Consider the following 72,089-nt stretch of genomic DNA (forward strand, 5'->3'; position numbering starts at 1 on the left):
ATGTCTGTTTAATAGAATTAAAGAGAAAATATTATCACATGAAATGAAGCAAAACTTAAACAACTTACATTGAAAGAAATGTTTAATAAAGTAAACAAATAAACATTAAGCTTTTTCTTTTTGCAAATTTTGATACCCTTTAGATCATAATTGTTCTTTATTTCATAAATTACAGTTTCATATTTTTAATTTTAGAATTTCTGCATGCCATCTTACGAGATTTAAACTGATGATCTATAATCCGGAACTGCCGAAGTCCCGACGAGTCCGGATTAACGACTTTTGACTGTATTAGCATTATTGAAATTATGGTTTTCACTTTTATTATTACATTTTACAATTTTCTTATTTTACACAAACTGGAAAACCCCACAGCTTTCTCCTAGTACATGCATATCCAGCTATATGAGCATAACCATTTTATCGAACTTCATGTATTAAATTATTATAAGTGGTTAAGAGTTGCTTTGGCAGTTACTTATAAAGGCCTCCATTCCTTGTTTAAAGGTAACTATTCCTTGTTTAAAGGTAACTGGCCTTTTGAACAGCACTATACATTACATTAAAAAAAAAAAAAAAAAAAATTATGCCATTTTGTAAAAAAATTTAAATTTAATATACCAAATTGGCTTTAGTGTAGAATTGGGTGCCCCTTCGATTGTGTAGAATTGGTTTCCCCTTCGACAATTTAAAAAAAATTTTGCCGATGAAACCTCACTTCTGGTTACCACAATAGTTTTAAATTTGTTTTAACTTCCCGATTTTATTTAAATGAAAATAGATTGATGTGTACATGGACATATTTAAGGCAGTGCGCAATTCTAGGATGTTTTTTTTAAGTAAAAACGGATCGATGTGTACATGGACACAGATCTTATGCATCTCTTCGACTTCTTATTTTGGTTTTGTGTAGCGGCCATCTCGAAATTGTGACTTCCTGGCGCCGATCTTAGCGTCAAGAAAGAATCGCCAATAATATCGCACCCTATTGTAAGCTTTTACCAAAAAATTAAATACAGGAGTCTTCAAAGTTTATATAATATGAAGAGAGGAAAGGAACAATTAGTTATACAGAAGTAAAAGAGGCCTCTGTTTCTGAACCAGTACTCCCTCAACATACTTTACATTTAACATACAATTATTGATAATTATAACATTCATTTACCATAATTCCAAACAGATTTTAATACTTATTTTAAGTTTAAACACATAAATGCAATTCATTCAGAACATTCAAGGCCCCCTAAACAATGGCATTCCTTGCATATCATTATTTACACCACTGGGTATGATTGCCATTGGCACATTCAGAAAGTTTCAACTCTTAAGGTTGGCTAGTGGTCTATTTCATAATGGCAAAGCATGCAAAAGCTATCTGTCTAAGGGAGAACTTTTTAAGGGAAACTGACTAATATCTACATTACATATAGGGAAAATCATGAAAATGCCCATACAGCCCACCTGGATTTGAACTGAGTCAAATTATCAGCATTCAGCTACTTTACCCCTCAGCCACTAATGAGCACTTCTGGTAAGATCATCTCAGCTCTCGTGTAGCACTCCTTCAATTAATGACAAATTTTGGTGATGAAACCCCATTTCTGGTTACCATGATAGTTTTAGCCCCCTGATTTTTTTTTAAGTGAAAACAGATCGATGTATACATGAGCACCCAATTGTAAGCTTTTATCATTTCTTAGCACTTATTGAAACAGAGGTGCGTTATTGATGAAATGCTACCACCATAAATTTGAAGAGAAAATGTCATTTATGCAGATTTGATAGGCTTTTAAAGTGTGATACGTAAACAAAAAACATAAAATAATGTAAGAATAAATGCACTTACTGTTCAAAATAAAGAAAACAACAAAAAAGTTAGTAAAAATGCAAAAAATTAATTTTCAACTAAAAGCATACCAGAAATAAGAAAAATAACCTAACAACATTACACAAAAAATGATTGAACTGGTTAAATGGATTGTTTTATGAAGCAAAATCTTACCAAATCACATGGTTACTATGCTACACAAATAAATGCCAAATTTGGCAGGGTGGTGCATCTAGCACATCTGTACTCATTGTTCGCTACTACTGGTGAACAACTCGTACTGCAGATGCAGCCGTCTTCTATTAACTGAATTCAATTAATTGCTGTCTTTTTTAATACGGAGATTTTTCATCATAATGCTAAAACTTCAGAAGGTTTGTTTTTAAAGATATTGTACTCTAGCTTTGAAGTTCATCAATGCTTCTATTACCACATTTTTTTCATCACCATCTAAACAGTAATAACAGTATTTTCTTTCAAAGAAATTTATTTATAATTTATATATGCATACAGCATGTATATATACAGAGAGAGAACAAATTTTTTCATCACAATATTGATTTAAATTCAAATTTTTCAAAGTGTATGTATATATATATCATTTATACATACAGTTATGTCTCAATACAGTGACTCATAAGGCACAGTTTACTCATATAAAATACCATAATGTTGCACTGCATGTTTTAGTACTACTTTGCTTTGGAAATTCTAGCTTTCTTTTCTAGTTCAAACTCTCGCATATTTACCCTCTGCAAAAAGGCTTGTTTTTCTAAATAGCCTCCTTTTCCTTTATTATAAGTCTTTAAATCATCTTCGAGATTTTCACTTTTTTTGAATAAGTCCCAGTCATGTGATGATTTCTGAAGTGTTGTCATTTTCCTTTTCTTAGAAATATTTTCTATTACAGAATGTACATCTTTACATAGCTTCAAATGTGAGCCCACATTAATGCTATCACATTTATTCATTTTGATAGTTGGTACTTTAAGAACTCGATTCCGCGATTGAGCAGAATTCCGGTTTACAGATTTAAGCTTAGTAACTGCTTCTTCTGTGATGCTACATACTTCATTTGAAACATTTTGTAAATTATTTGATTTTAAATTTACCTCTTCTTTTGCAGTATTGGAATTAATATCTTTTTTTGTTGTTGACGAAGATTTAATATCACTTCTAAAATTCTTCCAAATATCTTCAGCTCGTTGTTTCTCTTTCATTAGTGATACTTCAGATGATTCGATAGATATACATTCTTTATCTGTTTTACTTTTTGTACTTTCCTTCAAAATTAATTCTTTATCACAAACCATTTCTGGAAAATTAGGTATTGCGCATTTTGTATTCTTTAAGTCATCATCAGAGGGTACATAATCACTATCGTTATCATCGCTTCCCGACATCATCATTTAAAAATACCACAGAAATAATCACAGTTATAATTTTAGACGACAGCTTATGTCCCAGGTATTCAACTCGAAGCTCATCAAATGCAATTTAGCATTTTAAATAATTTTTAAATCAATGGAAAAGTTTGATTCTTTTTAACATTAAACATAAATATTAAGAACTGTCTTCATATTCCACTTACTATTCTCAAAGGAAAATAGAACTTAATAATGCTGCCAAATTCGCCTACAAAACTTTCACCAAAATGATAACGTGTAAGCATGAGTAAGTAGTGTGTAATGTGTAAGTAGAAAACATACGAGTGAAAAAAAGCGAAGTTACTTTACATCATTACAAATTCTTAAAAATTAATTTAGTATTCAAAAATTAAGAATAAAAGTATTCGTTACGTCTTGAATTGCTTCTCTTCTCCCCTAATTCTGAAACATCTTACTGTTTTTTTTTTTTTTTAATGAAGCATTAAAATATATTTTATTTCGGAGTATATAGTAAAGGAGAAATTTAATAAATTATTTTTAAAATAAGCCTATTGTTAATAAATTTAAAACATGATGCAACTTCAAAGCATCCCAACAAGCTGATTAACTAACTGCTAACTTCACTGCGTTGAGGGTCAAGAAGAAAAAGTTTATAGTTTGTCGGCAATTTAATTAAATTAAAAAAAAAATCAGCATGGATTCTTTAGGCGGAGGAAAATTATCTGGGGCGCAAAAAGAAGAACTGATGGACCAAGTGAAACAGCAAGTTGCTGTTTTATTAGCTCAAGAACTTTTACAAGTTAGTTCTCATTAGAGCTCTTAATTTGCATGCCTGTTTAGCACTGTTCAAATGTGTATGTTTGTGATTGCATGTACATTCAGAATTTGCGTTTACGTTATTTATCGAAGTTTTATTATTGTTTCTGTTTTAAATATTCAATGAAGGTTTATTTAGTTTCATTTACATAAGGTGAGAGTAGATTTGCCGGCTCTCAGCGCATTTCCATTGGCATAACATATTTGCATTTCTTTATATCCTACTCAAAAAGTGTATAGGCTGTAAGAATAATGTGTATAAAATATTGTGTAATTTTATTGGAATTTTATTAAGTATGTATTTCAAATTAATATGAAAGAAAATTTGCCTGATCTTTAGAATATGGTAACTGGTAGTTTGGCGACATTTTGGAGGCGATAAAGGTTACTACCTGGGACTTTGGTAATAATGTGAGCAGTACTCAGTTCCGATTACGCATTATTTTGTGTGAGGGAAATGAGAGATCATGGGATATGTCATGTGATATTAATGGACGAATTACGGTTCTTTAATCAGAAAAGGGGGGAATTTGGAAAAATATCTGTGGCTGTATATTATTTTGTATTAAGCTTCATTGTGTGTTGTGTGAAGTAGGGTTGAATAATTTTGGGATTGTATGACGCTGTCTAAAGTGAATTCTAGATTTTTAATGCGTTTGTGTGATAATTCAAAAGAATTGGTTGAATGGTGCATGAGTGTAGGTTTAATTGCGGACAAGTATGAATGTCCAAAATGTGGGAATGAAATGAGATTGTGTGAAAGGAAGGATATTACTGGCACGTGGAGTGCTATAAAAAGCGCCATTCTGAGGCATTGTGAAAAAGAGAATTTTGCTTTTTATTTAGCAGAGGAAGTGTGGAGGAAAAATTCGCAGAAAAAATCGTTCAATAATTTTATTGAATAAATAATAAAAGTGTATCCACCATGTAAGCAAGATTCTGAAGAAGATTAGGAAAGTTAGTATTTTTAATTATTTGAGAATATTATTTTTATGCATGGTTCTAAATGTAAGGTGGAAGTAAAGTAATTTGGTATTATTGGGAAAATTGTTATTAGCAATGATTTAGTTTAAAGTAATTAGGATTGTAAGCTAATTTTTATTAATTTAATGTATGTGCTTATTTATATTTTAAGTAGTGTTTTTGAATTTAATTATATTTTAATTAAATGATAGTTATTTTGTGAATTTTATGTTTGTAGGAATTTGGTATACGTTTTAGTTGAAGTAAACGTGCATGGAAATAATTTAAATATTTGACACTACGTATTTGTAATGTTTGCAGTATGAATACGTTGGTGACGTTTATAATATAATACATAATTTAGAGGTAAAAGTTTTTGGATGTTTTATTTATTTTATACGTGGAAATGTTCATATTTGGAAAGGGTATATACTTTTTCGTTATTAGGTAATTTCATATATGTTCTTTTTAACGGGTTTAAAGATTCAGAAAATTGTCATGCATTTTCGTGAAATTTTTCTAATTTATGAGAAAAAAGCAGTGTACATGGATATGGTGAAGAGTGTGCGCAATGCGATTTTTGTGCAATTCTGGGATTTTTTTTTAAAGTAAAAATAAGTCGACGTGTACATGGTTTAGTGATATTTTAATTAAATGATAGTTTATTTTGTGAATTTTATGTTTGTAGGAATTTGGTATACGTTTTAGTTGAAGTAAACGTGCATGGAAATAATTTAAATATTTGACACTAAGTATTTGTAATGCTTGCAGTATGAATTCGTTGGTGACGTTTATAATATAATAGATAATTTAGAGGTAAAAGTTTTTGGATATTTTATTTATTTTATATGTGGAAATGTTCATATTTGGAAAGGGTATATACTTTTTCGCGATCAGGTAATTTCATATATGTTCTTTTTACCGGGTTTAAAGATTCAGAAAATTGTCATGTATTTTCGTGAAATTTTTCTAATTTATGAGAAAAAAGCAGTGTACATGGATATAGTGAATAGGGTCCGCAAAGCCATTTTTGTGTAATTCTGGGATGTTTTTTTAAGTAAAAATAAGTCGACGTGTACATGGTTTATGTGTATGTGTTATTTTGAAAAATGCGTAAGGAGTATGGTACGGTCAAAAGTCGTTAATCCAGACTCGTCGGGACTTCGGCGATTCCGGATTATCGATTTTTCCGGATTATAGATCATCAGTTTAAATCTCGTAAGATGGCATGCAGAAATTCTAAAATTAAAAATATGAAACGTAATTTATGAAATAAAGAACAGTTATGATCTAAAGGGTATCAAAATTTGCAAAAAAAAAAGCTTAATGTTTATTTGTTTACTTCATTAAACATTTCTTTCAATGTAAGTTGTTTAAGTTTTGCTTCGTTTCATGTGATAATACTTTCTCTTTAATTCTATTAAACAGACATAATTTCTTGTTCAGTTACAAAGTTCCGCTGTTCAAGTCCTCTAATTGCTGTGTCAAGAACACCGACTATTTTGTCAATCGAAATTTTTTCGTTTTCAATAACCTCTGTCACTTTTCTTTGCTATCGGAAGCGAATTATAATGACGAGGAACTTGTTTTAAATTGTATCAAAGACGGAGCATATCGAGATGAAATACTACATTTGTAAAGGAATTATAAGCCAAATAAAATAAAAACATCTGATCTTCAATTATAAGCCAAATAAAATAAAAACATCTGCGCTGAAGATAAGGATAGTGCTGATAGAGATCAACTTCCAATTCATTACACGCCTGCCGCGACGTTCCCTCCGCCGAGCAGCGTGAAATTGATAAACAGATTTCGGATTTCAAAACATACTTTCGCTTTAGATCCTTTACATATTAACAAATATATATCGGAAATTCTATTTGATATAATCAAAAGTTTAAGCTTACTTTTATAAAATTGCTCTTACAATCTGCAAAAAATAATAAGCCAGATCCAAGTCGAAAATTAAGGAACAATGCAATCATCAACATTAACTGAAATAGATAATTAGATAATTTTAGCTTATACGTCCATTGTACATAAAATGCGCACGCGAAAACATATTCTGCACCTGCGCACACTCATATGTGCAGTCGTAAAAGGTCTTATGCGCACGCGTAAACGCCTATGCGCATGTGTCAATGCGGCGCATGCGCAGAAAGTTTTTAGTTTTGAGGTCCGGATTATAGATCATTCCGAATTATGGGTGTCCGAATTAATGACTTTTGACTGTATTGTGAACTTTTTCCCAATTTTGCAGTGAATATTTGTCATGATTAAGCAGTTTTGTTAGATAAAATTTCTAGCATAAGTGTAATTCGGCTAGTAGATTGTTGGAAGAAGTGTTCAGTAGATAAAAAGAAAAGAAACATGTCTTTACTTCGTGAAGACAAAATGGCGGCGGGGAAAAAAAATAGAGGGTTGCTGTAGGAGAGTTGGTCGCCAAAATGTTCACCAAAAAATCGCCAAGTTACCATTATCTAAAGATTAACCGAAAATTTATTTCGTATTATTTCAAGAAATTTGTATCGTGTACAAAATAAAGATTTACACGAATAATGGTAATGATTCGAGTGGTGTATGTCGACAGAGGGGAAGAAGGGTTAAAAGCTTACTATTGGGTGCCCCTTGTTTATTGCCGATTCGTTTTTGATGCCAAGATCGGCGCCAGGAAGTCACAATTTCAAGATGGCCACTACACAAAACCAAAATAAGAAGTCGAAGAATTGCATAAGATCTGTGTCCATGTACACATCGATGTGTTTTTACTTAGAAAAACATCCTAGAATTGCACAAACTAGGCATTGCGCACTGCCTTAAATATGTCCATGTACACATCAATCTATTTTCATTTAAATAAAATCGGGAAGCTAAAACAAAGTTAAAACTATTGCGGTAACCAGAAGTGCGGTTTCATCGGCAAAATTTTTAAAAAAATGTCGCCAATCGAAGGGGCACCCAATTCTAAGAAGAAGAAGGAATGTTTTTTGTACTAAACAAATAAATGTTGTTTTGCTTCTTAAATAATAACTTAACAAATACAAAGAAAGTTTCAAGATACATTTTTATGTTGCTTTCCAGTGTAAAGATGCTTTACAAAAGCTTGCCATGTGTGATATCTAACCTTTAAATTTGTAAAGACTTAAGAATTCCTTATTATAATCTTAGCCAGCTTAGAAAAAAAAAAAAAAAAAAAAAATATTTAGTTCAATTGCAGTGAAAAATATTGTAGATATTATTCAGTACTTGCAAAGATCGATTTGTAGTATCTGCATATCTAGAAAATGTCACAGTTTAATGAATTAAATATTTTTGCATTTCTTGGAAACCATTCCTTTACTCAAGAATTTTATTTGGTGTAAGAGTATTTCTGCCTCTTTGGGATAGTTAGTTTCACGATTTTGAAAATTGTCCTCAGATCCCATGTGTACTGTATACTAGGATTAAACAGTTAGTTCAACAATATCTCACCAACAAAGCACTAGTCTAAATCCAAGAAAACATTGGATGTCATAAAATTTCCAATTGCCAAAAGAATATTTACAAAAAAAAAAAAAAAAAATTCCCCTTGTGTTGATTTTCTGTACATAAAGATATTTTGGATTTTGATAATTTTATTGGGTGTTTTAATTTGGCTGTCAGCATGTGTGATCAGATGTTGTAAGGAAACTTTTAATGTAAAGTTATTCCACTTGCAATATACAGTGCTCGACATTGAAAATGCAACATCAAGAAGGAGTGGTCAGAAAGTGCGGAAATTTGGGAAAAAAGACAGAGACAGCAAGAGTCTTCTTAAAGGACACCGTGAGTGAAGGTCATGTTCAACCAATCGACGGGAAATGGTTCTGGTCGACACAGGAACATCCAGGGTATCTTGCACATGCTGCAGAATTGCTGCGGGACCGTCACAGCTTGTGCTGACGTCACTCTGGCTGCTCCTGCACCCCTCCTTCTTTCCCACATTTCCTTGTTCCAACCTTGTTCGTCATAGCCGATGCACCGTGCTTGCATCCATGTGGGTATCAGCTGCGATTTGATGTAAGGACCAACCCGCCCTTCTCAGTCCGATCACCATACCCCTCATAAAATCGTCTATCTGCTGGAAGTGATGGCGGCCTGGCATTCTCTCCTGTTACATGTATCCTCCAGGACAAAAACCAACTTTCTTCGAGAAATTGTCTGGCAGAAATAACGACACAAATATTGCCCATTCTGCACGCTCCTTCTCTTATATCTTAATTCACGTGCGTCGAAGAGCTGCACATTTCACATCATTTCCATAACTCAGTGACACGCGTCTACTCTTAAAATTTGCATAAATTTCTGACCTCTCCTTCTTGGTGTTGCATTTTCAATGTTGAGCAGCGTATTTTCTCCCTCATAAATGCAAGCCTTCCTGGTCCTAGTTGCCTTTAAGTGGGAGAGAATGTAAGCAGGGCCGGCGCTAGCAATTTTGCTGCCCCGGGCAAAGAGGTAAAATGCCGCCTGTTTATAACAAAAATTAAAAGAGATAACCTAAGCCTTACCCATGCTTAATGGTAAAATAAAACGTGAGGAAAAAAAATTGCTATCAATAATGTTGAAGTTTTGATTAGCAAAAAATACTAATTTATTAACTTATGTTTTTGGCACTAAATTAAAATTACGGTTGCACAGAAAAAAAGAAGAGTCATTTCTAGTGTATAATTATAAAATACAGATATTAAAAATATACTAAAACAAATTATAGCACCACTAAGTATTAAAACTTAATTAAATATTAAAAATACTTTAAACCGAGAGTTAAACTTAAAAGTGTTTTTTTTTTCACTTTTAATTGAGAATTTTTTTTTTTGTAATTTCTTTAGCATTAATTTTTCCAGCCAGTTCATGTTCAATGGCTATTGTTGTCAAGCCGTTTAGCCGATCCTCGGTAGTCGTGGAGCATAAAATTTTTTAATTAATTTTAATTTGGAGAAACTCCTTTCTTCACTTACCACACTTATTGGGGGAGTAAGCAATATTTTTAAAACTATACCGAGATTTGGAGCAAAATCCAGATTCAAAATGAATTTTAAAATTTTGATTGGACTTTCATTTTTATTTAGCAAAGCCGAAACCACTACTATCTCGTCTGCTAGGTCCAGTGCGTTTATATCTGATGAATTCCCATTAGGTAACACTATTTCTAGATCTTTACGATACTTTAGTATGTCGTTTTGAGGAGCATCTTTTAAATCACAAATATTGTATAAAAATTGGAAATAGTTGCTGTGGGTACTGATAAAATCAAATCTGGATTCAAGTGCATTGATAGCTTTATCTAATGTGAAAAAATAAAACACTGCCTTATATTTCAAGGTAGGATCTTCTATCGGATCATCTCGTGCCTCATAGTCGAAATTAACATTTCTTCTTTGAACTCTATGACGTGGCTGGGTGAGCTCAAAATTAGCCGGTATGTCAATTTCATTGGCAAGTTCTCGAGCATCGCAAAGCATTTCATTAAAGGCTGTGTCTGATCTAAAATCCTTGAAAAAATCTTTACAATTTTTCAAGAGCTCCATAGCAGATGGTAAATCATAGTCTTTTGTCTGCAAGAGCTTACTTATAGGATTGATACAATTTAAGATTTTGTACCAAATTACAGTGCAGTATAAGAACTTAAATTATTTTAACACTACTTAATGGTCCAGAAGCCTCAACTCTTATAGAGTTGTCAATCAAAGCATTTTATATCCCTCATTGATGCCTTAGTGGTTTTAATGCAACTATTCGGCTTTCCCAACAAATATCACTTCGAGGTTTCAAAGCAAAATCCGTGAACGTATTTTATTAATATGGTCCATCGAAAAGTTGATGAGGGAAAAATAGATATATTTTTTAGACTATATTAAAAAAATTGGCAGCTTTGAAGCATGCTTTTGCCGTGTCATTAATACCAAGTTTAATGAGTGGCTATTACATGGGAGGTAAAATGCTCTTGGATTTAACACATTTATTCTAGATTCTATTTGCGATTTATTTCCTCTCATGCTGGCCCCATTATCAAAAGCCTGTCCTCTCATATCCTGCAAATTCAATCCTAATGTTTCAAGCCTTTTAAGTATTAGAGTTGAAAGTTCATAGACAGTCGATCTTTCAACCAAAAAAAAGCCTAAAAAGTTTTCATTAATTTTAATGGGAACATCCTTGGTATTGGATTTAATGGAAACCTTACTAAGACTGTCATTTGCTCGATCTTGCTGATATCAGGAGTACAATCTAGAATTATTGAATAATATTTAGCTTTTTTAATCTCACTAATAATATGAGATGTATTTTCATCTAAAATAATAATTCATTTTGAATTTCTTCTCCAAGATAGTGCACTTCCTCTTTTTTAAGCACTCTGTGGAGATGCTCTTCCATTACTGGCTCAAACTGAGCAAGTAATTGAATAATTTAGAAAAAGTTACCATTACCGAAATCATAAAGTATGTCACTTGTACCTCAGAGGGCTAAACAATTTTGAGCAAGCATTTTTATTGTTGCAACAATTCGTAAAAGCACGTTTTAAAGTACTGCATTCTGTAACCTAATTTAATCCAAGATTTTGGATATGTTTTTTAGAGGTTTCATGTTGATTTAAAGTCTCAGCGTGGTGCTTCCAATCTTTAAAACCTCCACTGGAAAGGGAACTTAAAATAGAACCAAAAGGTTTGCAGCAAAAGCAATAAACACAGTTAATTTAGAAGTCAAACAACAAAAATCAGCGTTATATTTTCAAATTTGCACAGGACTAGTTTCGATGGTTTTACTGAACCTTCATACTCAGCTGCAAAAGTGCAAATGAGCAAGGTAAGATATAATGATAAGATAAAAAAAGCCTAGACAGGAGATAAGCTATTGGCACCATCTGTTGATGAAACTGGAACTAAAACATAATTTCTTTAAAGGCTGAAGGCAGAGATGGATTGGAATTAGGGTCGTTAACTAGAACAGAAAGAATTTTTTGAATGTGAAATGCCTCTAGAAAATCCACTTCATCAATGGAAGATGTTTTTTGAATAATTTTGGCAGTAGAAAAATTTAAAGTGTGAATTTTGGACCAATAATGTTGGGCAATAGTAGACTTCTGTGTTTCCTTTTTTCTAACATATGCCTCGTGTTCCTTAAAGCGAAATTTTAAGACTCTGTTAGTTTGGCCAATGTAAATTAAACCATACTGGCAAGGAATCCTGTAAATACCCCAGGAATTCATATCAGGAATGGGGTCTTTGAATATGGAACTCGGAATTTTATTGATGGGAGAATAAACGACCCGAAAGTTAAACTTCTGCAAAATATGTGCAACTTTATAGCTAATTGATGGAAAGAAGGGAATGACAACAGAATTTTTATAATCTCCTAAAACAAGAGTGTGCCTTTTGGTGTGTTGAGATGAGAATTTTTTAACTGTTTGATTAATAATGTTGGGTGAAAAGCCCCTGTCAATAGCTATTGCTTTTAAATAATTTAGTTCTTCATCAAGGAATAGTTTGGAGGAGCAAACTTGAAGAGCACGGAAAACATAGGAATAAAATGAAGCTAACTTTTGTTTAGTCGGATGACATGATTTAAAGTGTGGTAGAAGGCAAATCGATGAAGGTTTACAGTAAACCGTAGTACTGAAATTGGATGTGTTACGTGTGACCAGAATGTCGAGAAACGGAAGAGAATTGCAAGTCTCAAGTTCAAAAGTGAACTGAATAGCAGGATCAATGAAATTCATTGTTGAAAGAACTTTATTTAAATCATCTTTATTACCTTCAACGTCTACGTCGCGGAACCATACCAGGAAGTTTAACGTTTCAAGCAATTTTGATTCATAATAATGCATGTAGAGATCAGCCAGGATGGGACTTGGGAAGGGGGGCTTCCCATAGCTAATTCCTCAGTTTGCTTGTAATATTTATTTTGGAAAACAAAATATGTTTGTTTCAAACAGAGGAATCACAGGAATTCATCCCCATCCCAAATATGAATTCCTGGGATATTTACAGGATTCCTTGCCAGTGTTGTTTCATTTATATTGGCCAAACTAAGAGAACCTTAAAATTTCACGTTAAGGAACATGAGGCATATGTTAAAAAAAACATAGAATTCTGCTGTTGCCCAATATTGTTGGTCCGAATATCACACTTTCAATTTTTCTGCTGTCAAAATTATTTAAAAAATATCTTCCATTGGTGAAATGGATTTTCTGGAAACAAATTTTTATATTTTGGGAAACAAAATATGTTTGTTTCAAACAGAGGAATCCCAGGAATTCATCCCCATCCCAAATATGAATTCCTGGGATATTTACAGGATTCCTTGCCAGTGTTGTTTCATTTATATTGGCCAAACTAAGAGAACCTTAAAATTTCACGTTAAGGAACATGAGGCATATGTTAAAAAAAACATAGAATTCTGCTGTTGCCCAATATTGTTGGTCCGAATATCACACTTTCAATTTTTCTGCTGTCAAAATTATTTAAAAAATATCTTCCATTGGTGAAATGGATTTTCTACGGGCATTTAATATTTAAAAAAATCTTTCTGTTCTAGTTAACGATTCTAATTCCAATCCAATTTTGCCTTCAGCCTTTAAAGAAATTATGTTTTAGTTCTGGTTTCATCAACAGATGGCACCAGTATCTTATCTCCTGTCCAGGCTTTCTTACCTTATCTTACTTTGTTCATTTGCTCTTTTGCAGCTGAGAATGATATTTTGGCAAAACCATCAAAACTAGTCCTGTGAAAATTTTAAAATATGACGCTGATTTTTGTTGTTTGACTTCTAAATTGATATTTGTTCGGCGTGTTATTGTATCTTAATTAATAAACACAGCCTTTACTAGTTGAATAAACTAACCATTTATGCATGGCTTTTTTCACCATTTTTCATATTTCTCAAATAATAAACAGCGCTAAATCTTCGACCATTATCATTATACGGAAAACTGTATTCCTTTAACCCTTTGATGCGCGCAATATTATTTTTACAATTTTTTTAACTAAAAACTCTAGAAATTGAATATTATGATCCTAGAGACAAATAATATATGAATTAAAAAAAATCTACTCTTGCCCATTGTTTTGTGGGTGGTGGTTGCACTGTGAAACCACCGCACGTCTAGAACTTTGAAACTTACCTAGGTAGTAGGGGAAAAACTTACCTTTCTCCGTGCGCGTTTCCAATAAATGACGAAATTTACGAATTAAAAAAAAATCATATAGAAAGTGCATAATATATATTTTTTACAATATTTTACAAAGTAAATCATCAGAAAAAATTAAATGAACATTTATGTAATTTTTCTATAGCAGTGAAAGTGTAAGTACCTACGTAATAAGGACGTTTGGCTACATATATTAAAAAACTCGGTAAAATAAGGATAAAAAAAAAAGACCTTTTTTTTTTTTTTTTTTTTTTTTTTTTAAATTTCAAAGAACGAATATTTTATGTGACACTGGTCAAAGCATGTTTTGTCTTTTTGGTACATGCATGTCCACATTGCATGTTTCGCACATGTATCTTCTTCTGTGAGGTTTTTTCTTTGTGCTACAAAATGTACACTGATTGGATCTAAATTTCACTGGTATATGTCCAGCGTTATTTAGTTTCTTTTCATCTGGCACATGGAATTTGTGGTTTTTTTTATGGTTAATGGGGGAGGACGCTTGGTACTTTTTAGCTTTGATACGGATCATTCGTTTCCCATTCATGCTTATTTTATTCGTATTTCGTCCCAAAATACTCAGAAAATATTTTTAATTTAAAAAAAACTTTACGCGATTTCAATTTTAAATTACAGCAAAGTATATTTACATTAAATTTAAACCACAGGAAATAATTTATAAAATCACTATACTGGCTTGGGGAGCAAGTGTGTTGAGGTCAGAGAAAAATCTCTGGAAAGACCTTTTAACTGGGCAGGTGCATGTATTGTTTAGTAATAAAATAACTCTGTTGTTTCAAAACCCTTTATCTAAATTCAGGTAAAAATAAATATTCCTATTTGAGAAGTAAGCAAACGCCATTGTGAAGAGCCGTGGATTCAAGGCGCGGCCACCAAGCCTCTAGAGCATTGTGACACAATGAACCACTATTGAGCATTGTGACCACAGCACCACTAGAGCAGTGTGTCACAATGCTCTAGTGGTGACTTTATAATCCATGACTTTTTTTTTAAACTTTATAATCCATGACTGGCGTTTCGGATTTAATCAAATCTTCATAAGAGCATTGTGTCACAATGCTCTAGTGGTGCTGTGGTCGTGCCCTGAAACCACAAAGCGAATGCCATACATATAGAGGTTTTTTTTTATATATGCAGTTTAGTTATTGCTATTTTTTATTGTTTATGTTAGAACTCATGATGTGCGATGAATAACTTTTGAAATTTAAAGTTGTTTATATTAATAAAAGGAAGTTATTTTGTCTTATTGAAAACAAATTTTAAAGGACATCCAATTTGAAGTACTAAGACCTAAAACATGTATGATTCTGCAGTCATTTTGTGTTATTTAGAGGTAAAAGATCAGTAATCAATTGATTTTCACTCAAAAATTTCGGAAGGAAGAGGAGAAAAAAATTCGAAAATTGGTGCTTTCAGGGCGTGACGACCGCGCGTCAAAGAGTTAATGGTTGAGGTAGTCCTTCTTTTACCAAAAAATATATTTCTGCTTCTAATAAGATAGTTGGCCAGGAACCCGGATCTGAATTTATTATTGTACCAACTGTCTCTTCTTTAGGTATCCCTGGAGTAGGTTTAGTAGACGTCCTTAGAGTTGGTTCAGTGGACGTCCCTGGAGCAGATTCTTTGTATGTTCCTGGGGTAAGCTTCACTTGAGCAATATCGGTATCTTGATTGATAATGGCTTCATAATTAAGATTGAAATAGCTTCTAATATTCCTGTGTCGTCATTGTTCCTTTTCTTGCCTTGTAGATAACTTAACAGACTTCCAGCCTGTTTTTGAATTTGAACTTGCTTTTCGACTCTTTTTCTTTTATATTGAGCATCCAATAATCTTTGATGTCCATCAGACATTCTAAAAGCAAAAACAATTAAAATTAAGAAAAAGTTTCAATAAAAAAATCATTGTGTTTTATTTAAATGAAAGAGGCGTTTTCGAGTATTTTTTTAATGTTATAAGGCGATATTTTGTTGTGTAAGGTAAAATGTAAAAAAAAAAAAAAAAAAAAACTTTATATTCCATGACTGGCGTTTCGGATTTAATCAAATCTTCATAAGAGCTTCAAGGTTTCATTGAAACCTAAGTGTTAGTCATAGACTAGAAACTATTTTTTTAACACCCTACCCTAAAGCCAACAAATTTATCAAACTTATCCAAATTTAAATTTAAAAAGCAAATTATATTCTACTTTTTAACCAGTAAAAATGTTTTGCAAACAATTTTAGAAAGACCGTGGTTTATACCAATAGGTAATGTATTCTTTATTGGGCATTTTTCAAAATCTATTTTAATAAAAATTTTTAAAAAATAGAACCAACTTAAAAAAAGGCACTAAAAAGTATAAAATTATTTTTAACCGACTTCACTGAAGTAATGCAAAGTGAATCCATATATTTTAAAAATCGGGTGCCTTATGTTTTTTGGGGTGGGGGGAAGTAAACCTTATTTAATCGGAAAACTAATTTTTTTTCTTCTCTTTAATATTAACCCCAAAGGCGAAAGGGGTAGTTTTTTAAAAGTTTTAATTTTGCACTTTATTTGGATTCCCAGTGGCTTTATTCACATCAAATTTTAATTATTTTTGGAAACTTGTATTTTTTTCATCCCCTAAATGTCATCCTCAAAATTAGGACTTGGTATTTTAAACTACCTTTTTAACAATGTGGTAACATACCCTATCACTCGTACAAAAAAAGATCATTAAAATCGAAAAACTTTAATTTTTTCCCCACCCCTTAATTATTTTTGGAAATTTTTATTTTTTATTAACGCTTAAATGTTATTAGCAGATGGCATTTTAAACCACCTTTTTAACAATGGCACCAATCCGGTAACATACCCTATCAAACAAAAAAAATCATCCAAATCCGTTGAGATATGCCGAAGTAATCAGCGGACAAGCATAAAAAAAATAATGATCGAATTGATAACCTCTTTTTGAAGTCAATTAAAAGTACATGAAAAAGCCTTGTTTAGAAAGAAACATCATGTAGAAGCTATTTAAATACTTCTTGAGAAAAACTGAGTAATTTTAATTATTCTACTCACCTTACTTTTATAACACAAGTTTAAAAAAGGCCAGGTAAATAGTAAGTGTATTATAACGCACTCTACTTCACTAGCAACCAATCTGCAAGGCAATTATTCCATAAATAAAATGATAGAACTGCCTTTTTTCCTTTTATAGTCACAGTTAAGCGTGCGAAAGCTTGTCAGGAATGATTTTTCGTGCCCGCCCGCATTTTCATACATGTTTCGACAAATTAAGACACACAGTAAAAAATTCTGTTACAGCTTTGTGTCGATTAATGATCGTTAATAAAAATATTAAAAAAATATTTCATAGATGCTGGTCCATGTGACAATATTTTTTAACATTGTTACAAGGGTTTCAAAGAGTAAAACAGCAAACCCTGATTTAACTCTTTCGCATCGAGAGAGGGCAAAATCTCAATTCCTCAACATCGAAAACGCCCGTATCTAAGAATTTCTCCTGGAATGCTTTTCCTTTCCCCCTGACAAGTTGAATACTACAGCGCTAACAATAGCCTTACTTAAGTAAAGCGAGAACTTCTTTCTTCAACGCTTTAACACTGTGTGGAGTTCCCCCTTGGGACGGGATTGCAACTTCGGGCATCAAAAGCTAACACACTGACAGTAAACAAAGGAAAGGAAGGAACAAAGGAAACAAGGAAGCTACTTTTAGTAGCTTCAAAAGAATGATTGACATGTGATTTAACAACACCTGAAAGCAATGAGTAATGCAGTAACGTAATGGGGGAAAGCACTGGGTAGGGAATTATTCAAGCGTTTTGGGCGTCCAGCCGATATCTGAATGTTTGGGGCGACTTCGATGCGAAAGAGTTAAACCATGAAAACAATCATAGAGGAATGTAGTAATTCTTTATATTCATCCCCACTTAGAAAAAAACTCAGTTAATAAAATACAGGCAGTAGTGAATTACTGTCTTCTATATTATAGTTTAATGACTATTGTAGAGATTATTAGGTATTTTTGAAGCCAGGAAATGTGATAAGTTGATTGTAACTTCACCAAGGTTTGGACAATGCCAGAAATGTTCGTGATGTTCTCTGTAAATTTATTTTTATTAACTTTGATGAAATTTTCTGAAGGTGTAATTATTAAATAGTAATTAACTGTTTAAGTAAACTACTGAATACTGAACTTAATCAAGAAACAAAAGAGTTTAGAATACAGCATTTTAAAATTTATTTAATTTTGATGAATATACCAGTAATTACGTATACTGATTACTAATGATAAAACATAGTTATTAACAGGTCTATCGTGAAAAAGTAAACTTACTTTTTTTTCTCAAGTAACTAGTTTTAGTACATAGTTTTTTTGCAAAAGTAAACTTACCTTCAATAAAATTCACAACAAATTAAAATTCTGTTGAAGGTTATCATTTATCTGTTTTGCATGAAATTTATGCTTTTAAGAATTTGTTTATAATCACAAATTTTATTTATTTGCCAGTATTTAATCTTGTAATGTAGGGAAATCTTCCTAGCACTTTTTAAATATATGTTAATGTTAAAATGTAGTTTAAATAGTTATACCATTAGTTAATGAATATACTTTTCATCTGCCAAGAACATTGGTTTTTACCAAATATCATTAAAAGCAAAGAATTTTCTAACTTTTAGCAGTTTCCCTCTGATAGAACTAACTGGCCAAAGCCTATAATAGAAATTTATATGTGTTAGGTTTTTGTTATGTTAGCTGGTCAGTATTAGTAGTAAACATATAAAACTTCACTTTTTCTTCTGAATACAATATTATATATACTGTGTGAGAAGCAATTCTCCAAGTTCAAAATGCATGTTACATTTTTTTTTGGATGTTTTATAACAAAATTTTTACTTTATTTAGAAAATCACCGACAAATGCTTTCGAAAATGCATTACTAAACCTGGGACTAGTTTGGATAATTCAGAACAAGTAAGACAGTTCTGTGTATTAACATTTATATTCCAAGTTTTATTACAATTTTGATAAAGGTTTTTTGTTAATTTAATGTTGTATTTTTCTGTGTCATAATGAGATTGCTATACGCCGCAAAAATGACATCTGTCTTAGTTCATGCCGTACAAAATTATGTGATGCTGTAGTAATAAGTCTCATGCAATGAACTCTCATTAATTCAGATAGATAAAATAGGTAATTTTAGGAAAAGCTGAAAACATAAGTATCTTAACCTTTTGACCATAAGCATCATGCCCACCAAGATGCTCTTTCTTAAATGCTCTGCAAAATGTATATACGTTGTTCAATTGTCAGCAATCTATCGTAGTGCTAATTTATTGTTACTCAAGCTGTTTCGATGATGTTTCTTGAAATGAAAAGAAGAAATTATTAATAATTTCTTAACTGTTTTTCAAAGCAGGAATATATGCTTGGTACAACATCGCACTATAATGGTATTGCTATCATTTTATACATTTACCAAGCATTTTCTAGATGAATGTTTTAACTTCATCATTTGTATAAACCGAAGGCCTTTAGTAAGATCAGTATGACGAGATTTGTTTGTGATTTTTGGTTGTTGATAAGGATTTTTAATTTATAAATTGCAGCTGAAATTCTGCCATACCTTTGTTTATTATAGCAGTTACTCCTTTAGTGGTAAAACATAAAGAAATTGATTAACCTTCTGAGCAGCATGGGTTTTTGGATTTGTCATGAAGATCTGTATTTATGCAGCATTTATTAGCTAAGTTTATATAATTATTTATTTTAGCCTTTTATTTTCATAAACTTATATTCATTAAGATTATATTATTAAAGAAAGCAAATATTAAGTGGCAAAAAACCTCATGACCGGATAAAGCCAGTCATGCCACTCAGCCTGTTAATATGCAAACATCTGTAGAGACTCTTAAGGATGAGTATCAATTAAGTGTTTGGACACAAAACAGTTATTAATTTTCTTTTGACGTATATACAAAAGCAATTATCAATTTTCTTTCAGTTATCAACATTTTAACCAGTGACTAAAGCTCCTACCATATACATCAGTTGATCACATAAAGGTTTCCCTGGAAATTTTGAAAAATTATGATTAATATATTGATTGTAGTAATTCTCACTGTGTTAAAAAAATCATTTGAATTACAGTTATGTTGCTTATGGTTTCACTTGTTCAGCAGAAAAAGATGGTATGCAACAAACACAATGAATCTTATGTGCCAAAATATTTTCCACCTCCAATCTTGAAACATCAGAGATGTTTGAGCATGTCAATCTGCAGGATATATTCTCAACATTTTTAAGTACACTCACTTCCAAAAGTTAAGCACGAAGAGGAAAATGCTAATTTGCGGAAGCCAATCAGAATTGAAGAGGATGCAATTCGCTGCAGAGATAGATGGAAGTATGCAAATATGTTAGGTAACAGCCAATCGTGCTTTCATGTCAAGAAATATGCATAAAAGGCAGTCGTATAAGAAGCCAGCTTTATAAAGAGTTATAGAAGTTGATTGTTAGTGCTGATAGAAGGTGTTTAAAACTTTCGTACAAATTGGTTTCAAGACACATAGACTCCAACCTTCAGCAATCCTTGTCAGTAGTCAACGCGCGAACGACATTTTTACAACTTTGAAAATGTGCGCGTAGCGTATGTTGTAATTAACCATTCATTAATTTTAAATTAATAATTAATTGTAATCAATTTTATTACATTTAAAATCCATATACATATAAAACTGAATAATTAAAAATATACCTTGTAAATTATATGCACATTTAATTAGAAATTTTCTTTTAACTCCTCAAGCATTCACTAATAAAAAGTACTTCAAATCACTACTAATCATAGAAAAAATCAGAAGCTATAAATCATATCTTTATTCTGGATATGATTTCTACAGGGAAATAAAATTTAAATAACCAAGAATGATACATATAAGTATTAAACAAAATACGCATAATTTATGAATGCAAAGATTTATATGTAGCATGCTTAGCAAGCTTAAGTTCTGATTTTGAGAATGTTTTTTTATAACACAGTTCTTCGTTTGCCTGCATATTTATTTTTTCAATCAAAACTGCTTCAAGAGTTTTAAGACCTAAATTTGGTCGAAATTCCGTCTGATTTTTTTTAACAATAGAAAAAATTCTTTCGCAAGCTGCATTTGAATGAGGTATTAAGACAGCAAGCATTACAGAAGGCAATACTTTGTATTTAATACACCCATTCATATTTTTTAATTTGGCAATTTCTCCCCATGCTATATCAATACGCAAATCTACAATTTCTTTCAAATCATCTACTTGATACATGGAAAATTCAATTTCTACTTGATTAAGACATTTTTCATCAATAATGGATGGAAAAGTATTCATCAAGTAAAGAACAGATGAAAATGAGACTTCAGTTCTCAAGTTGATGTCAGCAACTTCAGCATGTTTTAGAAATGGATCACTCAGTGGAAATTTATCAATTATATATGAACATGCAGTTACAAAAAAAGCTCGCACAGAATTGAAAAATGATTTCACTTCACTTTCATTCAACTTGGCATTTTTTAAATATAGTCTTGTTTCCGCACCAATCACTAAATTTTCATTTTCTTTTTGTTTACTATACTTCTGAAATGGAATAGACGTTAGAGTAACATCTTCATTTTCTTTAGAAATTACTGATGGTTTTACGAATCTAACAAATAAATTCATTAAAAGTTCAAAAAGTTCTCTTCTATGTATATAAGGAGCTTGTTGTTGCAAATTAATATTTACTGTTATAAACAAAGGCAAAGTATTTTTCAAAAATAACAAGTACAATTTGGTGGTCGGTGACTGTAAAATTTTTTTAATGTTTTGCAATCTCTTTCCTTCATTCTCACTGTTATCTGGTTTATCTCCAAAAAAAATTATCACAGCATCCCACTGTTCCAAAATCCTTGTTATAGATTCTAAAAGAGACAACCATCTCGTACTGCAATATTTCAAAATTTTATGAGATTTTGCATTCTGTCCCAAACTTTGTTGAGCAACTTTGAAGCTATGCTTCCGTTTCGAACTTTTCTCCAAGTAAAAATATATATCTATTATCAACATTTCAATTTCTGAGCCAATTAATTTTTCAGTAGCATTTTTTGCAGCTATATGCAAGAGGTGGCACGGACAACCTCGGGTGATTATACTTGGTTGATGCATTTTGATAAATGATGCTACACCTTTAAACTTTCCAATCATATTACTAGCATTATCTGAAGAAAATGATAAGCAATTTTTCCATTCTAAACCTTTGTTTTTAAAGTTTTCATTTATACAATTAAAAATACCTTCTCCTGTATTATTCGTGCATTCTAAAATAGAAATCAATGAAGTAATTATCACTCCCTTTTCTTTACTGTAGTATGTTATAACCAATGGGTACAGTTTGTTATCATTGTTATTATTACTTCCATCAGTACTTAGAGAAAATGATGTACTGCACACTGATTTTATAATATCAGCAACAGTATTTTCTGCAAGCGTTTTCACAATAGCAGCAGTTTTGGTATGACCGCAGCTAAATTTTTTTGCTATGGCAGAATCCGGAAACATTGCTTTGAAAAGCTCTTTGGAATGATCCGAAACAGAAAGCGGTAGATTATGTTCAATTAAAAAACGAACAAAATAGCATTCGGCTTTTATAGGATCTGTTTCATCATCTTTTATTAAGAAATTTGTTATTTCTTTAGATTTTACGGTGCCAAGTTCTATATGCTTTTGAGAAAACACATGCCGTTTACAGTCATCTTTTCCGCCATGAGCAACTGAGAAGTCTTTGTTGCATACACTGCAGTGTGCGTGATTCACAGAAATTTCGGACGCTTTAATGCATGGAAATTCTGAAGAATATGAATCTTTAAACTTCTGCTTTGATAATTTTGGCTTCTTCGTTCGAGGCAGCATTATGATTAAAAATCTTTCACCTGATTCACAGTTCACAAGACACACGCTAAGCTCTCGCTGTAAACTACACAATGCAGCCGAATGCAGCCTAAACACGCATCAGCGAGGAACCTGGGAGACAGACAATTGGGTGGAACTATTGATAAGTCGTTAACGGTTGGAGTTACTGATCTACGATTGGCTAATTCTTCAAAACTAGGAACGCACTCAACACGTGATATATGATAACACGAGTATTCAGCCAATCGTCGGATGAATTAGTTGGTTCCGTTTTGCGTACTGGTTCTCCTGCTCTTGTTTCTGTAAAATCCGTAGTTTTTTCCATACTTTTCGTAGCTCGTAGTTTTTCATGAATTTCCGTAGAAACTACGGAGAATCCGTAGTAGTTGGAGTCTATGAAGACATAAGTTTTTCTATGACTTCCAGAAGACAAATGGAAGATTCTGAGCACTGGCGTGCTGGGGGGCGCATTGAAGCAGGACAGTCGATCACAGATGTTGCTCTTTTCTTCGGCATTCATCATTCTGTAATTTCACGTTTATGGAAACAACTCCAAACCACACAGACAGTTGTTCGAAGGCCCGTTGTTCAACGCCCGTGGAAGATCGATATATTTCTATTGTAGCCAAGCGGAATCGCAGAGCGACCTCCACACGTGTGACATCTATGGTAACAGCGTCCATTGGTAAGGTGATATCTGCAGCTACTGTACGCCGAAGATTACATATGAGTGGACTGTATGCCTGGGTACCTTGAGTTTGTGTTCCTCTATTCATTCAATCAAGAGGGGCACGATTATAGTGGTGCCGGGAACATGTCAGTTGGAATGTGTCTGACTGGGGCAATGTCATGTTTACTGATGAGTCAAGATTTGCTCTGGAGCCAGATGACAGCGTATAAGGATATGGTGTGAACAACAAACACACAATCAGTCCCAAAACATCACCATTCTGAGGCGGAAGCATTATGGTGTGGACAGGGATTTCATTAGGATACCACGCCAACCTGCACATCTTTAAATGGGGTTCTTTAACGGCTGTCCGGTATCAAGATGAAGCCCTAGAACCCATTGTGAGATTGTATGCTGCAGCAGTTGGCCCTACTTTTGTTTTAATGGACAAAAACGCATGTCCCCATAGAGCTGACATCGTCGATAACTACCCTTGCCCGACCTTAATCTCATTGAAAATCTTTGGGATGCTCTCGGCTGTGCTGTATCTTCATGTTTCCCACCTCCAGCCACTATTATTGAGCTGGAAACTGCTCTACAAGAAGAATGGCAATTGCTTAATTCTGCGGTGGTTAACCACCTAATTGAAATACTAATTCAAAAGTCAAACAACAAAAATCAGTGTTATATTTTCAAATTTCCATATTGTGAAAAATTGAAAATATAACGCTGATTTTTGTTGTTTGACTTTTGAATTAGTATTTGTTGGCATGTTGTTGTGTCTTAATCACCTAATTGAAAGCATGGTCACAAGGTGTAAACTTTGTATACAGATGAGGGGGGGGATCAGATAACCTATTAATGTCCTTTTTTTCATTTTATGCTGTTTATTTTCACTTTATACATAATTCTGTTTAAGTCTCCAGTATGTCATTATCTGATAACTTACAAAAATTTAATATTGTTTTCATTTATGTATATAATTATTTATTTTGTTTTATGTATAAATATATATGATACTTTCCTGCCGAATTTTGTGTCAATCAAAGCAGTATTTGTTGATTTTTTTGCATTTTGCATCTTTGTGCTTAACTTTTGGAAGTGAGTGTATAAGGAGATATAATTTGATATCAGCAGTATTATCCCAAAATTTCATGTTAAGCAGTCCAGAAGTCCCTTGTTAGAAGCTTCTTATCAAGCGGTATATTGGAGTGCTGTGAAAAGATTATATAGTAGCTGAAGAATTGGTGAAATTGTATGCCCTGTAAACTACAAAAACTGTATGGGCATTGAAGTATAAAGGATTCAGTCAACAGCAGGATTCGTTATCGAATTATATTATCTTGCATTCAAGTTCTATTGTATGCAATAGAAGATATCAAAGCCAGGCCTCCAAAAGTGAGTATTCTAGTAGATAAGTCAACTGATGTTGGTAATTGTAATCAGCTTTTAGTATCTATGTGATACATTAAGAAAAAGAAAATTTGAAGAATTTTTATTTTGTGAGCTGCTGAGGTTTACAATAAAAGGAAATCTTGCACATGCATAACCATGAAAGCTTTTCCAGAGATTTTAAAATAACTTTTCATTTGTGTTGTAAATTTTGTGAAGTGTATTGGAGGATGAAGGCTTAATTGGTATATCTTTCATGCTTTGTGTGAAGAAATCAGTGTTATTCATACTTTGTTTCTGTAACACAGTGAGGTAAGGTAGCTCTCCCTGGCCTGCATACTAAAGTAACATTTTTAATTGTGCAAGAAAGTTTTACAGTTTTTCCTTATCCAAAATGATGATTTTGTTAAAGCTCTAGAAAAAGAACAGAAATACTTTGAGTAGCCTGCTTAGCAGATACTTTTAGCCACCAAAATGAATTAAACATATCAATGTTAGGATATGACAATGACATAATAAGAACTAGTAAAAAATTATCATTTATTAAGAAACTAGAAAGTTGGAGATCCTGAGTTGAAAAATGGAAATTCTGCAAGCTTTACTTTACTTGGTTCAATCATTCTGGAATATGCAAATATAATACTTGAAATTGCAATACATATCTAACAACTGGGTGAATCATTTCCTGGGTATTTTACTATGAGAAATGTTAGCAAAATAGAAATGGATACCAGATCCATTTCTATTTTACCTAAGTTCAATGGATGGCAGTACTTTAGTGAAAAAACTGTCTTCCTGAAATATGAACTGATGCATGTATTGAAATGAAATTTAAAAAACAGGACTTAGAACAGTACTAATGTATAATTAAAAACCTCATCTGTAGCAGGCAAAAACAGCACTGCAGATACATTTACTATTACCTATCTCTGTGAAATGAAATTTTCATCGCTTTTGCACATAAAAACAAAGCCAGAAATCAGTGAAATGCAAGTGACAGCTTATGTGAGGCTTTTAAAAAAATATGTCTTTAACTATGCAGAATATGGAGGTAAAATTCAGCATAGAAAGATGGCTTTCCAATTAACTACACATAAAAATTTCCTCCAAGTTCTGATCTATCTAATTTCGGATTGGTGGTATATTGGAAGAAATGCAGTCAAAGTATAAAGCGAGAGGGTCATTTTGCAATTATATTCAAGAAAAACCACTTAGTCTTGACATTTTGGGGAACTTTACTAATTTCAGGGCCAAATTTGTAATGCTTGGAGGGTTAAAAGTTGTAATATGAATAAAAACAACAATCTAGGCATAAAAAACTAATAAAGTTTTGTGTGTAACTATAAGTGTACTCATGTTTGGAAAAAATGCAACATCATGAAGGAATTGTCGGATATGAATGAAATTTATTCCACTTGTCACTGATAGTGGTACAAATAAGTGCTCAAATTTACAAGAGGGGGGGGGAATGAACATTGGAAATCCAGTGCTTTGTTTGTACTCTACAGATTGTGGTATTGAATTTCACAGGTTGGGGAATGGCACTCCATATGGCTTCAGCTTGATGCCAAAGTTCCATATGGCTTCGACTTCATGCTAAGTTTAGTGTGTGCTCAACCAGCTGTACGAGCAAGTACAGCTCTCAAAAGCTAAGCTCCTCAGTGTTAATTTTAAGTGAATTTGGTATATAGTTATTAATATCTTTATTATTATTATTATTATTATTATTATTATTATTATTATTATTATTATTATTAAACTTAACTTGATTCCTTCTTTCACAGTTAGAAATTTAGGTTCAATCCAAATAAAATTCGCAGATAATTTCTGATTTATTTTATTAATTTTTATAAAAAAATTTAAACAACTTTTTAATTATAAAGCAGAATATTTTTACCATCATCTTAAAGTAGATGTATTTCTAGGCATACCTGCAAAAAATTAGTTTTTTGTCCAGAATTTCCAAAGATATAAATGGGAATTTATATATTGGCACGTTTTGAAATTTGGCATATTTTAATGCCAAATATGGTTTTACACACTTTCTTAAAATTATTTGAACTGAACGATGCACTTTTTTTTTCCCGCTCGTGCACAGTGAAAAAGAGGAAGCATAAATCTAATATATATCCTAAGTCGCACTTTTGACACATGAAAAGTGTAAGTTAAATTTCGTGAATTGGCCCAATAGGATGAGAAATGTAGAACTGTCCCTTTTTGTGTGTGTGCAAGGTGTACATGGAATCTCATGTTTCAGGATCAAGAAAGTTTTATTTGTACTTATAACTGTCATATCGAGCAGATTTCATTCATCCAACTGAAAATGTAGGAGAGGAAATTGTTAGACTTACATTACTTCTTTCCACTTATTGCAATGGCCTCATCACAGTTATTCATAAATCTATGTAAAGATTTATGAATAATGTGTGCCAAAGTCCACCATTAAAAAAAAAGGCTGGTATATTTTTTGTTAATTAATATGTAAAAATAATTTCACATTTATAGGATTTGAATTGTTTCTAAGGTATGATTTCTCAAAATTATAATACTGTGCTTACACACGTGACTTCTCTGAAACTGTTAGACAGATTTTCAAGAAATTTTGACTAGTTGAACAATTTGACCTGTATGGGTGTAAAGTGACTAACTGTTATCTTAACTTTAAAACTTTAGAAATCAACTTTAATTTATCTTTAGACACTAACTATAATATCTTTAAATTGTGCTTTCGAGACATGAAAAATGCAAGTTGAATTTCGTCAGTTGGCCGAGTAAAATGAGATACAGAACTGTCTTCCCCCTTTTTTTTAAATTCACTGTATAGAAAGCTTCGTTTTCCTTTCAGTAGAAATTTAAATACATTTTTTAATGATTTAGATTTAATTTTATTTATTTCAAATTTAATCAAAAATTTTTTTGGGGGATTTGAAATGCAGCAAAAATTACTCTTAAAAATGTGTATGTTTGTTTCTAAAATTATTTTCGTTTGAAGTTGCTGTTAACTAAAAGTTAAAATGTTTACATTTGTAAGATTTTTTTATTTGGATCCATCTTATACATCATGTATTGAAAGTCTGGAACTCTCTTTTGATATTTCTGCTGAGTACAGTACAAAGTCTGAAATCCGGACATCTGATATCCAGAATGATCTAAAATCCGGACCTCAAAACCACCAACATTTTTCTCGTAGGCTTTACACATGCACATTTGATTCCCCCCTCCGTGCATAATAAAACATCTGAATAGTCCCAGTTCTTAATTTCGCTTTGACACTAAATAAAGTACCTTGTTATTGAAGAAACAATCATTTTAGCATAAATTTGTATGATCAGTAATTTGGCTTCCTTGCTGCACATCTGCTTGGCACACATCTCAAACCGAAACATTCCACATAGATACATCTTTGATCTGACGCCAACCTGGCGAATCATTATTTATTATACTTTCATCATCGCGTGTTTATCAACACGTCACAACTTGAGTAATGATTCATGTAGCAATGCATAAACAATTTTTTTTGTTAGTAATTAAATAATAATGGAGTATGGTAACCTTTTATGTTAACATTACGCTTGGCGATGATTACAGATTTAAGTTAAATGTGTTAAAAAATGTTGACGAGGAAACATTTCTTTCCATATGCTAAAAATAGATTTTGTTGTTGATACTCATAAACCCAAAGATTACATTACTGTAATTTTTAAGGCTATTTGAATTAAGAATAACTGATTTGTTATTCACATAAACCCAGACCCAGTGCCAGGGCTCATATGGCCACACTGGGCCGAGAATTTAGGACCCACAGAGACTGCATCAGGCGGTAAGATATGTAGTGCCAGCCTTCAATAAGGCTTCAGTATATGGTGGAAATTTATTCAGAACACTGATAAGCCTTTAACATGTGCAAGAAACAGACCATAAATATAATAAATAACTATCAGGCTTAATTGTCTCAGTGCATGATAGAAGCAAGATAAAGTCAATGGAACAACCTTTCATTAGTCGCCAAGCTCATGCATAGCCAAATATGTATAATGAACGATAGCTAAATTTGATGATGATAGCCACAAATTTTAAAGGTTTTCGGATATCGCAAAACAAAGGTGAAATTTTCCAATTAACGGATTTTGTAAAGAAATGTGGAGAAGCGGTAATAAATGAAGATAGTATAAAAGAAGTTTTTCATTGTGATGACAGTGCTTCTCAATCATCAATCAATTAGTGAATGGAAAAATCTGTAGTATGGTTCTAGATACAGAAAATACTGCTACCGATAGTGAAGAAAGTGACAGAGAAGTTACTGAAAACGAGAAAGTTCGCTTGACAAGTTAGTCGGAATTCTCGAAACAGCAGTTACAGTACTTCAACAATGTAACTGAACAAAAGATTATGTCTCTCTACGGAATTAATGCGAAAGTATTAGCATAAAAAATTAAGCAACCTAAACAACTTACATTGAAAGAAATGTTTAACAAGGTAAACAAATAAATATTAAGTTTTTTTTTGTAAATTTTGATACCCTTTAAGATCATAAATGCTTCATTATTTCATTAATCATGATTTCATATTTTTAATTTTATAATTTCTACATGCCATCTTACTAGATTTAAACTGATGATCTAATATCTGGAAAAATCCAAAGCCCGACAAGTCCGGATTTTAGACTTTGTACTGTATTAGCTATTCTTCATATATGTAATCATGCAGAATGTTTTGCATATGCATATTACTAAGCATTAATTTCTCAATAAGGATTTCTACTATACTGTAAGTATTCCTTTTCTTTCAAGAATGTGTTTTATTTTATTTAGTTTTAATGCATAGTAGATTATTAATTGCAGATGAAACATTTTATATATAATATGCAAAATCTTGTATATCATGCATTGCCTTGTTTATAACTGTAAATCAAATGTAAATAATAAGTATTCTCTCTTTTTTTGGGGGGTTGTACAAAATTATTGTAATTAGCCATAATAAAATGAATTAATTTTTCGCAGTCAATGAGGAAATGAATAAGACTTTTTTTATGTTCTTTTTTTTGTTTGTTTGTTTTTCAGAAATGTCTTTCTATGTGTATGGATAGATACATGGATTCATTCAGTCTTGTTTCTAGGACTTATGCTGGTAGACTTCAAAGAGAAAAAGGCCAGTTATAGCGAAAATAAATTTTCATTAGTGTATAAAACTTCATTAATTTAGAAAATGAACTGTAATTAGTTCTGTATAAATCAGTTTTTTTTAATTATGTGCGTATTTTCTAAATCATTTTTTTGACATGATGCTTTTTACAATTATGTTTTGATACATAATAAAAGTGTTTAAAGTTATTTAGTGAAATATTACACTAATACAATTGTAACAAAATTTTGCAAGAAATTTTAAGAAGTTTTTAAATATAGGTTACTAAATAATGAAAAAATGTAATAAAAAATTGGACTTTAATTCAATTTCAGTTCAGTTATTAAATAAATATAAATCATAAGTTTGCAGTTTATTGAAACTTCCCTTAGAAATATGTTTTTCAGACTGTCAAAACATATCCTTCAACTGCTTCTTTCTAATACATTAGAATTCCAATAACCCACACGCCTTAGGACCAATGGTTGTGCTGAGTAATCATGTCTTTCTGAGTTTTGTGTATACTTTTTCTAATTTTTGCATTAAATCTGGATTGTTCGCATATAAACTAGCTAAAACACATTGTTAACTTAAGAATTATTTAATGAAAATATAAATCTAATTTATTTGTAAATGTGATTAAAATACTAAGAAAGTAAGTTTAATGCAAGGCGAAATTATGGAAAAGTTTTAAGAAAGTAAAGAACGCTTTGCAAAATCACAATGAAGACTTTTATGTAAAATAGTAATAATAACAATGTATATCCACTAATAAAATTATTTTCAAAGTAATTTCTATGCTGTTAAATGAGAGAAAAATAAATACATTGTTTATAAAAAATCCCAATGTTAATAGTTTTTTTAATTAAATTCTTGTGGGATGTCTACCGTACACATTCTGTGTATGTACAGTTGGATTATTAATACTGCAAAATATATTAGAATTGAGATTTTGGATGTTTATGAAAAAAAAATTTCTTTATTTTTAGGCTTTTTCTTCACATATTTTATATTTTTACCCCTAGAAAAATTAGTACTTCTCTGTTATAGCAGTCTCCAAACATATTTTATGATTTTAGATTTGCGTCAAGACCTCAGCTATAATTTTCCCAGGCTTGTGAAGCACAAATATAAAAATAAACGCAATATAAGAAAACAATATTCACATGCTGTTTTCTAAGAATATTTTTAAGAATCCTTATCTTTATCATTATTATTTTATTGCATGTAATTATTCCAGTCAACTGCAGCACTTTAACACATATTAAGTTGTTTGTTACACCATTTCATGGACATAACTTGTCTGGCCAAGAATACATAAATCAGTAATGAAAGATATTCTGGAACTCCTGAACCAATCTCCAACATGGAAGCCCTTTTTCTTTTTGCAATATTCAACAATTGCACCTCCAAATGGGTTTCATCATTAACAGAAAGTTTCATGTTGTGGCCATTTTTGCATTCTCGTTTGTCAGGTAAAAGACCTCTTTTAAAAAAAAAAAGATATGGCACTGACATCATTACTTGGTAAATTAAAGATTGTTCATGTCATAATAATAATAAAATTAAAAAAAACAATTAAATTAAATAAACAGTGCAAATTCAAAACCTGATAAAAATAAATATTATAAGAACATGCAATGAGAGGGAAAATGCAATATGATGCTAATATATGAATTCATGGTGAGGTATAGGAGAATGCAGCTAGACTAATATATAATCATGTGATGAGGTATAAGAACACACAGACAGATTTTGGCAAGATATCATGGTTGATTGGCGATTAAGTCTCGGGAAGCGCTATAACAAAGTACCACTGAAAAAGCTTTACAAGTGCTATTTTCAAGAATCTATCATCATTCAATTGCCAGTGAAATTTGAAGAAAGTTTTTACTGCAAACAACCTGCTACATAGGTATTTTTAATTTAAACAAGCGATTTATAAACTTTTCCACTTATTTTACCCACCTCATTTACATGGCTTAGTGTTTACTGGTATAGCAGTCTATATTTTTATATGTATTTGATGCAGAAGAGTTATACTGTTATTTACTTGCATGTTTCCGCCCCTTTTTTTACTTATTTTAACATGTGAAAATTGAGAGAGGAAATTATGTAAATTTTATTTCCAAAGGATGTGTTACAGTAAGAACATAACAAATGTAAAGCATTCATAGTTAAACTATTGGTAACTATCACAATATTATTTAAAAGAAACCTACATTCCAATAAGAATACATAGTAATGTTATAGTATCGAACAAGGTATCTTTATTTCTACTTCCATGTAGCCTGAATCTTTCCTGACTTACTCTTATTGTTGTCCATAGTTGCTTTGTAGACATTAGGTTAATTGGGAAAACCCGAGAGATGAACAATTAGCAACCGCCTTCGCCGGGAATCGAACCAACCAAGGTTGTTTGCAGTAAAAACTTTCTTCAAATTTCATTTTGCAACTTAGTGACTTAAATACTGATACCATTCACATAATCATCGACAGTCAGTCTTCCATACATGCCATCAAACAACAGCACACAAATTCTCCTATAGCCTGGAAAATTCAAGACATAAGCACAAGTAAAAAGAAATTTGTCACGGACCAGAGGGCACAATGCCTGTGAAGGCAATGAAAGGGCCAATTTTCTAGCAAAACAGGCAGCTCTAAGAACAAACAGGATCTCAAATTCATATCCCATAGCCTAAATCAGCATTAAAGTACAAACTAAAAAAAAATGGCGAATGAAAAGTGGCAATGTCAGTGGGAACAAGGATAACGTACATTTGAACTACTACCCAAGGCTTATGAAAATACCACAATTTCAACCTACTTCCTCACCCAGTACATCTTGGTCCCTTCCCCAAGTATTTTTATGATCGCAATATGGCTACGTTGTATAGACGCATATGCAGGGAAAGCGAAGACCCTGAACATTACATGTTTCAGTGTCCACTAACATCAGCCCATCACATTCACCATCCCACCGATACTGGAATAGAATTTAGAAGATTCATTATTAAGCACCGTAAAGTTTTCCAAAACATCAAAAATATTATTGATTTCCTACACTGCCAAGGACTGGATCTGTGTCATCCATAGCTTACAACCGAAAATAATCCTCTAAGTTCATAAAACGCAACAATAAGAATATTCACTCTCATATTATACAAGAGTGCCTTTAGAAAACACACTTAAATATCTCCATTTATTGAGACAACTGTGACTTTTCTCATACTACTCAAACTACGAACTACTTCATACTGTGCAATGTGTGACAGATACACCAGAACTACGTACTCAACACTATGTATCATGAAATGAATTCATAACTGTATGCTAAACTATGAACTGCACTATGAATGAACTTACAAACTGTAAACCGGATAACAAAAAAACCAAACAAACAATGAACCACATACCATAAACACTCCCCCCCTGCCAACAAAGCTCCAAACCGAAACACAAAAGAAATATGTATATACATCTGTAAATAAGTTATTGTATTTATCCATTTAACTGCAAAGTACCCATGTAAAGTATATCTTAGACAATATTGTCTGCAATGTAAATTATGCACCATTAATATATAACTGTGTATTATGAATGCTGCAATGTAAGCAAATTCCTGAGCATGGTGTCAGCATGCCCGGTCAGGATTACACTTCCATAGATGGTTAGTGCAGTGGGGTGATACCAGTTTGCCCATGGCAATGTTTTGGTGCCCCCTGTACTTCTTTCTGTCTGTGAGGTGGTCACTATCAAGGAACTGAGCAAAGTCATACTGTCACCTGTGTGGTGCTTAAGGCTCTTGCCAATGATAGGCGCAATCTTGTACTTCTCGCAACGATGATTTTCGTGTTCTTGTTCCGATGTTACTGTCAGACAAACGAGATAAGTCACAACAACACAACAGAAAAAGTCCAAGATAAAAGTAAACTAACACTGATAAACTTTTTCAAAAGATATAATTGACATTTTGTAATAAAGTAATGATTAAAATTAATGACCACATAATATGCATGCATAAATCAAATTTATAAAAATTATGATTTAACTTTGATTAAACTTATTATCACTGTGTGTTACTGTAACAGATTTCAGAATAATACAGATTCCTCACTTACATGCCTTTTTCCATTAATCCCTTCAAAATCATGTGAAAATCAGAAGTAACCATAACTTAAATATTTCACTGAATCTTATTTTCATGCACCTTGTATGTAATCAAGATCTTACAAGTATTACATTACCTTTTACAAATTTTATTAAAACAATTAAAATATAAAGATTAACTAGAGTGTTTTTTAAATATTTAATTGTTATTTATTTGCAATTCTTGTCAGATCTACCGAGTTCCCGCCAACTATCTTAAATAGGTCGAATATAGCACATATTCAGTAAAATTTTATATTTATGACATCACAAACAGTTCTAGATTTCATTGTGTTGCCTATTAGATATGTTCAATATATATTAAAATATGAAACATAATAATAAATTTGTTTATTACCTTAATATTCACAAACATCTAAGTAATTCGGAGCATAATAAACTTTTAAGCATTAAATACTATTGTATTTGTTCATCAAATAATTGAAAAATGACTATCCAAAAATATCACTTCCTGTGGATCGAGCTTTACACCATGCTTCCTCAGCAGTCATTTTTTCGTTTTCTGATGGCTCTAAAGAATTTCCATTTTCGTCAAGTTTTCCCTCTTCAAAATCTTTTTTCAGCTTCTTTGCATAAACTGCATAAAACAAATGTTCAGGCATGAATTTTTCTTGTACTATATCTTCAGTTCGATACGAAACATAAGGCTTGAGCTGCGAAGAGAAAAATTTTAGATTTTAAAATCCATTTAATTTTAACAGTTAAATTAATAGCTTCTTAAAATCAATGGCATAGCTCTATGGATAAGCAACATTAGGCAATGCCTAAGAGTCCATTACTATTTTAATTTTTGATTATTCAAAAGTAATAATAAATTTGTTGCTGAATCCATCTTTGATATTTTGGTACTTTATCGCAACCATCTTAGTAGAAGAAGCCAAATTTTCAGAAAGTGCAAAACTCTGGCAACCATGCCCATAACAACTGTTTCAGTGAAACAGTGCAGCCATTTTCGTATGCATTCTATTTTGCTATATTCCAAGTTCCAACAATATTAAGGGGAGTTGAAACCCCAAAATCTTCAACAAAATTGTGATTTCGGATTTTTGCATTTTCAACTTCTCTACACTTTTATCTTTCTAAAAATACCATTCTTTAATCTCTATGAAAATTAGAACTGTAAAAAAATCTAGTTTTAATTTGTCATCTACTGCTTTGATCAATAAGGATTTTTACATAAAACACGTTTTTTTCCAAACGTGACATTTTTATACTCGATGTATCTTTTCTCAGGAACTACTGCTCACAGGTATCTAAACTTTTTATGGCTTATTTATTAGGTTCCCTAGTATTTACTGAAATGAGCGTTTTGTAATAAAGTTAGAAAAAAAAAATTTTTGTGTGAGAAAAGTGCTAAATTTTACTATGCCTAACAAAATATCCTGTAATTTACTCTAAAATTCAAAATGTTTCAAAAGCTCATTTCAGTATAATCAGATAGGTATACTTTAATTACAGAAAAAATATCAAGCTTGTATCTACAGCAGATTTTGAGAAAAGGTACATCGAAAATGGCCAATTTAACATTGTTGGTATAGGGGTTTCTGATACCCCTTAATTTTTTGCCTTAGTTCTAAAATATGAGTTTGTGGAATTCGCAAGCAATGAGAGAAATTATGGTAAAATTTTGGCTGTAATACAGAATTTTGCTGAAAATTTTCGAGAGGGAACAATGAGGAAATGCGTTTTCTAGATAGCTGCTGTTGCCGAAGGTTGCATGAAGCCGAGTAGCTGTAATTCTCTGATGTTTTTTTAAGTGAAAACAGATTCTTGTGTACTTCAGGAGAAGAATAATGAAAAAATTTTACAGAAAGATTTGAAGATGAATGTGTTTTATTTTTTAATGTATGACATAATCCTTATTTAATAACTCAAATTTGTATTTTAAGTTACTAAAATATGTTTTCTTTTCCTATGTTGATATTAATTACCAAACTTACTATAAATATTGTAAGTTGGGGGAACCTTTCTAAAAAAGAAGGCACGAAAACCACCAACTTGCACATGCTAAATCGCTAATCGCTTCGGCAACTTTTACATTTTCATCCATAAAAAATTACTAAGTTAGTTGTTATGGTAACTATCTTGGCACAATTTGGCAATTTTTGGTAAGTACTGATATATAAAGATTTAAATTTTAAGTTTTGTGAATAAATTATGTTATTAATTATAAAAGAGTTTAGTATCTTCTTTCTGAATAATATAAAAATTAGAAATAAAACTGAATGCCACAGCTGTCTATCTTGTTTGTTGTTAATTCCAGCGCAGCATAATGAATTCTTTTTTTACACTTAGTGGCGCTTATTGTTATTTATCATAAAATGCACTTGCACAGTCTAACAAAAACTAGCCTGCTTTGTTAATGGTAATAATTTCATATTTGTTTTTACTGTGTTTTCATATTCGGCCATAAGAAGGTATTAACCGTTTGACTGTTAAGCAATTCTTGCAAGAACACACGAAAACTGTGGGTTTTATTTGACTTGATGTTGTCAAATAAAACACTCTCATTTAGACAAATATCAATCAATTTTAATAATTCTTTTCGTATTATAAAGCAACAAAGACACACTGAAACTCGCGGCGCTAGCGCTGCGTTGCAGTTTTCGAGACAAATGAACGTAGCACTTTTGTGCCACGTAGCTGTCAAACAGTTAAATCATAGTAAAAAATTGCTATTACAAACCAAATAGGCCAGTTTATATACCCTCTTTCATCAAATATGCATGCACAATCACACATGCACATTTGATGAAAGGGGAACCAGAACAGATAAGTGCCCATTTTCTTTAGTACTCTGTGGACTATATTTAGTTCTTCAAAGCCTTGAGAACTGCTTGTGGGTTGAAAAATAAAATCTGAAGAGGGAGAAAAAAACTGAATAATTATAACAGTTGAAAAATACTACTGTACAAAGTACGAAATCCGGACTCACCGGGACTTCGGCGATTCCGGATTTGGGATTTTCCCAGATATTAGATCATCAGTTTAAATCTAGTAAGATGGCATGTAGAAATTATAAAATTAAAAATATGAAATTGAGATTTATGAAATAATGAAGTATTTATGATGTAAAGGGTATCAAAATTTATTAAAAGAAGCTTAATATTTATTTGTTTACCTTATTAAACATTTCTTTCAATGTAAGTTAATTTGCTCTGATTTTTGTGCTAATACTTTCACTTTAATTCTGTAGACAGGCATAATCTCTTGTTCAGTTACATTGTTGATGTCCTGTAACTGCTGTTTCGAGAATTCCGACTAACTTGTCAATTGAAATTTTCTCGTTTTCAATAACTTCTCCGACACTTTCTTCACTATCGGTAGCGGTATTTTTTGGAACTACATATTTCGCTATTGATTGATTGACTGATGATTGAGAAGCATTGTCAATACAATGAAAAACTTCTTTTACATCATTTTCATTTATTACCACTTCTCAACTTTTCTTTAGAAAGTCCGTTAATTGTAAAATTTCACCTTTGTTTTGCGATATCCAAAAGCCTTTAAATTAGCCGCTATCATCGTCAAACTTAGCTATCCTTAACTATACATACTTGGCTATGCATCATGGGCTTGGTGACTAACGACAAGTTGTTCTGTTATACAGTCAAAAGTCTTTAATTTGGACGTCCATAATCTGGAATGATCTATAATCCGGACCTCAAAGCTACAAACTTTCTGTGCATGCGTAAATGCATAATGTGTTTACGCAGGTGCATAATACCTTTATGCATGCACATATGTGTTTACGCATACGCATAAATACTTTTACGCATGTGTGTTTAATGTATAATGGACGGTAGAAGCTAAGCTAAAATTATCTATTTCAGTTAATTATTTCAGTTCGCAGAGGTTTTGTGAGGGAAAAGCCAAGTTGCAATTGCGCTCCGAGGTTTTGGTTTGGTTTATTTAATTATGGCAAAGCACACTAGAGCTATCTGCCTAAGGGGAGGGATGCCTTCGTGGAGGACTTTCTAAGGGAAACTGGCTCATATCCACATTACACATGGGGAAAACCACAAAAACGTCCATGCAGCCAGCCGTTTGCAGGATTCGAACCTCGGACCGAACTACCAGTGTTAAGCGTCTTTACCGCTTGGCCGCTGGTGGGCTCTAAATTCAAGTTGCCTATTTATTTCAGACTTTGTAACCCAAATGGTAATTTTGATTATGATTGAAAGTTGCAACAAACAAATTTTGATACTGAAAAAGTTGGTGCAATAACGTTGGACAATTAATTTGATCTTATATGGGCAAATATGCTGAGAGTAAATAGATGAAATGAAAAACTGTACCTAAGAATAATACTCACCTACACAGAGAATAGAATCTCAATAACAAGTGCCCAAAACTTTGTGCTAAATATGGTCATCATATCTAGGAATGGACCTTTGCAGAAATAATATGCAAATCTATAAATGTGATTTTTGCTGTACAGAAATTTTACTTATTTTTAATCCTATCAAATGCATAAGATGACAATATATTGTAAATTGGTTAGTGTATCAAAATTTTAGACATTTTAAATTACTTAAATCTATCTATGTGAATTTAGAAAAAAAATTAAATTGTGTCTATATGCATGAGCAATAACTGGTAGATTCTTACATGCACAAATGATTGTTTGTCTTCACTAAGGTTACTTTATTTATATCTACAGGTTACATGGTATTAAAAATATGGTATTTACATATTATCCCACTGACCCTGAAACAGTCACCAAGCAGAGTGATTTATTACTAATTATGGATACGAGTGATGTAACAACATTTGATTAACATCTGTGTTTGGGATTGATGTACCTTCAATCTATTCATAATAAACTAAATTTCATTTTTATAAAGAACGATATAAATTAATTGTTGCTGCTAAATTTTTTCTTGCATTTTGGGGAGGGGGGAAGTTTAAAATTTGAGACCTGTTTTTTTACAGAACAACAATCAGTGGATTATTTTCAAAGCTATGGACCTACCATAAAAAAAAAAAAAAAAAAAAAAAAAAAAAGAGTTTGTATTAATGAGCAAGATGTGATCAGCTGAATATTTCCAACAAATCAGTAATAGATTAAAACATCACTAAGGAAAATTTGTACTCGTAGCTTTCAGTTTAATTAGAGGGCCATACAAAATAATAGAAATAAAAAAAAGCCCTTTTCTAAAGTGCAAAAACAAAGGTTGAATACTGGTTGTTTATTAAAAAAAAAAAAAAAAAAAGAGGCATCAATTTCTTCAGCATTCTGTAGAAATGATTATTGCAACTTTGGCGTATTCTCCACTAATTTTCATGGTTGACAAAATAGTACATAGGTACCACAAATATGTATTTGAATTTTGATTCTGACTTGCAAAACTACTAGCAAAGTATACAGTTTGAACATTAGACATTACAAAGACTTAACTACAAAAGTGTCACTAAAACTGTAATTTCATAGAGCAAACTGAATTGCCCATTTTTATATTTTAAGTAATAACATCTTTCTCATACAAAAATACATAAGAAAAATTTATATGAATTTATCTTACATGAAAACCTGTTAGATCTGGAACTACTAGCTCAGGAACCATTTCTGGTACTTTTACAAGTTTTTTATTTTCATCATAATAGCCAGGAAGTCTCATTCCCCTTACTATAAAACAAACAAAAGGAGTTTTAAATAACAGGCTTAAAAACAAATCACATTAAAAATATTTATGAAACAGAATAAACTAGAATATAGAATAATTTAATAGCTTAATTAGCTATGTCTTGTTAAAATATTACAATATTCACAAAAATCTGGTTTTTAGCAATCTAACATTTCTTCCAAAAGTCTTTAGTTGTTTTCCTTCAGCTCAAATTTGTATTGAGTCAGTCACTAAAAATTAATGAATTTTTTATTTCATTTTATAAATATGAGAACTAGCTGAAAATATAATAGCATAGATATGAAGAAGTAACTTGATTATAGCTTGCATTGTATTTCACATAAGATTATTCACCTCAATACTCACTTGTGTTTTCAAAATCAGACAGAAGCAAAATGAAGGAACATAATGATGACAACCTTAAATAATATGATAAAAAAACATGCTACCACCTGATACCTACTCTGAAAAAGTTTATCAAGGGAATTCATTAATCAGAATATGATGCGTATAGTTACAGTTGAGGAATTCATCAACATGTGGAACGCACATATATACAACAGAGAAGCCATAGGTGCAGCTGATTTACATCCATACTGCTTATGACTGTTACAATTGAAAAAAGTTTACATTGAAGCAGCTAAAACTGATAAAAGAATTAAACCACATATCACTAAGTACAGTACAAAGTTCATAATCTGGACCTCAAAGCTACAAACTTCTTTTTTGTATGCCTTACGCATGCACGTTTAATGTATAACAGACGGTATAAGCTAGATAGTAATTATCTTTCTGATTCGAAGGCATTTCGGTTAATGTTGCAGATTGCGCTGTTCCTTAATCTTCTAATTGGATCCGGCTTATTATTTTTTTGCAGACTGTTTGAGCAATTTTATGAAAATGAAGCTTGAACTGTCGATTATGTTAAAAAGAGTTTCCAATTCTGGAGCTGCCATACCACTTCCGATAGTGAAGAAAGTGACAGAGAAGTTATTGAAAACCAAAAAATTTTGATTGACAAGTTAGTCAGTATTCTCCACACAGCAATTACAGGACTTGAACAGTGGAACTTTGTAACTGAACAAGAAATTATGTCTGGTTAAAGAATTAAAGAGAAAGTATTAGCACAAAAAATGAAGCAACTTAAACAACTTACATTGAAAGAAATGTTTAATAAAGTAAACAAATAAATATTAAGCTTTTTTATGTAAATTTTGATACCCTTTAGATCATAATTGCTCTTTATTTCATAAATTATGGTTTCATATTTTTAATTGTGTAATTTTTGCATGCTATCTTACCAGATTTAAATTGATGATCTATAATCCGGAATCGCAGAAGTCCCGATGAGTCTGGATTATGGACTTTGTACTGTATTAGTTAATAATATCTGAAGAGTACAGGATAATTGTTAGTTAATTAACTAAGCAAAGCATGCAATAGTTGTTTGCCAAAGCAAAGAAAGGATGACTGTATGGAGGACTATCCATGGAAACTAACTTGATATATTACATATACGGTTCACATTCATACATTACATAAAGGGTTACATTCACAGAAAATCTAGTAGAATATTTTTTGCTCCTGAAGAAGGATCTATGTCTAATTGCCCTGATTATTGATAAAGTTTTATTTAACAGCTATTCCACAATAAAGTTGCCATTTTGCTACATTTAAATTCACTTCTAGTTGCCAATTCTTATTAACTTTAAAAATAAACCATTTTCTTCATAGTTCAGAACCATATCACAGATGTGTATGATCACAGATCAAACCAAATATCTTTCTTTAAGAACATGTGGAAGCATACATTGAACATAAAAATGAAATAACATCATTTCATGCCACCATAACTGGTGAATTAAACAAAATTAATTTCTTAGCAGTTTCTCATGTTGTTATACGACCTTCTCCATATGCATCACAAAATTATTTTCATGCTTGAACTGCATTTTTACCTTTTTGATCATAAAAAAGCAAAATATGCCAAAAGTGCTGCTTTTGATTTTCTATATTTGAGAAGACACTAAAAATATATATATTTTTTCTACAGAATCAAAAAAATGTTTCTTATAATAAGCCTTGAAATGTCAACTGTTAAAATGCATAATGAAAATACAGTTTAGAATGAAATCAGCTGGTCAAAATTACAACTAGTCCTTCTGGCAGTAAAAAGATGAAATTACGTTCTAAACAACCCTAAATATTATATCTGAATACAAAAAGAATTGTATCTTAAAGTTTAAAACTCAAAATTAATGGATCAAGTAATACAAGGTAAAATTATAAAAGCAGAAAAAGAAGGTAATTAGTTTTAGACAGATTGTTTCTATTCCATACTTGCCAACCTAGGGCACTCAGAAATTAAGAGATTTTTCTCAAAGACGAAAAGATTCTTTTAAATGATAAAAATATATATTTTTAACTAATGAATTAACTTTAAATAGTTTCTAATTAATATCTGAAAGTTAAGTTACTAATTCTAAATGGAAATAGTACAAAAAATACCTGTAAAAAACATTTTTATGATTTGCATCTCTTAACCAAAAAATAATACTTAAATCAGTTTTCGTACAAATGCTAAGAGCAGTGGCAGATTTTGCTTTCATTAAAAAAGAAACTTCATAATTTTATTCATAGCAATAGCCACATAGGCCTGCTTTTGCTAATTAAAGTTTTTCTAATGTATCATTACTAATGTTAGATCTAAATTTAGTCCTTGTTTTTGCAAAAATACTGAAAATCCTCTCACACTCTGCATTACTATGATAAATTGTCAGAAAGGCCAACATTATTCTAGATAGTTCACTTTACTTTAAAATTCCATTAGCACCTTTCAGTTTTCCAATTAAACTCCAGTGGGTGCCAATCCTAGATAGTTTCATAACATCCAAATTTTCTAATTGTAAATTGTGAAATTGCAACTGCAGTTTATCAATTGCAACATCAAAATCATATTTCATGACTAAATGAAGTAAAACTGAAAATCTATTCAAAAAGTATCGTATATCTATCGAGAGACATTTTTTTCTAAATAAAACTGCAGCATTATACGATGCAGTGGCAGTTTGTGTTCCAGTATTAAAAACATTTTGGTCCTTCGTTTCAACAAAACAATTTTTTTTTCTTTTTTTCCCAATAATACACATCGCAAATGTATTACATTTCCTTGAAGAAATAATAGAAGGAAAGTCATCTGTGTATGATTTTTGAGAAGAACATGAGTATTTTACCTTTGCGTAAACATAACTAAAACAAAAGATCGTAATTTCTTAAACTATTTCTCAAAAGCACGTGCACTAACACTGCTCAGCGACAAGATGAACGAATTAACAGCCTTGTTCTTGCTTTGTGTTCATTAGCTAATGTATGCAAGAAGACACGCAGCAGCGCTTGATGCTGATTGAAGAATTGGTACACAACGTTTTCGAACACGTATGGTCTCACTCACAAAGCGCACCACATTTTCTCACTGATGAAACAGCATTGATTTTCTTTTAGATTTAATCTAGAGAAAAACCAACTGATGCCCCAAATGATTTTCTTGGTACAAATACTGAAGTATTGTGAGAAATTTTAAGAATAAGGGAAAATCGGGAGAAATATGGCACAAATTGGGTTAGCGGGAGAATAGTCAGAAATTGGGAGTTTCCCACCTAAATTGGGAGATTTGGCAACTCTGGTATTATTATAGTCAACATAAAGGAATTTTCTATTGAGAAGCACACAAACTAATCAATGGGATCTTTCTACGACAAGCTGAATGAAGCCGAAACCATATTTGTTAAAATAAAATACTCAACATGTAGTAAAACCAGGAGAGGTGGTTATAAACTTAAATCAGGACATCCAGGATAAAATAACTACAGGTATAGGTACTATCTGTACCTGAATTTTACCACTGGTTGTACAGCTATAGTTCCACCATATTAACTGTATAGCTCTGCCCCAATATTGATGGATAATAGTCTGGGGAATAGTCCTCTTCTCCTAACACTAAACCATTGAAAAGGATTTTCAGTTTGCCAGTACAGTAGAAGTCCAGAAATCCGCAAAGCTTGGGACCAGAGGTTGTGTGGATTTCAGGACAGAAAAGATAAAGCATAATATTCGGACTAAAAGTGCAAAATAAATAACGCGTATTAGATACATTTGTTATTACTGCTTTGCTTGATAATTAAATTATTATATACATTATTGCAATAATTTATTAAATTATTATTACATATATAAATTAATTATATTATTCATTGTATTATATGTACACAGCATCGAGGTTTGCCGATTTCGCCTCATGTAAAGATTTCAGATTCCTGTGTTAGAATCACTGTTGCTGTAAAATTTCAACAGCTTTTCTTTATTTTTCCGTATATTATACACAATCGCGTCGCAATTCCATACCATTCTGCTATAAATCGAGGAGTAGCACCTGCCTCCATCTTTTGCAGAATTTGCACATTTTGCGTTACCGTTAATGCAACATGTTTATGTTTTTCAACGTTGCAAGCAGTAAAATCATGAGTGCGTTTCTTATCTGTCATTGTATTAAAAAGAGCTGAAATTTAAAATATTCTTAATTTATCTACAAAATATCAGGATAAAAAAAGAGGCAGCACTAAACAATCTTGTAAAATAACAAAGCTCAGAAAATACAACAACGTGAATCGTGAACTTGAACAAAGAGTTGAGTGAATCATCTGCTTTTTTACCTCGATGCAGAGATTAGAGGGCAAAAACTTTTCTTATTTTTAAAACTTTTTTTATGTCAATAATTTGGTATTTCCATTATGACTCATTATTATTTGGTAAATATGACGTCATTATTCGTTAAGTATTTTTTCTTCGATGTTTCATACTCAATGTTGCGGTTTCCAGAACCTATAAACTGAATGTTTATATTTTGAGAGGCAACGCGAATTTCAGGTCGGCGGATTTTCGGTATTTTGACTGTATTTCAAGTGCCTCTGCTGTACACACACTGTCCACTTAAAAACATACCTGTTTTCTTTTAGATTTGAACTAGGGCCCATTGGTATGGCAGTCAGCATTTGCTAACTACTATACTGGTCAGGGTAGCTGAAATAACTCTAGCAATTTCTAATGAAATAAACTGTTGCTGTTATGAAAATAATTTTAAATTCCATGCCAAGTTTAAGTCATAAAGAACAATTGAATGTAATTTTAAGAATGGTATATAATTTGCTCAACAACTAGCATTCAGGACTAATTTTACAATACAATGCCACACATATTCGAAAAATTTTCACTAAATTATTGCTTTACATACTATAGTTTCCCCACAGGATATAAGCAGAAACATGCATGTGCCATTTGACCTAATTTATTCATGAAACAGGGCAGATATAAATCATGCAGTAGGGTTTTTTTTTTTTCATTCTTACTTTTTTCTTTATTTATTTTCACAGCATTCAAAAAATACTTTGACAGTGATATATAAATTCATTTCAAGGCTGTGTTTGCAAATCTGGATAGAGGCTAAAATATACCATTTTCTTTGAAGAATGCAGTAGCTTCATTTTCACTTGATGGTAAATTCAAAATTATCAAAAAATTGCCATCATTTTGAATCCAGATATATGATTTTTTATTTAAAAAAATTATTTCAGAATTCTTATTTTTTGGCCATAATTATATACTCTTCTGTTATCAGTACCAGATTCAGAAATGTATGCGTGCATGTATGTGAATATACTATATGTGTGTATACACACACATACATATACATGTACATGCATACATTGAACACATCCATCCATATATGCATACATTTCTGAATCTGGTCATGATAACAGAAGAGTACCTTTTGCTACACTGTTTGGTGATAGTTCTACAAAACTTAACAAGTAATTGCTGGTCAGTGACAAAACTGACAAGAATCCCATTTTTTTTAATATATAAAAATATATCATTCAGAAAACTGCAGAAATAAAAATGGAAGTAAACTTAGAAGATCATTCAAACTTCACAGTGAAATATAATAAGATATCATCATGAGTATTAAAATAATGAAATGTGAAGTGTTTCAAACTTACAATAAGACATTCTTAATCATATACAGAGGGGTTTTACATACTTTTAGCATGATTTCGAAGTCATTTAATTAATGTTAGAAATTTAAACATTTCTTTCAAAGAGCAATTGAAATCAGCAATATAAGACACAGATGAGCAAAATGATATCAAAAGTAATAAAATGGTTGAACAATATTTTCCACAACATTTAACAAAATTAACATTAAATCTTGGTTTAAATAGACAAATAATAGTACTTTCGTAGTATAGCGGCCCCCGAAACTGAATCGCTAATAAACCGAGATATCTCGACATGTGTTCTTATGCAGTCAAAAGTCGTTAATCCGGACCTCAAAGCTACAAACATTCTGCGCGTGTGTTAACGCATAACGCCTTTCACGCATGCGCATAATATGTTTACGCATGTGCATTTAATGTACGGACGGTATAAGCTAAGCTAAAATTATCTAATTATATACTTCAGTTAATGTTGCACTTTGCATTGTTCCTTAATCTTCGAATTGGATCCAGCTTATTATTTTTTGCAGAGTGTTAGAGCAATTTTATAAAAGTAACATTAAACTTTCAATTATGTCAAATGGAATTTCCGATATATATTTACTAATATGTAAAGGATTTACTAAGCAAAAGTATGTTTCGATGTCCATCAAACAAAAAGTGGAATTGCTGAAAAAATGGATAAAGGCATATCCTTTGTTTCTCTAACCATTTCGAAATCTGTTTATGAATTTCATGCTGCTCTGCAGGGGGAGGATGTCGCGGCGCGCAATGAAATGGAAGTTGATCTGTCAGCACTATCCTTATCTTCAGGGCAGATATTTTTATTTTATTCAGCTTATAATTCCTTACTAATTGTAGTATTTCATCTCGATGTATTCCGTCTTTGATATGATTTAAATCAAATTCCTCGTCATTATAAATATCACGAGTACACATCAAATAGTTTTCTGGTTGCAATTTTCTAATTTCGACTATGCGTAATGTATGCTCTACGCATGCGTGCGTTGAAAGAAATGTTTAATAAAGTAAACAAATAAATATTAAGCTTTTTTTTTTTTGTAAATTTTGATACCCTTTAGATCATAATTGCTCTTTATTTCATAAATTACGGTTTCATATTTTTAATTTTATAATTTCTGCATGCCATCTTACCAGATTTAAACTGATGATCTATAATCCGGAATCGCCAAATCGCCAAAGTCCCAACGAGTCCAGATTAAACACTTTTGACTGTATTAGCATTCTGTTTCATTTTTGCTAAGATTTTTGTATTCACATTTTTTTTTTTTTTTTTTTTTTTTTTAATATTCCTTGCTATATTTGTGAATATATGTTTAACAGTCTTTTAATTTACCAAATAAAGAGGTGTATACTATACCATTTTTTCAAGAGAATCTTTTACCTGAGAAACAAGTATGCCAAAATAGCCACAACAGAAACTATATATCAATCACAAAACTATTTGGAGATGCTATGTTAAAAATCCTGAAAAGAAGAACACCCCCATGTTGGAAATTAATTTAATTGTTTCAGAATATGGTCGGTCATTGCTATTAGATTTATCTATTCTTGAGCAAAAGAGCTGATGTGCGTCAAATGCTACACAACAAAGAGCTTAATATGTGTGAAAATTCTGCAACTGATTGGAACAAGTACATATAGGAAATGTTCCCTACATGATACAAAGATTCAGTGGATGAATGGGCAGTCCCAATAAATAGCTGAAATCGATGACAGTTTATTCATCTGACATATCACACTCATGGTAGATTACTCCCACAATAGTGGAATTTTGGATGTATATGGCAAGAAGGTGGGAGTGCTTTGTTGTTTGAATTTCGACTATAATTTAACATGTATAAGATGGATCAATGATTTATTCAGATTGATGGAAGTGATAGAAAATGGAGCAACTTGAAGAAGCTGGTAACAGTCACTTTAATGATTATCAAATATATTCTTAGAAAGAAACAACTAAATATTTTGTTATTATTATATATTGTATTGTTTTATTTTTACATTCCTGTTTCACGAGTTTAGAGAAATCATACCCGTGTAAGGTCAGAGGCTGTTATAATAAGAAAGCACCAAAATAAGTAATAAGGAACATAAGATAAATATTTATAATTCCCAAAAAGTCAAGAAATGGCCCTTTGTTTGGCTATCATGAAATAATCAAAACACCTTCTCCATACCCAGATTTAAACCTTATCAATTATACTCTGTAAAAAATTGGGGTAAAGTATAGAATCGCCCACTTATATGGTGCGTCGATGTGTATATGGACAAAGTCAAGGAAGTGCAATTTTCTGATGTTTTTTTAAGTGAAACAAAGTCAACTTGTAGATGGATACCGAGTTTGTGTAATTCTTTCACTTGTTATTTTCAAGTTGATGCAGAATCGTCCACTTCGGTGGCAGGCGATTTTTTGAGAAACGCGCGAAGCAGTGGGTGATTCTGCACTTTCCTCAAAAATTGAACACAAAATTAGAAATTTAAATATTACTTTCACACAGCAATTAAAATTAGCAATATAAGATCATCATGGAGCAAAAAGTAATAAAATGTTTATCTGAATCCTTTCCAAAATTATTAATGAATTTTTGAAAACATATATAATAAAAATAAAATAATTCTTACGATCGACTAATTCTGGATTATTTTTAAAATAGTTAAGATCCAAAGGAGTGCCCCTCTTGTGATATAAAAATTTTCTAAAATTCCTTTTGCCATACAGAGTACAACTTATGGCGATAGTTCTATTAAAATTAAGGTTTACATTCGCTTTGAAGAGAGCTAATGCATGCTCAGAAATGTAGCGGCCAGATAAAGCATACTTTAACATCGTTAGCGACATTTCCACATGTATAAAAATAAACAACGCTTTTTGGTGCACCAGCACGACGCTTTCTACCCTGACAGACAGACAAAGTAGACAGATGTCTTGTTTTGCACCCGCTAAGTCTTTCTGCACCGATGGGCGAAAAATCAAGCATAGGTGCGAAGGAAAGGTATATAGAAAGAGGGGCAATTTCGTATTTGAGGAGAGTAAAAATGAACTTCGTATATTTTTTACGAGTTCGAAAGGCCAGAAAGAAAAGATGGGACAAAATAAAATTTAAAATAAATGGCCCAAAAATAATAGAGGAGAAAAAAAAAGGGGAGGCCTATAGAAAGAAAAGGAAAAGAAGTAGAAAATATCCTAAAATACGATTGTGTCCATGAGTGTAGTTAAGGAGTTCATCTGCAAAAATTAGTGTCTTTAAGAAGCAAACAAAGTTAAAAAAAAAAAAAAAAAAAGGAATGAATTCCTACATAGTAATGTGTATGCCCTTATCTTGAGACCTAACTAGAAAAGACATATATCATCAAAGAGATGTACATAATATTTTAACTAAAGTAACATTAAATATTACCGTTCCCAAAAAATTCATGTATATTTCAGAAAAACAGTAATTGACAAAGTTATAAATCCATCATACACTGTGTGAGAGCATTTCAGCAAAAATAAATTATACAGTTTATTTTTCTTAAATATTAGTTAAATATAAAATCAATTTATTAATTTAACCGTTGAAATTTATTATAGTACAAGTTTAACAAATTCCGTCACTCTGTATTTTTATTTGCTTATGATTCTAAGTTTGAGACCTGAAAAAAAAAAAAAAAAAAGTCGGGGATCTTAGTTACAAAAATCACAATCTATACTCATCGATGGTCAAGAGATCCCCATTTTTCCCTCACAAGAAATATCTAAGCACGAAAAGGGGGGGCCTCCGAAGGGTGTGAGTTGCTGATAAGAACGGACTACTCATAAGGAATGTGGCGTCTCTACGGAATAGTTACGAAGAAAAGAACCACATGAACTGCTACTATTACCAGCTATTGTATAATGTTAAAATCTTATGATAAATAATAAATAAAGAAATTTAATGGCACTCTAGTGATAGAGAGACAGATATTTTATAGAGAACAGAATGTTACTTATCTGAATATTCCGTGTCAGAGCCTCTTTTGGATTTCTCGTGTTGATAGTGAAAACACCTGAAGTTTCGAAGAAGCGAAGTTTCCTTTTTCAATTTGATGAATGAGACATTGCATAGGAAAGGTGCATTTAACTATTTTAGAGAGTTGAAAACATTTTTGAAACACTTATTTAAAAAATTTCGGAGCTATGTTCAGATACTGCCTCCAGCTTTCGTGATCGCAGCGCCCTTTCCTCCGCTTTCTACCTTAAAGACCAATAACCAAAAAGGAGAGTATTGGTTATGAAGAACTTATGCAAAAATTACAGTAACCTCAAAGTATTATATTATTTTCATCGCCTATCTTAATTTTTACTCCAAAAGGAACATTAAGTCAATATCCAGGCTATATGTAATTTTTTCATGAATTAGCATGTACTCATAAACTCATGTAGTACACTGCGGGGGGGGGAATGGAACAGCCAAACTATTAAGTTTTGTAAAAATCGCACGAATAGTTTTAAAAAATTAGCTCTCAAAATTTTAGCTCCTCAATGTTAATTGACTTTAGTATATATTAATTAATCTCTCTCTTTTTTTATTAAACTTATTTGTTTCTTCGGAGAACAATGCCAAAAAGGGGAGAAAAAGCTTATTATGGTAGACCACGTTATGTTTGTCATCCGATGACGTACTTCCTCTAGGAGGACAGCGTGATACTTTTCACAAGAGACTAGCCAAACCAGCCGTCCCTTAGGCTCCTGTATTATTAGAGGAGCCTTAGCCGTCCCAACCAAACTGTGACGTCACGCAAGTTGGGGAAACAGCAAGATCAGTAAAATACTTCTTATGTTCATAAATTCAAACTGCAAAGCATATATGAAAGCTTAGTTAAGCAGTTTTGCTCCACACAAACAAAACACAAGATTTCACTTCAGACTGTGAACTGGCACAAGAAAATAAGAATCATACTAACAAAACTAAAATATGCAACATTATAAATTTCATTACTTATTTATTACAATAAATCTTACTTTATGCGATGCTGCAAAAACAGAAATATAGTTCAATAAGTTATAAACATACATACTTAAACACAATATTTTACATAACAGTTGAAATATATTAAAAAATAGAACAGTTAATGTCTTTGTTACTCAGTTTAGCTCTTAATTCAACTTTATTCAGGAAAAATGTATATTTCAAATGTTTAATGTAACTTGAAGGTATGAAAACAATTCTGCAGCAACTGCGCTTGATATTCCGTGCACGTATTAAGCATAACAGAATTGTACATTAATAGCACATAATATAGCTAAAAAATAAAGTCGCAAAAAATTTTACGTTGTAAAATATCAATACCGTCGTTCCAAGGTTTCTAAAATATCCTAAGCAGTATATTACTGATCTCCTGGTCACTCATATTTATCGTAAACAAACCGTAATCAGAACTTGTCGGTTCTATGAATTACGTCACAAACAGGCAACCAATAACCGCTTACCTTCTCGAATAGGCAAACCTTTAGGATATTTTACCATTTTAGAAACCTTGGGAAACAGTTCGTTACCATTCTAGTGACCTATCATGCTTAGTGACGCGCGGCTAAAACCCGCCGGGAACTGAAGAAATTCAACCAATCAGAATAAGCCACCGCCGGAGACTGCTTTTGATGGCAATTTTGTATGCCAACAATTGAAGGGTTTGTTTTGGATTCATTTCTTCCTCATATTCCATTTTTATTTCATTTCCTCCTCATATTCTTATTTGTGTGTGTATCGTTACGTAAATTTTTTCTGCATGGTTAAAATATTTATTGTTATCATGGTAAAATATCAATAGTGTATCCTCATGCTACAATATTTGTGCTGTTAAGTGTTTATTAATTAAAGTGAAAATTATCTATCAGTATGCCCGACGATATTCCACCAGAGCCACAAATCACACGCGTTGCGGTGAAGCCACCGCCTTTCTGGAGAAATAATCCTTCATTGTGGTGCGCTCAGATCGAAGCACAATTTTCTATCGCTCGCATTAGTGAGGATTCTACAAAATTCAACCATGTAGTTGCAATCCCTAGTCTTGCTTGGTCTTCGCACAGCATTCAAAGAAGACATTGGTAGCACTTGTGCTGAAATGTTATATGGTGCAACCCTCCGTCTGCCAGGTGAATTCTTTCACCCAGAATCTAATCCAGTTATCGACCCTCCAACATTCCTTCAACGTTTACGTGAGACCATGAGCAATATCTCGCCAACCCCAGCATCTTCGCATAACCAGCCAAGCTATTTTGTACATCCTGCGCTTGAGACATCTTCGCACGTATTCGTGCGCAACGATGCAATTAAGCCAACTTTAACACCTTCATATGATGGTCCATTCAAAGTTGTCAAACGAACATCGAAACATTTCACCATCATCTGCAATGGCAAACAATCAGTGATTGGAATCGATCGTCTCAAACCAGCATTTCTAATGCAAGATCCAACAACTTCCTCATCAACATCACTCCCGGAAGAAAGCTTACATCCCGTTAAAGAGCAACCTAAAACTACCAGATCTGGAAGAAAGGTTAAATTTAACCCAAAGTACTTATAACGTACCGATGGTACTTGGGGGGAGTACTGTGGCGTTCCGACAGATACTTTAACTTCTATTCATGAGATGGCGCCACGTGTAAAATCCAGTTCTTAATCGGAGCAGCAAAGCGACGTCATTACTCACTCAGACTTCTCGTCAGACAACTGTACGCGACGGTAGCATGAACTGTGTTCCGAGCTCTGCGTTGATCTCTGCAATGTAATTTAAATTGTAATTTAGTACTTAATATATTCTTTTGTTATAGGAGATTGCCTACTCTTATTTTCTTTAATTGTATCATGCATTAAGCACACACGACCACCAAAAGGGTAAATTAGCAGCCACGAATGCATAGATGATGGAGCGGGGAATTGTTAGTAGATCGGAGATAGGACAATCATAAGTGCAGATGGCTACAATTTAACGCCCAGTGTCATCTGCAATTTTTGGAAGTTGTTTCAGAAAAGTGGATCGATATTTAGAAGATCTAGACAAGGTCAACCAAGATTTGAAACGGTGAATGAGAATCATAATTTGGCACTTTCAGCGCAGTGGCACATTGATGGCTCCATGGGCTGTCCGTCATCATCACTTTTGTTTCTAAATCCATATGTGGGAATTTTCGTCTCGTCTTTGGGCAGCCAGTTTTCTTTATATGACTCATAATTTTTCTTATCCATTATTTAAGAATCTTGGGGCTAATAATTAAGAAAAATAAGTATGACGAACACCATTTTTTTATAAATTAACACACAAAAGAAATAATAAAAGTGAGACAGTTCTTAAGCTACACAGCTCGCGCGAATCGTTAAAAGATCTTACTCTAAATTTTGTTGAGTCGCATGACCTGTAGAAAAGGAATATTATTTTGGTGAATCTCGCATCAGGTGACCCAGGGCAGCTGCTCCGTTTTAAAAATGAATCACGCCATCTATTACACATATTTTATTAGATATTATAAAGCTATTGTTGCTATGTGTTCTTATTAGAATGTCTTTCAAATAAATAATGCTGTGATATTTACCGGCAGTTTATTCCATGATTATTTTTCATTTGTTTTGTTCTTATTGTAACTGCATACATATATCTTAACCTTCATTTATAAAATTGCGTAAATTTTAAAGCATATCCTTTTGATTTAAGGCAGGTTTTAATAGTCACTTACGTGTTCATTATCAGTTACTTGCCTGATAAATCGAGATAAGTAATGTGTAAAATTTTATACTTTGTTATTGCAATTTTGAATGAATATTAATAAGCCATGCACGAGGCAACACGAGTTTAAATGAGCAAAATTATTTGATAGAGTAATATAATAGATCATGACGCTGTGTACTTTTGTTGTAAAATTTATAAAAATTTAAATAATTTCAGTTTTTGGAAATTTATTTACTACACATCTTTCAAAATAAAAGGTACATCAAAGGAGTTATGTGCAATGCCATTGGAACCTGCAGATATTAAACTGAAAGGTACTGAAATAAATATTATTTTATTTTTCATATTAACTCCTTTTTAAAACGTCATTTATCTGCAACTTAAGTATATAGTCATAGTTCAACATTAATGCAATATATTGTTCACTGATTTCACATCGGAATACCATTTAATGGTTTTGAATGAGAGTTTTATTAACACTATCTCATTAGCATGATTTCCTCCGAAAGGAATCATATTGCTCACTAGGCAATGATTGTTTTCGTTTCTTTTATTGATGGAGTAATTAAGTAGCTCTGACTCTACTTGTGTATAAGAGTAAATCAATGTTAATAAATATAAAACTGCGAGAAGTATGATCATATGGGCTAAATCGCAGAATAGTCTGCATCAGTCGACGCTGTGTTTACTTCTCTTATGCTTGGACACGCCTTTTTATGACGTAATATTGGTTACGCCTCTTCTTAAAAACAAGTTATAAGTATGCTATAGCTTCGTATTTAAAGAAAACTTAAATTATATTTTAACTGAGTTGAAATGGTAGGTTTATAACGTTCTGCGCGAGATTTTTTAAATTATAAATCTACTTTTGTGTGTTGTGTGGTAGTGTTAGCATTTAATGTAACAAATTATCTCTCACAAATGTATTATTAAGATACCAAACGATCCTTAGCAAACGATTAAAAATATTGAATGCATGAATTAAAAATTATAACCGTAATTTCTGAAAATACAGAAAAGCATTCTTTTGCTTAAAGAATGTTTTGATTATGATGAGTGTGTCTAAATCGGTGCTTACTGCAGAATGGACGAGTATCTGAATCTGGATTTTTTTAATCAGTTGGAGCAAAGAGGCAAAATGAGCGCTATTGAGTGGTGTATGGAGAAAAGTTTGATTGCAATATCGTATAAGTGCCCAATTTGTAGAACAAATATGAAACTAGTAGAGAGACGGTTTTGAGACGTATAGACGATTTTGAGTGGTGCGCGATGCCGAGTTTGTGCAATTCTCGGATGTTTTTTGAAGTGAAAATAGATCGATGTGCACATGGGCAAAGCCAATGTGGTGCGCACTGCCGAGGTTGTGCAATTCTGGGAAGTTTTTTGAAGTGAAAATAGATCGATGTGCACATGGGCAAAGCCAATGTGGTGCGCAATGCCAAGGTTGTGCAATTCTGGGATGTTTTTTGAAGTGAAAATAGATCGATGTGCACATGGGCAAAGCCAGTGTGGTGTGCAATGCCGAGTTTGTGCAATTCTGGGAGGTTTTTTTAAGTGAAAATAGATCGATGTGCTCATGGGCAAAGCCAGTGTTGTGCGCAATGCCGAGTTTGTGCAATTCTGGGATTTTTTAAGTGAAGATAGATCAATGTGTACATGGGCAAAGCCAATGTGTGCGCAATGCCAAGTTTGTGCAATTCATGGATGTTTTCTGAAGTGAAAATAGATCGATGTGAACACGGCAAAGCCAATGTGGTGCGCAATGCCGAGTTTGTGCAATTCTGGGATGTTTTTTGAAGTGAAAATAGATCGATGTGCACATGGACAAAGCCAATATGGTGCGCAATGCCGAGGTTGTGCGCGATGCCGAGTTTGTGCAATTCTAGGATGTTTTTAAGTGAAAATAGATCGATGTGCACATGGAGAAGCCAATGTGTTGCGCAATGCCTAGTTTGTGCAACTCTGGGATGTTTTTTTAAGTGAAAATAGATCGATGTGCAAATGGTCAAAGTCAATGGTTGCGCAATGCTGAGTTTGAGCAATTCTCTGATTTTTCTTTAAGTGAAAATAGATGGATGAGCACATGGACACCGAGTTTGTAGAATTCTTTGATGTTTTTCGAGCGAATACTGATCGTTGTGTAGAAGAGAGAACGAGGTTGTGTGTGATGCCGAGCAGTAATGTAACTTTATTTATGTGCAATGTTTAACATATCGTTAGTGTATTTTAAATTTGTATTGTTGTTTTAATTGTGAATTATATTTAAGACGTCATTTTTCATTTAAATTGTATTTTTAATTTTTTGGCTTTGATATGTTTATAATGCTTTCAGTCTTACGACATATATCGATAGCCCGACGATCTACTCAACAGTAGCAAAATTGTTAACTTTAACTCTTGAAGTAACGTTTACCTCATATTTTAATACGTAGTGTTTGGTATCGTAATTGCACTTGATAATATGAGTTCATTGATAATATGTGTGTGCGTGCGTATGTGAAGCATTGCTTAGTGTTCCAAGTTTGTAGTATTTATTTTATTATATTATTTTCTTTCATTCTGAGAAATTAGACTTTTTTTATTTATTAATGCGAAGAATTCTAGCATACCTACACAGAATATGATGTGATTTAGGAATTTTAGAAACTGATATGAAAGCTGTGTAATGATGTTCATATGCAATAAAAAATATTCTTCTTTTTTTATTAATGTAAAGTTTAAAATTTTTAGAAATAATGAAAATTGTCTAATTATTGGTATGTAAGGAATTATGTCGTTAGGTAGCAAGAAGGTAATTTGTAAAAATGATAAAATTGAAACGTCCCACAATATAAATTTAAATTAAAAAAAATTATTTGTATAAATAAAAAAATTAATAAAAATAATAATAATAATTTAATAAAAATCTTTGAAAATATTGAAGCTCTACAAGTATTAGAGACTGCGACGTTGTTTATCGTTTTAATAATTGGTAGAATTCGCTCACTGTATCATGGTAATTTTAAATATAAACAATTTATTATACTTATTATCAGTAACGCCTAAGTTTAAATGTTATAAATGTAAATTAAAAGTAAAGAATTTGATATTAATTTACAATATAAACAATTTATTATTGTTATTTTTAAGAGAACATAGAAAGTACACGTAGTGTAAATGCGAGACTGAATTGTGACGTCATAAGTTTAGTCCCACCCATTTATGGACGTCACGCAGCTCCTCCTACTGAACTTTGTTGATGCAGCCTATTCTGCGCTTTTACCTGATATATTTTGCATATAAAGAGCGCATTTTCAAACGTTTAGAACTTAATTTCTTTTAAAATTTGTATTGGAACACTTGCCAGATTATAATTAATAGCAAGACTACTATAGTGTCACAGCTTAATGATTCTGAATTATTGTCTCCTTACAGAAGGGATTTTAAATTGTGTACTTTGTTCTGATTTATGCAGCCGACGATGCTGTAGAGTAAACGATTGGAAAACGAAAAAAATAAGGAATAATTGAAACGAGAGATACTAAAGTTCCGCCATTTAATGTGATCCTATTTGCCATCCGCTATTTTGATAACATTAAACGATGAAAAATAGTCTTCAAAATAGTGATGGAATTTAACTAATTTTGGTGAAAGTGTGCTTTAGTCCTCCGCTTGGCGATTTTTTGAAAATCGCCAGTAAAATCTCAGAATACGTTGCGTAAACAAAGTTGCGAAAGCGGAGCTAAGTGACGTCCATTAATGGGTGGGACTAAAATTGTGACGTCACAATGTATTCTCTATAGATATAGAAAGAAGTATAATAAATTCTTTATATTTTAAATTATAATAATGCAGTAAGTGAATTGTTCCAGTTATTAAAACGGTAAACAACGTCGCAGTCTCTTATATTTGTATTTCATACAGCTTCAGTATTTTCAAAGATTTTTAAGCTTTAGAATTTATACAAATAAAAAAAAAATTTTTACTATTAAATTTATTGCGGCAATTATATCAGAATGTTGAAAATTATTGCATGTCTTTTAAATAAAATAGTATATACGCCAATTTGCGTTAAATCTATTAATATAAGGGCTTAATAAATTTCAAGACTCACCCCTTTGATGATTTTTTTTATGCTGGATTACATTCCGGATATAGCTACTAGAAAAATACTAACTTCTTCTTTTGTGAATGATTCAACGTAAAATAAATCATACACATGATTTTGATTTTTTTTTGTTTTATATTGACATAATATTATTTACATTTTCAGTTTAAAAGGATAATCATCCGATTATAGCCGATTCAAAAACTACCAAAAATCGAGTTCATGTTCTAAAAAACAATGCTAGTTCTATGGTTTCCGTCTGGTTTCTCTCTGTTGCCAATACGCTCGAATCAATAACTATTTCCCTCTTTTTTTCTTTTTTCTTTTTTTACCAGAGTAGTTACCAACAAATTTAAATGCATATTATCGAACATTTTAATTTTTATCATTTTTACAAATTACCTTGTTGCCTACGTAAAGACACAATCCCTTAGGTAATAGCAAGTAGACAATCTTCATTATTTTCTAAAAATTTTAAACTTTACATTAATACAAAAATAATGAATATTTTTATTGCAGATCAACATCACACACAGGTTTCATATCACTATTTCTTAAATTCTTAAACACGTCATATTCTGTAGTCATACTAGAATTCTATACATTCTACAAATAAAAAAAATCTAATTTCTCACAATGAAAGAAAATAAACATTACAAATTTGGAACACTAAGCAATGCTTCACACACACACACACACACACATATTATCAATGAACTCATGTTATCAAGTGCAATTGCGATAGCAAATACTACGCATTAAAATAAAAAAGTATAAGTTATTTATAGAGTCAAAGATAACAGTTTTGCTACTATTGAGTAGATCGTCGGATTATCGATATTTTTCGGAAAGCATTATCAACATATCAAAACCAAACAATTCAAAATACAATAAAAAAGATGTCTAAAGTATAACTTGCAATTAAAACAAAAATGCAAATTTAAAATACACAAAAAACACATTAAACATTGCACATAAAATGCTTTACATTACAGCTTGGTATAACATACAGCCTCGCTTTGTCCATGTGCACAACGATCTGTATTCGCTCGAAAAACTTCAAAGAATTGCAAAAATTTGGTGTCGGTGTACACATCCATCTATTTTCACTAAAAAAAAAAAAAAAAAAAAAAAAAAAAAAAAAAAAAAAATCAGAGAAAACTTGACTTGGGCACTGCCTTGGCTTTGTCCACGTGCAAGTCGATCTATTTTTACTTAGAAAACATTAGAGAATTGCACAAACGCGGCATTGCACGCTACATTGGCTTTTCCCATGTGCACATCGATCTATTTTCACTTAAAAACATCAGAGAACTGCACAAACTCGGCATGGCGCACAACCTCGGCATTGCGCACTGCATTGGCTTAGCCCATGTACACATCGATCTATTTTAACTTAAAAAACATCATAGAATTTCACAAACTCGGCATCGGGCACAACCTCGGCATTGCGCACTGCATTGGCTTTGCCCATGTACACATCGATCTATTTTTACTTAAAAAAATCAGTGAATTGCACAAACTCGGCATTGCACACTGCATTGGCTTTCCCCATGTACACATCGGTCTATTTTCACTTGAAAAAACAATAGAGAACTGCACAAACTCGGCATCGCGCACAACCTCGGCATTGCGAACTCCATTGGCTTTGCTCATGTACACATCGATCTATTTTCACTTAAAAATATCATAGAATTGCACAAACTCGGCATCGCGCACAACCTCGGCATTGAGAACTGCATTGGCTTTACCCATGTACACATCGATCAATTTTCACTTAAAAAAACATCATAGAATTGCACAAACTCGGCATTGCACGCTACATTGGCTTTTCCCATGTACACATCGATCTATTTTCACTTAAAAAAAATCAGAGAACTGCACAAACTCGGCATGGCGCACAACCTCGGCATTGCGCACTGCATTGGCTTAGCCCATTAACACATCGATCTATTTTAACTTAAAAAAAATCATAGAATTTCACAAACTCGGCATCGGGCACAACCTCGGCATTGCGCACTGCATTGGCTTTGCCCATGTACACATCGATCTATTTTTACTTAAAAAAATCAGTGAATTGCACAAACTCGGCATTGCACACTGCATTGGCTTTCCCCATGTACACATTGGTCTATTTTCACTTGAAAAAACAATAGAGAACTGCACAAACTCGGCATCGCGCACAACCTCGGCATTGCGAACTCCATTGGCTTTGCTCATGTACACATCGATCTATTTTCACTTAAAAATATCATTGAATTGCACAAACTCGGCATTGCGCACAACCTCGGCATTGCGAACTGCATTGGCTTTACCCATGTACACATCGATCTATTTTCACTTAAAAAAACATCATAGAATTGCACAAACTAGGCATTGCACACTGCATTGGCTTTCCCCATGTACACATCGGTCTATTTTCACTTGAAAAAACAATAGAGAACTGCACAAACTCGGCATCGCGCACTCCATTGGCTTTGCTCATGTACACATCGATCTATTTTCACTTAAAAATATCATAGAACTGCACAAACTCGGCATCGCGCACAACCTCGGCATTGCGAACTCCATTGGCTTTGCTCATGTACACATCGATCTATTTTCACTTAAAAAACATCAGTGAACTGCACAAACTCGGCATGGCGCACAACCTCGGCATTGCGCACTGCATTGGCTTAGCCCATGTACACATCGATCTATTTTTACTTAAAGAAACATCATAGAATTGCACAAACTGGGCATTGCACACTGCATTGGCTTTCCCCATGTACACATCGGTCTATTTTCACTTGAAAAAACAATAGAGAACTGCACAAACTCGGCATCGCGCACAACCTCGGCATTGCGAACTCCATTGGCTTTGCTCATGTACACATCGATCTATTTTCACTTAAAAAACATCAGTGAACTGCACAAACTCGGCATGGCGCACAACCTCGGCATTGCGCACTGTATTGGCTTAGCCCATGTACACATCGATCTATTTTAACTTAAAGAAACATCATAGAATTTCACAAACTCGGCATCGCGCACAACCTCGGCATTGCGCACTGCATTGGCTTTGCCCATGTACACATCGATCTATTTTTACTTAAAAAAATCAGTGAATTGCATAAACTCGGCATTGCACACTGCATTGGCTTTCCCCATGTACACATCGGTCTATTTTCACTTGAAAAAACAATAGAGAACTGCACAAACTCGGCATCGCGCACAACCTCGGTATTGCGAACTCCATTGGCTTTGCTCATGTACACATCGATCTATTTTCACTTAAAAATATCATAGAATTGCACAAACTCGGCATCGCGCACAACCTCGGCATTGCGAACTGCATTGGCTTTACCCATGTACACATCGATCTATTTTCACTTAAAAAACATCAGAGAATTGCAAAAACTCAGCACCGCGCACAACGTCGACATTGCGGACTGCATTGGCTTTGCCTATGTACACATCGATCTATTTTCAGTTAAAAAAATCAGAGAATTGCACAACTTGAGCTTTTCCAATCTTCTAGGACTGAGCCAAAAAGAAATACAAAATATTAAAAATAAGCAGCTTTAAAACGAAGCATGCAAGAAAAATTTTTTCCTCTTCCGGAAAAATGTAAAGTCTTTTTGAGGGATTTTGTATATGTACATTGAATTTATCTCAGGGAGAAACCCTTTTGGACCCCCTCATCTTTAAATAAATTTACTAATGTTTTATACGCCGTTTCCGTTATACCCACAGGGGGAAAAACACTCGATTATTTGAATTATTATTTGAATTTAATAATATTCTAATTCTTTTAAATGTTGATAGGATGGTTTTTAATTCGAAATTCAATTTCAGTAATATTTTAATCTAATTAAACGTTGGCACAATGTTTTTATAGCGGTATTTTTATTCTCTTGTTTGCTATATGAAAGTAATTATAACCTTACTTCAGTAATTTATACTCATAGTAAATGTATTTATTTACACTTGCCTGCCATCTTAAAAAACGACATTTTCAACAAAAAATTAATCCATTACTTTTAACGATATTTATTTATTTATTTTTTTTTTTAAGTTTTCGAATACTTTACTAGGCGTAAAAACAGCGTTTTTCAAGATGGCTGACGATTGTAAAAATCGCGCCAACTTAAATCGCTAAGCAACCGTCTACCAAAGTAGTACCAACCAACGTTTAATTAGATTCCAAATTCCAAGTTTGGGCTTCCAGATGTCCATATTAGGTTGGAAATGTACGTTATTCAAAATTTGATGACTCTAGGTACCGTTGTTTCCTCACGATGCGAGAAACATTTATGCAGATTTTTCAATATTTAATTTCTTTAAATATAACACAGGGCGATAACATTTAGTGGAAACAGAATAACAACACAGCTTCAGATCATCGGGTTAGCCATGTTGGCGCGTTTATTGAAAAAGAATCGCCAAGCAGTGGGCTAAACAGCATTTCAACCTTAATTTTGTATAAAAATATCGCGAAACATATAAATAGGAATTTTCACAACCTTTTAATTATGAAAATGCAAAAGCGTATTCATGAACTGCTCATAATATCTTTAGTGCAAATGTTTATTTATGAACGGGGCTCTAGTGTAGAATTGGGTGCACCTTCAATTAGCGGCAAATTTTGTTCGGTTTTGGCGATGAAACCTCATCTCTGGTAACCATGATAGTTCTAACTTTGTTTCAGCTTCCTGATATTTTTTAAGTGAAATTAGATCGATGTGTACTTTGACAAAGGTGCGCAATGCCTAGTTTGTGCAATTCTCTGATTTTTTTTTGAAATGAAAATAGATCGATGTGTACATGGATACAGAGTCTGTGTAATTTTTTGACTTCTTATTTTGGTTTTGTGTAGAGGCTATCTTGAAATTGTGCCTTCCTGGCATCAAAAAGAATGGCTCAGAAAACAAAGGGCACCCAGTTGTAAACTTTTATCATGAACGTTCGTGCGTTTCTGAAAATTGTTTGACTGGTGCTATACTCTAAACTTAATATTCGGAGTACATGGAAGATAACTTTTCGATGTAGAATTTAAAATCAGGCAAAAAAGCTACCTAAGCTTTGTTCGGGTTAGGTGTTTTGAAGGAATTTTTTCCCCCAATTTTTGTTGCTTAAGAAGATAGACCTATATCTAATCCCCTCAAAATCGGTAGACTTATTAAAACCTTCGTCAAAATAATTTTTTTTTGTCTAATTTTAAATGGTTACGTAAAATAGAAACCAAGACGTTTGGCGACTTATTCCGTTAGATGTGGACATTTTTCTGTAACCTGGTAATTTTTATAATGCAGTTTAAGCTGCACTATAAAAATTACCAGGTCACAGAAAAAGTTATATGGTTTGCTTAAATCCTTTAATTCATTCTAATTAATGAAGGAGGGGCGATGGCCACTGAGCTCATTCTGAAGCCTCAAATCTCGAGCGAAATTTGCAAATCAACGGCGAGTGATCTCTGATTAGTTGTTCCTCCACCAAATGCTTTACAAATTCTTACTCATTTTGGTAACATAAACTGAGTAAAAACTTTGAAGACTAAAGTGACTTCTTGCTATGTCTTGTAAATTACAACAGAAACAGGGAAAGGGTGTAAAAGACCCCTTTTTTATTAGCTCAGATAATTCAACAGAAGGCATAGCTTGTGTTTACAGAATCAACCAGTATTTATGGCGTAAATCAAAAGTAACGAATTGAACTTAACTAAATAAATTGTGATTAGCCCAAAAGGCTACACAGACAGAAAACGCCCAAGTTAGCCCAGACCTAATATCGGCATCACAAATCTAATGGAGAGAATAATGCAACCCAACAGATAACTGCTATCAAGAGAATCAACTAGCAATGTGACCTTCAGCAGGCGGAGCACGCTCTGATTCTACCATCTAAAATCTTCCTTTAAATATCAACCCTTTTTTATTTAATTTGAATACGCACGAACTAGAAATTATAATTCTGGAAGTAAAACGAAAAACGAGAAAGACAGTACAGATAATTAACATAAAATAACTCAATAATAAAAATAAAAGAATACTCTACAGCTTTATTGATGTTTTCTACCGAAATTCTACTGGAAGGATGTTATCTAGCTTTATTGATGTTTCAAAATTTAGCAGTTTGAACTTCTCTTACTAGGTTCGTTCTTACTGACACGAAAGCAGGCGCGCCAGTCGGTGAGTTAATTCACATTCCAAATTCATGTTCGACGTGAAGGAAAAATAATATGTATACATCTATTTAACTTCAGAGTTCCATCAATTAATGTCGTAAATTCTACTGCATACGTAGGCAGAGGAAAGCATTATTAATATTGTTTTCTCGAAATATTCTCTAGGAATTTACATAAAATTTCTAAGAAATAAAAAGTAATTTCTTCTAGATTTCCAATATTGAGCAATATAATAAAAAACATCAAATGCTATTCTCGGATCAGTATGCTTCCCATCTGTAGGTATACAGAGTTACGCAACGTACGGGTAGCGGAGCAGTGCAACTTTTAATAAGCGAGCAGAAGACAGTTTCCTATAACAGACTAAACAAAGCTACAGCTTAATTACGAACAGAAATTATAACTACGGAAAACACAAGAAATACGCAGACCTTTTCTAGCATATTAGAAGAATAATTTTCTCCAAACTCAATTAAAAATTTTGCAAGAAAATATGTCATTAGTTTATTTGGCATTTGAAGAAGAGTGATACCTTTCTTTCGCAGGAATTTACCCTTTCATTACTTTCCATACTATAATGAGCGGGAATGTACCGAGGAATTTAAAAGTCAGCAAAAATGTTTTACGGGTTGTCAACAAAGTTTTTTTACAGCAATGGCCAGTTGCATTTCATGCTGTATTCTCGGTGGTGGAATGGATTGGTTATACTGAGTTTCGAGACTTCCTCTATAAACCATATTAATATAATTCAGTTTCTTTTATACATCTTTCTTTTAAGGCTCTTACTGTTCTTCCGGAAGATATTATCAGTTTTTTATAGTTACTGAACAAAGAAAAAACCTTTTTTTTATAAGAACTGTTTCTCAGGGCTATTTAAAATATTTTAAAATATCGGTATTTGAAATTTTCAGGAATATTATTTTTTCCGATAAATTCAAAAGAAAAATATTTACATATAAATGTGAGTTTTGAGATCTGACATCACAGCAGAATGACGTATGATTGTTACCAAAATAATTTCAAATTGATGAAATTTTAGTGAAAATTATAATGACAAGTATATTTTGTGTGGATTTAACACAGGAATTTAATAAATGATTCATTAGATTTCAAGCAATGTATTTTAAAAATATTATATTATTTGTAATAACTGAGGTATGAAATAAAAGCTGGAAAACACGTCAAGGTTTCCTCACACACTTCTACGTGTTCTCTTGCTCACACGACATACATCTAAGCGGTCATCGAAATTTGGTATATTCCTTCTGTAGGAAGGCTACCAATTCTCTTGATATAACGCAGCATGACTCCTTAATTTGAGAGTACGTTTAGAATCAAGTTTTGCGTATTTCATTGGTATGTCTATTGCTAACAAGAGCTCAAGCAATGTGCAGTACTACAATAATGATTATTGACAAGGAAATGTTATAAATTATATGGCAGAAACTGGACCACACTTGCAAGTGTGTACGTAACCAAAGAGGAACGTATGGAATATTTGATACTTGTATGAAGAAACCTCGGCTAAAATTTCATAAGCGGGGTAAGTTGGCACCAAACTATTTTGGCCTTCAAATTTTGGCGAATTTTTTAGGCGCACTAAATGAAAGTACTAAAATGTGATTTTTAAACGTAAACAGTATAGTAACTTTTAAGTTTTGCAGTAGTGAAACGCCGTTATTTTATGTAAACAGAATAGTAAAATGAGATGATAAAATACTAGATGAGTAAAACAAAGTCCAACAGCTTTGCAAGTAAAAGCATATTCCTATAGAATCGATACTTACTGTCTAGGAATATGATGTTTGTAAACTTACTTCTTAGGTGGCTGTCTAGGGGCTAATAAACTAGTCCGATTTATGTAAAACTCGAATATTTAATGAAACATGAATAGTTGCTACAAACTACAAAGTAATTACATACGTAGAAGGAAATAGATGAGATTATTTACAGATGAAGAGAAAGAATCGCCTTTACATTCAAACATCTTTTAATCGTGTCATCGTCTTAAGGGCGGAATCGTCTGCCTTCTATCATCGAGAAAAGTCAAAGATTTATTCTCACAGCTTGTCGCGTCATCCGATTATAATGAACGATGCCATCCCACAACTGCTCGTCCATCCTGATGAAATGCGGCCTCGCATTCTCGTAGTACCACCATCTACATCTAGGGATCTGAAAAATAAAACTTAAAAAAAAAAAAAAAAAAAAAAAAAAAAAAAAAAATTTTTAGTTACTATTGAGGGAAAAGTCGTCTTAAATGGTTTATTTCAGCCATCTTCCCTTATCATCTTAACATCCTCAGAAGTAACGGCGTTAGCTCTTCTTAAATGCTCTTTCAGTGTTCGTTCGTCTTGAACAGTCTATCTGAAAACATGTATTTTACAAACACGTCTTCTTTGATGTTGTCTGGTACAATTCGTCTGGATTCGTCTTTACATACGTCTTAATATCGTCTGAATGCGTCTTCTTAGATACCGTCTGGATACGTCTTCTGAATGCGTGTTAGATATCTTCAAGATCTGTCATTCGAATGCGTCTTCTCAAAATCATCTTCTTTAAGCCATCTTCCTTCATACATTTCATCCTTAGACATCATCTTCAGTCTTCTTAAATTAGTTCACGTCTTTAAAACAATAGTCCATTAGTCAAATCAGGAGAAATTTGTCTAGTCGGGAAAAACGTCTAAATCAAGAATCATCAAAATTGATATTTCATTATCAAAGATTTTCAATTTTCTTCCTGGATCTTCTGAATCTGCTTTTTCGCTTCTTTTTTCTCACCTTCTTTACTTTCTTATGTTCCGTCTTTGCTTTCCGTATCAGCGTCGTTGTGATCAGGTTTTCTGACTGACTTCTGCTTTTCAATCTTCTCTTCTTCTTCGGTAGTCTCTGTAGTTTCTTCGTCTCCAGTGGCTTCTTTTGCTTCTCTATTGCAAGGTATTTGACTGAAATTGTTCTAGCAGTAGAATTCTCATTTGTTTCATCATCTTTAGCAAATGACTCTTCTTCGGGAAAATGCTTCTCTTCAGAATCTCCTTCTGCAGTTGCGTTTCTCCTCGTTGGCTTCAGAGCTAATTGTATTGTGCTTGAGTTTCCTTTTTGCACTAATTCATCTTTAATAGCATCATTTTCATTTACAGCAGAATCTGCATCACTCTGGACATCATCAGAATTCACAATCAGGGAATCAATGCCACTTGCTTTGATTGTAGATGAAGTGTCCAGTTTGATCACATTCTGTACTGTAACAGGAACTATACTAACGGGATCAGTTTCTGGTTTTGGAGGTAAAAAACCATAATTAACAACTTTTTCAAATCCTTCTTCAGAACCATTTCCATTGCAATAAGCATTTCTTTGCTCTTCAGAATCATTCTCAGATCTCTTGTTTTCTGCGATAAAACAAATATTTGATCTAAATGAAGAACCATCAATTTGGAATTCACCTTCAAATCTCTCTATAGGTTTGTTGCCAAATTCCGTTAACTGTAGATCTGCCGACTTAAGTTCAGGAAAACCTATCTTCTTATGTATATCTTTTGGGATTAGCGTTACTTGACTACCAGTATCTATTAAAGCATCAATTTGCAAATTACCCAAATTAACAGTTTTATTCATTTCTTTCTGACAAATCTGAGTTATTGGTGTTATCGTTTTGGCATCTTGGACATTTTTAGAAGATGTTTTGGAACAATCTACGGCTTTGTGTCCAAACAAATCGCATTTAAAACACTTAAATCCTTTACCCTTATTGTTACAGAAATTAGATTTATGGCCTAAATTTCCACAATTATAACACCTTGGCTCTTTAATCTTACTAGGTACAGCGCGTGCTTTATTTTGTGTGATAGTACTTGAATAACCCTTATTTTTCGTATCTGGAACGCGAATTTTCTCAAATTTTTAATTTCTCTTTGAATTCAGAAATAGTTTTACACCCGTACAAAACAATTTTGTTACTACTCTGATCTGGTATGCCATTGATTACATAATCAAGAATTGATGAATCATCAACAGAATCGCGACTGGCTATTTCACGCATGGCAATTAAATATTCGGAAAGTGATTCACCAGGTTTTTAAGTGTCGTTTTTGTAACAAATTATGAAGTTGTGCACTGTTTATTTTAGAACCAAATTCAGATAAAAGATTTTCTTTTAATTTGTCCCATGATATTATACCCTTCAAAGACCTAATAAATACTTTAGCAGAACCAATAAGCAATTTTTTAGCAAACACAATTTTCTGTAATTCCGATAACTTAAATAATTTAAAAGATTCTTCTAAATCACCAATGAAGGATTCAATTGGATATGTATCAGTGCCATTAAATTCAGAAACAGTTTCTAAGATATCACGAAAATGTAAGGAAATATTGCTAGGCATTATAATGTTTTCATCCACTGAGTTATTTATGGGAGGTGATTCTGACAGAACAGAATTAATATCATCATTTTTATCAGAATCATAAACACTTTCGTTTTCAGATAACTCATCATCGTCATCACTTTCGGATTTTGAAAGCTTAAAATCACAAAGACTACTCAATATTAAATCACAGTTTTTATCAGAATTTGAATCATAATTAAGATGTAACAAATTACACACAGAAATAAAATCATTTGCAGTAAGAGTTTTAAGTAATTTTTGTTTTGTTTCTTCAATATTAAAATCAGATGGAAAACCACAAAAGTTACGCAATCTAGCTCTATTTTTTCGATCACCCAAAGTTCCAAACACAATTTGATGTAAAAGTTTAATTGACTTAGTAGGCCCAGTCTTTAAAGAATTTGAAATTCTAGGAATAGAATTTTAGGTAGTCATCTTAATTCACAGTATCATATAACACTATTCTTAGAAGTAACAATGTGGAAATAATCGAAACAAAACTTACTTCTGTTATTTTGTAATATTCATAATGCTTCTTCCTAGGCTCATCGCGGCCTGAGCGCCCAAATCTGTAGAATCGGTACTTACTGTCTAGGAATATGATGTTTGTAAACTTACTTCTTAGGTGGCTGTCTAGGGGCTAATAAACTAGTCCGATTTATGTAAAACGTGAATATTTAATGAAACATGAACTACAAAGTAATTACATACGTAGAAGGAAATAGATGAGATTATTTACAGATGAAGAGAAAGAATCGCCTTTACATTCAAACATCTTTTAATCGCGTCATCGTCTTAAGGGCGGAATCGTCTGCCTTCTATCATCGAGAAAAGTCAAAGATTTATTCTCACAGCTTGTCGCGTCATCTGATTATAATGAACGATGCCATCCCACAATATGTAATTCATCATAAAATAGTAGAAAGAACAATTCTTGTAAATAATTATTGAGTAAATAAATGTATACACTTATCAGATCAGAGCACTGCGAAGTCAGTTTTAAATTATGTGTATTCATGGAGCAAATTATGCGTATTCAGCATCATAAACTAACTAAAATATTCAAGTTACTATCGTCTTGGAATTCAACACACTAAACAACTTTCGTTCAAAGCTTTAAATATTCTACATCTTTCAATTGCCACATGCAAGAAACAAAACTAACAAAAAATTAACTAAATAAAATTAAATGAAAATATTCATAAATTATAAACTTCATATCATATGAAATCCAACATTCTTCCACCACCAACAGCTTAACCTTCTGCAAATATTTATATAAATATAATATTAAACATATATATAACAATAATATTAAACATATATATAACAATAATATTAAACAGTAAAACTTTTAAAAACAAACACAGTATTTCAAAATTAAATTTTAGAATAAATCTGGCTACACTAAATTCGCGCTCTTACAGTTTCCGAAATAAAGCTCTAAATGTGCTACAAGAAAACATACAGCCGGAAACCACAACCAAATTAACCCTTTAACTGTCAAGTTATTTTGATGATTTGGGTACACAAATTGTCAAATTTTTTTATTGCAAAAATCAAATGCTTAGTACAAAATAAAACATTCTTAAGTAGTTAAAAATTGATATTTTGAAGTACATGGGTAAACTTTTTAAAGTTTTGTAGCCACTGCGTATTTGCTTGAGGCGGCTGCCACTCAACATAGCAGTTGTAAAGTTCGCTTCTAATGGAGCACTATTTTCTAAAAATGAAAAAAATTAATTATTTTCTAAAAAATAAATAAATATAAGTGAATACCTATTAGTAGTTCAGTAATTCAGTCATGTGTGGACTGGAAACACTTTTCCAAGCACAAACCAACTCCACAATCACTACACCAGAATCGTGATTCCTTCCTTATCTTTTCCCCATTTTTATCCTTTTTCGAACAACACACTTTGCACTGTCTAGGCTCACGTTTCGCAGGAGTAGGAAGAATATGGGATATAAAATGTCGTTCAGTAAGACGGGCAGGGTTATCTATTGCAGGTAGTCTGCCAACATTCTTTTGTCCAGAAGCTGCACCATCATATTTATGTAAAAGCTCTTCTTCAACTTGGATTTGAAATTCTAAAAATGTAATACGTTTTCGAACTACATTTTTATAGAGCAACTATGAGTTCCAGAGTACCTTGTCTAGTAAATGTAAAAATATATTTTTATAATATTTTTTCTGACGTTTTCGAATTGTTGGATAAAATGATATTTCCTAATCACAGCGATCTACACCACCCATAGTTAGACTGTAATTAGAAACAATCTTCGGCTTGAGTTTATCTCCATTTTTTTATTTTTGAGGCTGACCATGGAAGTATCATGAATACTGCTCATCAAACACACATCCTTCATCTTCGATTGAAGAATCTAAATCATCTATATAACGTTTCAAAGAACTGGACGCCATTTTAAAACAAAAAGATCCCATGCACTTTGAACCAAAGAACTTATAACCTCTAACCTTTGAAATCTTCAGTAAAGTGCTGTCATCTATTGAACTGAGCGCACATTAACTTTTCCTGAGATACAGTCGGGTTTTACAAAGAGATGAAGCCGAAATAAACGTCTCCCGATATAGATTCGTGTATAACAATACGATGCACTAAAAAAAAAAAAAAAAAAAAAAAAAAAAAAAATTACCCCGAGTAATACTCGGGCGTGACATTTTCGAACACCAGTGCTGTGCCCGAGATTATCTCGGGCATGACAGTTAAAAGGTTAAAATCGCGCCAAATAAAAAAACTCTCGCCAAGCTTGGCACTCACCCCGATTATGGAATTTTAACCGAAACCTCGATAATTTTCTGATCTTTCTTCATGAATCATTATTATTGCATGTATATACTTTGAAATACAGCGTTTAGAAATCGGATGGACTGTTTACAGAAAACCTGTAGCATTTTAGAAAACGTATTTTAACAAAAGCCTAGAATTATAATTAAACCGATGAAAATATCACTACTGTAGAAAGCTTCCTGAACATACTTTGATACATATTTAAAACACTATAAACACATATAAAACTCACTAGTATGGATGGGTTATTCAATTATGGCAAAACACACGAGGGCTATCTGTCTAAAGGGAGTGATGCCTTCGTGGAGGACTTTCTAAGGGAAACTGGCTCGTATACACGTTACACATAAGGAAAACCACGAAAACGCCGATGCAGCCAGCCCGTTCGCGGGATTCGAACCTCGGACCGAACTACCAGTGTTCAGCGTCTTTACCGCTCGGCTGCTGGTGGGCCCATTAGTATGGAAGGAACCCTCAATAACAGGCATTAAAACCAATCAAATGACTTGCTGCAGTTTCAATGCGCGACGGGAAAGGAAGCAATGCAACTTTTGAGTCTTTTCAGAAATATAACTAATTTTAGAACAGATAAACTAACAAGCTTGTAAACGTCGTAAAAGTTTTCAAAATGTCTTTTCTCTTCTCAAAACTCATAGTATTACTATGTGGCCAAAGATTTCTAAAATGAAATAAGGTAAGAAAGATGTTATTTCAATTGTAGAATATTGCTGTTGCCATTTAACTATAAGGAGGTTTTTTATGCTTTGAATCATTAGATGTCTTATGAAATATTT

The 72,089-nt window shown here is 32.4% G+C and overlaps 3 protein-coding genes across 3 annotated transcripts; 1 reads left to right on the top strand and 2 right to left on the bottom strand.

Annotated features, from left to right (window-relative positions):
• Positions 1–2,297: 2,297 nt before the first annotated feature.
• LOC146996343 (heterochromatin-stabilizing protein CFDP1-like) lies at positions 2,298–3,440 on the bottom strand. The gene has a single exon (XM_085820805.1). It carries the CDS (start codon positions 3,235–3,237, stop codon positions 2,521–2,523), a length of 717 nt encoding a protein of 238 aa, XP_085676931.1. The 5' UTR covers positions 3,238–3,440; the 3' UTR covers positions 2,298–2,520.
• A 394-nt stretch (positions 3,441–3,834) lies between these two features.
• Positions 3,835–30,412, top strand: LOC118205902 (mitochondrial import inner membrane translocase subunit Tim13-B-like). Its single transcript, XM_085820806.1, has 3 exons — positions 3,835–4,015; positions 19,077–19,145; positions 30,228–30,412. The coding sequence occupies exons 1-3, from the start codon at positions 3,911–3,913 to the stop codon at positions 30,324–30,326; spliced, it is 273 nt and encodes a 90-aa protein (XP_085676932.1). The 5' UTR covers positions 3,835–3,910; the 3' UTR covers positions 30,327–30,412.
• Positions 30,413–34,773: 4,361 nt separating this feature from the next.
• On the bottom strand, positions 34,774–49,056 carry mRpL41 (mitochondrial ribosomal protein L41). Its single transcript, XM_035378172.2, has 3 exons — positions 48,779–49,056; positions 39,984–40,087; positions 34,774–35,111 (listed from the first exon to the last, which is right to left on the bottom strand). The coding sequence occupies exons 1-3, from the start codon at positions 48,993–48,995 to the stop codon at positions 34,890–34,892; spliced, it is 543 nt and encodes a 180-aa protein (XP_035234063.1). The 5' UTR covers positions 48,996–49,056; the 3' UTR covers positions 34,774–34,889.
• Between the last annotated feature and the right edge of the window lie 23,033 nt (positions 49,057–72,089).

Source organism: Stegodyphus dumicola, chromosome 7 (genome assembly GCF_044657685.1).
Source record: "Stegodyphus dumicola isolate Sdum_Otavi_A_Nest chromosome 7, ASM4465768v1".
In the NCBI taxonomy this organism is placed as follows: Eukaryota; Metazoa; Arthropoda; class Arachnida; order Araneae; family Eresidae; genus Stegodyphus; species Stegodyphus dumicola.

Bases quoted from the DNA above. Each gene is read 5' to 3' on its own strand.
- LOC146996343 (XM_085820805.1), bottom strand. From the start codon at position 3,237: ATGATGATGTCGGGAAGCGATGATAACGATAGTGATTATGTACCCTCT.
- LOC118205902 (XM_085820806.1), top strand. From the start codon at position 3,911: ATGGATTCTTTAGGCGGAGGAAAATTATCTGGGGCGCAAAAAGAAGAA. The intron at 4,016-19,076 runs GTTAGTTCTCAT...TACTTTATTTAG, and splicing joins TAGCTCAAGAACTTTTACAA to AAAATCACCGACAAATGCTT. The intron at 19,146-30,227 runs GTAAGACAGTTC...TTTGTTTTTCAG, and splicing joins GTTTGGATAATTCAGAACAA to AAATGTCTTTCTATGTGTAT.
- mRpL41 (XM_035378172.2), bottom strand. From the start codon at position 48,995: ATGTCGCTAACGATGTTAAAGTATGCTTTATCTGGCCGCTACATTTCT. The intron at 40,088-48,778 runs GTAAGAATTATT...TTTGTTTTATAG, and splicing joins TAATCCAGAATTAGTCGATC to TAAGGGGAATGAGACTTCCT. The intron at 35,112-39,983 runs GTAAGATAAATT...TTCTCTTCGCAG, and splicing joins CAGATCTAACAGGTTTTCAT to CTCAAGCCTTATGTTTCGTA.